Source organism: Podarcis tiliguerta, assembly GCF_965153285.1.
Source record: "Podarcis tiliguerta genome assembly, chromosome: 5".
Taxonomy (NCBI): Eukaryota; Metazoa; Chordata; class Lepidosauria; order Squamata; family Lacertidae; genus Podarcis; species Podarcis tiliguerta.
In genome coordinates this window covers 73,042,661-73,104,123 of record NC_139538.1, presented here as the reverse complement: position 1 = coordinate 73,104,123, position 61,463 = coordinate 73,042,661, and the positions used below count along the sequence as shown (strand labels likewise).

General features: G+C 40.0%; 1 protein-coding gene across 8 annotated transcripts; it reads right to left on the bottom strand.

The window, feature by feature from the left end:
* Positions 1-5,875: 5,875 nt before the first annotated feature.
* On the bottom strand, positions 5,876-56,965 carry CCSER2 (coiled-coil serine rich protein 2). 8 transcript variants are annotated; one of them, XM_083439946.1, is made up of 13 exons: positions 56,683-56,965; positions 47,301-48,755; positions 46,271-46,473; positions 36,969-37,059; positions 35,170-35,329; positions 34,464-34,653; positions 30,967-31,050; positions 29,721-29,807; positions 28,397-28,495; positions 22,407-22,491; positions 19,175-19,214; positions 18,769-18,827; positions 5,876-11,517 (listed from the first exon to the last, which is right to left on the bottom strand). In XM_083439946.1, exons 2-12 carry the CDS (start codon positions 48,706-48,708, stop codon positions 18,806-18,808), a joined length of 2,469 nt encoding a protein of 822 aa, XP_083296072.1. In that variant the 5' UTR covers positions 48,709-48,755; positions 56,683-56,965; the 3' UTR covers positions 5,876-11,517; positions 18,769-18,805. The 8 variants fall into 8 exon arrangements, with proteins under 8 accessions (XP_083296072.1, XP_083296068.1, XP_083296071.1 ...); XM_083439942.1 differs by lacking the exons at positions 18,769-18,827; positions 19,175-19,214; positions 22,407-22,491 and adding exons at positions 49,222-49,328; positions 55,489-55,552 and having other exon boundaries at positions 56,683-56,945; XM_083439944.1 differs by lacking the exon at positions 18,769-18,827 and having other exon boundaries at positions 11,226-11,517.
* Positions 56,966-61,463: the final 4,498 nt, after the last annotated feature.

Here is a 61,463-nt window from a genome sequence, read left to right as displayed (position 1 = left end):
ATAAAAATCTGCCTGGGGGAATAGGTCCCTCTGGTCCAGAAGCCCCACCCCTGAATCAGAAAGGTAATTTGGTTCCCGATTCATACAATATGGGTTGGCTGTAGATCAGTGGTTCCCAACCTGTTTTTGGCCATGTCCCACCTAAGCATCTCTAAAATCCCAATTCCGCCACCCCCCACATGACATAAAATTCTTATTATTCCAAAAGTGAACTCCTATTCACGTGGAGGAAGCCTAAAAGGCCACTCACTGTTAATAACTCATTCTCAAATTGCCCCCCTGTGGGGCGTGTGCCCCACATTGGGAACCACAGATCTAGATGTACAGAGTAATCGTATGCATATCTACCCAGAAGAACAGGGTGCAAGGACACAATCTCTGCCACCCAATTTGTTGTTGTTTTGTTTACCCATCAGTTTCTGTTGCACTCACTCCCTGTATATTTTAAGACACTGGATAGTAAGGATTCAAAAACAAACAAGGAGCTTTGCAGAAGGTTCATTGCTTGTAAGGTCATCCTCTACAAGTTGGAGAGTGACAAAAATGAGCTACCATGTTCATCTAGACACCCATACCCAAATGTGGAGTTAAGAAGAAGAAGAAGAGTTTGGATTTGATATCCCGCCTTTCACTCCCCTTCAGGAGTCTCAAAGCGGCTAACATTCTCCTTTCCCTTCCTCCCCCACAACAAACACTCTGTGATGTGAGTGGGGCTGAGAGACTTCAAAGTGTGACTTCCCCAAGGTCACCCAGCAGCTGCATGTGGAGGAGCGGAGACGCGAACCCGGTTCCCCAGATTACAAGACTACCGCTCTTAATCACACCTTTATGTGTAACTGTAGCCATCTGCAGGCACTGCTACGAAGTCAACTTTATTCCAGTGAAAACTAAGTTGAGACATGACTATCTTTCCCCACTGGTTTAAGTAGGATCTATATGCTATGTGGGACGCGGGTGGCGCTGTGGGTTAAACCACAGAGCCTAGGATTTGCCAATCAGAAGGTCGGTGTTTCGAATCCCCATGACGGGGTGAGCTCCCGTTGCTCGGTCCCAGCTCCTGCCAACCTAGCAGTTCGAAAGCACGTCAAAGTGCAAATAGATAAATAGGTACCGCTCCGGCGGGAAGGTAAACGGCGTTTTCGTGCGCTGCTCTGGTTCGCCAGAAGTGGCTTAGTCATGCTGGCCACAAGACCCGGAAGCTGTACGCCGGCTCCCTCGGCCAATAAATAGTGAGATGAGCGCCGCAACCCCAGAGTCGGCCATGACTGGACCTAATGGTCAGGGGTCCCTTTACCCTTTACCCTTTTATATGCTATGTATTATTATTATTATTATTATTATTGTATTTTACTTTTGTTGTAAGTTGCTTTCAGACTTCCTCGACTGGGGAAAGCGATGAATAAATTAAGTCTGGATTCAACTCCATAGGCTGGATCCACTAGCAGAAGCCAGTACAAAGTCTCCTGCTAGCACAATGGGGCTCCCCCCCTTCTTGTCCCACATCTGCTCTGAAGGGTGGGGAAGAGAGCGGAGAGCACTCCCTTTGGCAAGCAGAAACGCTTGTGCTTATCATCTTAGAACAACTTATCCCCCCATGAGTCTACCCTTATTTATACAACACCTTCATACAAGTTCCTTACTCACCTGTAAAACAGGGAAATTGTGCAATTCAGTGGTAACGTATATCCTTTTTGCAGGAAGATAAATGTTCAATACAGATCATGAAGCTGAGGCTCCAGTACTTTGGCCACCTCATGAGAAGAGAAGACTCCCTGAAAAGACCCTGATGTTGGGAAAGATGGAGGGCACAAGGAGAAGGGGACGACAGAGGACGAGATGGTTGGACAGTGTTCTCGAAGCTACCAGCATGAGTTTGACCAAACTGTGGGAGGCAGTGGAAGACAGGAGTGCCTGGCGTGCTCTGGTCCATGGGGTCACGAAGAGTTGGACACGACTAAACGACTAAACAACATCAAATTTGTTCAATCTGCAGCTTCTCTGGGGACTGAGAAAGAGCAACTTGGTTGTAGAACACACAGTGGGGTGGGGTAGAAGAAGCTGGCCCCGAAGTTTGCAATTTACAGCAGTCTTATATTGGACTGCAGAAGGATTTATGAAGATTTTACTGGATTGCAATCTATTCAAAGTGAGGAGAAACCCTCCAAGCCCCGCAGTATTCAGCCCTCTCCCCATGTCTTTTCTTCCCATAGCTATGAATTATAAATGCAACCAGCTGGAAATATGAGGCCTGTGAACGATATACATTAATAAACATTCTGTTTCTAATTACAAACACACTTTACCTGGGTTATCAATCACTCTCTGTTTCCCTCCTCCCACCAGAGTAATGACAGTTTCTTTCAGCTGAAGAGTTGTGGCTGAGCTAATTTGCTGCTGCTCACTGTCAAATAGATTGTGAGTGGGGGGAGAAAAATCAGAATACAGTTAAGTGTTTAATTTGTGATCCTCCCAACAGTGAGAACAGGAGACGTGAGGGGTAGACTGCAGCAACCGCATTTGTCAAGGACCCAGTCATTGCACAAAGAACCTGTTTTTAACGCAGGCAGGAGTTTCACACACCTTTTTAGAATTCACTTTTCCCCCATTAGCTTGCATCACAGTGCCCTCTGCTGCACAACAGCCAAAGCAAAGCATTTCTCTTTCTCCCATAACCTTTGATTTAAAACAACAAGTGGGGGAGACAGAAAGAACAGGCCTGCCCACTGGCACTACGAAAGCAGTTATACAATTTCTGGGAGGTGCCGAAACTCATGTGGCAATTTTACCCTGTTCCTTGTCATGCCCAGGTTCTCTGTGTGTGAAACAGAAGCTAGATTGTGCTTCCTATGGTAACTGTTCAGATTTTCCTCTCAGGGGCTATTCCACACAAATTGCAAAAACTGAGTACAGTGGTACCTTGGGTTACATACGCTTCAGGTTACAGACTCCGCTAACCCAGAAATAGTGCTTCAGGTTAAGAACTTTGCTTCAGGGTGAGAACAGAAATCGTGCTCTGGCGGTGTGGCAGCAGCAGGAGGCCCCATTAGCTAAAGTGGTGCTTCAGGTTAAGAACAGTTTCAGGTTAAGAACGGACCTCCGGAACGAATTAAGTACTTAACCTGAGGTACCACTGTAGTAAGATCACCTTGTGAGGACTACCTAGTCAAAAAATGTATGCTATTCAGAAGCACCAGCACTGGAGACCATCGCAGTGCTGTGAAGAAGAAAGGCCACATACTTTCACAAAAACAGCATGGTGCAACATCATCCCCTTCTAAATCATCCATTACCTTCTCTTGCCTCACACTCCCTTTTCCACTCTTGATTTGGAGAAAAACAGGGGCTTCCTGGCTTGAGGCACATCTGACAACAGCACAGCCTGCTCTTTCCAGTTTAAAAAGTAGTAGTAATTGGAGTTGAATTGAACTAAGTTACTTGGCTTGGCCAGAGGGACTAAATACTAGGTGCTTTGATTAAAGACTGGGTGAAGGAGGAACAGCTTCCTCTTGAACTGAGATGGATTGAGTGCCAGGGGGTGATGCCTGGTTTGATTATTTAGTTGGACTCAGGTTGCCATAATAGATATTTCTCTTTCTTCCTCTCCTGCAATCAATTTGTAACATTTGAATAAGGGCAACCAATGTGGTGCCTTTCCAGATGTTGTTGTACTACAGTTCCCATTAGCCCCTGCCATTATGGTCAATGGTCATGCATCATGGGAGTTGTACCACATGGGCTATGGCTGCATTAGAGCTCAGACTTCTTAGGGCTAGCTCAGAAATGGCATGGGCCCACTTGCTTTGTGAAGACACAAGCAGGAAACAGGAAGCAAGCAGCCATCTTCCTCAGAGTTCTACTATTTGTGGAAAGAGAGTTGGTACTTTGCCTCTTGTTTGTTGCACAAACCTCAGCCTTGACTTCAATCCTTACCTCTAGGCGATTTAGTATACAGTAGGACCATAACTTACTTACCATAACTCACAGGGGACGCGGGTGGCGCTGTGGGTTAAAGCCTCAGTGCCTAGGGCTTGCCGATCGAAAGGTCGGCGGTTCGAATCCCCGCGGCGGGGTGCGCTCCCGTTGTTCGGTCCCAGCGCCTGCCAACCTAGCAGTTCGAAAGCACTCTCGGGTGCAAGTAGATAAATAGGGACCGCTTACTAGCGGGAAGGTAAACGGCGTTTCCGTGTGCGGCTCTGGCTTGCCAGAGCAGCAATGTCACGCTGGCCACGTGACCCGGAAGTGTCTCCGGACAGCGCTGGCCCCCGGCCTCTTTGAGTGAGATGGGCGCACAACCCTAGAGTCTGTCAAGACTGGCCCGTACGGGCAGGGGTACCTTTACCTTTTTACCTTTTAAGACCATAACTTACATGCACTTAACTTGTGTGTATTTAGCTATATGTCCCTGACCTGTTTCTTTTTCTTTTACAATTAAAAAGTAGACGGGTGTCGAGGAAATAGACTTTGGCAATCCCAACTGCCATTGCACCCCATTTGTTTTGACTATATGGGATTTTGGCTTAAGGAGCAATCCATGGAACGTAACCCCCACATAAACTGAGGGCTTATTGCAATCCATTATGGGCTGGGGTAGACCAGTTCCTCTCAAGCTGCCTCTTCCATTGGGTGCAGTGGTTTGATTGCTGGGCCTGGACATGGGAAATTCTGCTTTAAATCCTTTATGTGTTCAATGGGTGTCCTTGCCCAAGTGACTATCTGCCTAATGTACCTTAAAGACGAAGAGACGTTAAAATGCTATTTGGAAGAGGACATCCCATGTAGTACAGAAGACAGGTTGCTGGGAGTTAGGACTAGAGAGAGCTGGGTACAAATTCATACAAGGCTTTTGAGCTCACTCACATTGGCCAGTCACTTTATGAAAGTGTTTCAGGGGTGAAATTACCAGATCCTTGGAAAATGTATGGCCTACAAATGTGGTAAGGGTAAATACAAAAATAAGTGTTTACACAGAGCTAGGTGCTAAAGAAACACGCTAAAATCACAGTAGGCCTGACATCGTTTTTTATGAAAGACAAGGAGTGAGTGGAGTGCATACTACATCTCAAGAACCTGTAAGTCAAGTCCCATCAAATGACTGTGTTGGCTTCAAAATGTGTATCTGGATTGCAGTGTTTTATATCCAATGAAATCCAAGTTCCCACATGAAATCCTTACTTTCAGAGCAGCAATCTGCAGAAGCATTTAGAGACTGCACAAACTGATGCAATATTAAAAAGCAGGAAAGCACATTAACTAGAATATTTGTCCCCTCCAACTATTAATATTTTACATGTTCAACTATTATATAGACATTTTCGTCTGAGGAGGACAGCAAGATAGCACCAAATAACAATAAGGATTAATACCGAATGAGTGAAAAGATTGTTTTAAAAGATTGTTGCACAGTGGTGTACTAGTAAATTTAGAAATAAGAGCACATCATGGCAGCCCCAAAGCCATTACCCCCAAGGAGTCTTAAAATGTAAGCAGCTGTGCAGTCTTACACACCAAATCCAAAAAGCAACAGGACACGTAGTAATACTCAGTTTATTAAAATTAGCATGACTGAATTCCTATGCATAGCTTGGGAGTAAGTTCGACTGAATGCAGTTGCATTAACTTTTGACTGGACGTGTTCAAAACACTTTTGTAGGACCCATTGTTGTCCCTACCCCATTATTTCCATTATTCTGTTCATCTAAAATTACATTTGATTTCAGATGAGCCAACGGATTGTGATTTGTTCAGATTTCTGTTGATAATACTAGGCGGCAGAATGCTCATTTTAAAATTAAGATCCAGAACACTCTGCATCTCCCAGAATCTACCCAAGCAAACCACAAAAATGCAGACAAATGACTGCTAACACACAAAGACATTCAGAATTATGAATTTTATTCACTAAAGCAACACTGAGGAAAGTCTTTACATACAAGTTTTTAAATCATCTTTACAAGCAAGTTCCAATATACAGTATTTACTTTAATATTTTTTTTAACGAAATACTATGTATTAAGGGTACTTTTGCAGCTAGTACCAAATTTAATACTAACACTGCAGTTAATATTAATTTATTGTGGTGCTTTTGACATTTATGTAGGCAGTGAGCAGCTTTACCACAGCAGTGATCAAAATATTTTGGAGTTTTCCGATAGCATGGTTGTAGAAGAGACTGAAACCCGGATCTACGACCATGATTGCATTTCAGCAGGACAAATTTCACCAGCATTAAGCACACAGGTCCCACTGATTTCAATGAGGGAGAGCCAAGCACAAACCAAACTCATCTATGGAAATCAACAGGCCTTAAATGTGCTTAGCTTTGCCAGAATTGTGCCCATGGTGGTCAGAGAATCATTGCAACCAGGTGAAAACAAAGACAAAATGGAAACCCCATTCCAAAACCAATATCCATTTTAATGGTATAAGAAGGCGTGCCTAGCAAAAATGCAGATAGTTATGCAAAAAAAGAGAGTAATTTATGTTTCATCTGCAGACGTATTACTCTACCAGTATATGAAAGGTTTCATGAATGCACATGTATTGACATGCAAGGAACAAAAGAAATCACAAATGCCATTCTATGTATGTATGCTGCATTAGAACAGCAACAAAAAAACCCAGCATTTGAGACCAAGGATTGATTTCTGTGAACTTGAACTTCACCATAGCTGGAGTGGGAGTTCATGTTATATGTCTGAGAACCACTTGAAAGAATTGATGCTCATTGATTACACAAATGATTCACTCAACTTTGGGGAGGAGGGTGCTTAGTATTGCACATGGTTTCATTAATAGATCAAAAATCATATCGAACCGTATAAAACTTGAAGAACAAAGAGTATTTAAGCCTCTGTTCTGGTGTCTCCAGGGGCCTCTCCTTCAAAAGAAATTGCTCCCAATTTTTAAGCGATAGTATGCAAATGCTAGGTATTAAATAAGTGGATGCTTAGACAGACAAGCGTTTGGGGGACAATACCTTGCAGTAATGCACAATGATACAGTGAACATTTGGAGATAATAATGAACAGGTGGCAGGGAATGGAAGAGGCTGGCGGCATTTGTAAGCTGCATCATCCATGGAAAGCTGCCATTGTTTTAAAAGCCCAAACTCTAATTCCAATGCATAATGAAAAACTATTTCACTAACTCAACCACAGGCATTTAGATTAAATTTAGGCACAACTCCAAGCAACGGAGCTCATAGTTTATAAAGTGCAAAATTAGTTTTGTTTCGCTTTTACAGCTATTGTTAAAAGATAGATATCTTCAATATATATACGTTTTGAGGAGCTGTTTAACACTTTAGGAATTATTGCATAACGTAGGAGGATCCAGAAAGGTAGAATGCACACGTTTAAAAACCTAAACAAAATCCAAATTTTTAAATATCTGCATTTAGAATAATCATCTCTATTGGTGCTAATGGCATTTCTTCCCTTTAAGTAAGTATTAATATTTCTTGAAATATATAACCATTAGAGTCCCACTACAGGCCTGGCACTCCAAACAGCACTTTCTCCAAACCACCATGAGCCTTCAGTTTTCCCTCTCATCACCTAAAAGAGCTTTGTCTCACACTCTGAACTTTCTCAACATACTTTGTAACTTTCTTTGATATAGTCATACTTGGGGGAAGATTACATATCCAGTTTAGAGACTGACAAATGCATGATGGTGAAAGCCCCTAGCTAAGCTTCCTCTGTCAGATAATTGCCTTTGGCAGGGTGGAAACTCATTTTTCTAGGGACAGTGGCAAACTCAGCCCACCCCCAAGTTTGCATGTGCTGGCAGCACAATCAATTTAGATTATCCATCTAAACCTTACATGTAATCGATCCGCTATCCTCTGCGTTGTTTCTAAATTGCCAGACATTTTTTTTTTAAATGGGGCATGCAATCTTAAAATTATATTTGGAAAATACTTCATTTTCATTAGGTACTATATTTTAGTAATTTAAGAAATAGAACCAAGACCATCTCCAGCGCTAACTTTTCATTAAGTGCTCTGAGGAATACAGTTATTTTAGTAATATTAATTTAAAAAAATAAATAATTTAATTATTTCTAATTTATATCCAAGGAAATCTGTAAAAGTCCAAGCTTTAAAATGTGGTGCAAAGGTCTTTAATAACGGAAAACAGCTTTTAGAGTAGTTGCCCTGGGCAAGTGACAATTCCTTTCCAGAAGAACAAATTGTCAGACTGCTCATTATACATGTTGGTGGGTTGGCAAATTATTTTTTTGTAGCTGGACTGAAATTGACTTAATAAGGGTAGATGTAGAATGATAAGATATAATTAAATTATTCCTAAAACTTCATTTACCAATGACAGCTGGTCTCTTTTCTTCAACAAGATGTCTGAATTTATCTAAAGGGGCAAGAAGATGTTTCAATAACCTCTGCTCCAGTAATGTTTGAATATTGGAAAAACATTGAGTACCAGCTGTATATGTCAATATGGGATCATGCTATATTTGTTTTTCAAAGAGTATGCTGTAATTGCATCTTGACTCCAACCAGAAAGGAACACTTTTGTAACACAAACTGCTGTGCCACAGTAAATGCTAAAATATCTACTGTGGGCATCACATCTAGCAAGTAACCATTTAATCAAACTATTTGGACAGATGGAATATAAAAGGAAGCGTTTAGTCTGCCTTAATTAAACAGAATAATGTGAGAATTTGAGTTATAATCCATTTCAAGGTTTGAGAAAACCATTGTACAATTTAAATTGTAGGACCTCGTATTACCCTATCCCTGGTCACAAAAAGGCAACTGATGTTTAAAAAAGTTGTGTTGCTTTAGGAAGTTAGTTGTACTTTAGCCCTTTTAATGCATTACTCATGCAAAAGGGTTATACAGGGGCTGTCGGCCTCATTCTGACCCTCACATATTGAAGGATAACTTCTTGGGAATCATGTAGACCCATGTGCCGCCTTCAAGCAATTTAGAGGGTTCTGAATTGCATTGGGAGCCTACAATGATAGAGCTTCCCCATCAGTTATCACAGAAATGTAAGGTGCTGGGAGGCAAAATTCACAATCTGCAGTTCCCATCGACCAGCTTTGCATCTTGAAAATGTTTCCTGCTGTTGACAATTCTTGGGCGGATGAGAGTATTCCCTAGTTGAGGACAGCAATCACAAACATATGCTCTTACAGGTTTAAGGTGCATAGATATAGTTAACCTAAGAGGATATTCTTGGTCAGTCTTATGACTAATGAACCATGTTTGATTTATGGAAACGTCTTCAACATCCCTTCGGAGGGAGGCATATATTCTTGGATTAAAGGAAGCCCAAGCTGCAAATGCTCTGGTTTCATTTATGAAGTATCAATGTTTGAGATAGCATTCAACAAAGGATTCAAACCTACTACTGTAATGTACTCACACCTGCTTCATTTAACAGTACAAAGGGCAGCATTTGAAAAGGCTACCTTCTAACCGTTGTTCTCTGGTTGGCATTCGAGTAAGACTTAGATAACCTACTACATATTTGGTTTTGGGGTGTGTGCAGTGTTTCTCATAAGAGCATTTTATTGCATATTTGCTAATGCAAGTTACAGGTATATCTTTACACTTCATTGCGCCATAAATATTTAAACTACAACCATCTTCATACAGAGTATCTAAGAGTTTTTTTCTCCTTTAACAGTCATTTTCCATCCCTCATTCAATACCTAGGAACTAGCCACAAATGCAATATTATTAATCTCTGGAAGAGTACCAGTTCTGTTTTTATGACTCCACAAGCTTTCCCAAAGTGTGTCTGTGTATTTTAAAAATATTTCTTTAAAAAACAAGCTTTTATTATGAAAAATAATTTTCAAAACCCTACATTTATGGCAAAGGTTTGTGCAAACATTTCAAGTTGGGTTCATAAGACTTGCAACAGCAACATAAATTAATAAATAATGTTACAATTAAGTTAAATCTTAACATGAAAGTTATGTTGCGAAAATCCACAACACAGGTGTCACGGAGTCATTATTCCCAGGGTCACAGCACATAACCATTTTACAACTATCTGCATGAAAAGGTTTTGGGTGGATTAATGTTTAAAATTTAACTAATATCCATTTCACCCTGTGAAATTTTGTTTGCCGCTTGTGAACAGTGAAATATAAATTCAAAAAGTAACTACAGCAATTTGGGATCCTCCTGGCATAAAAACCCCAATTCAACACCAAATATACATCATTTAGACAGTCTTGGGTTCACTGTTGTAATAAATAGGAGCATTTTGCATAGGTCTCTGAGATACAGTGTCAGAATTATGGCTGAGATTGAAGATAAAAAACTAATTTATCACTTATAGTTGATGTCAGAGCCAAACGTGTATCCATAACCACCAAACATTCAGTGGTCCAAACTACTAAGGGTTGGATTTCCAGCAAGCCGTCTCTCCTCCTCAAACAAATGGTGCATTACTCTTAGCAACCAGTAGCCATTTCAAACTTTAGTATTAAGCCAAACAATCTTAAAAGGGGACAAATGGGCAATGCAATCAATGGATAGCACAGACTTCTAAATGGCACAAAATCAAGGGAGATTAGACTATAATAGTTAAGTACCAAAAGAACTGAAGCATTCAGTGCATGCATGCTTTTGATGAAGATTCTTGACTGAGACAAGAAAGGGTGAGAGTAAGCAGCTTTACAATACAGGACATTGAGATGTTCATAAGCAAGTCATGATTTCAATTATGTCTTTGGTTTAGGGAGGCGGGAATGCCGATTAGGAGCCACACAGTCACCAGAATGAATGTTTGAATCTTGATTCTGCATATTTTCTTTTGCTTGTATTAGTTGCCTTGAGTGGTTTGTCTTTGACCAGGTATTCTGAGATTCAGGAGGCATCATGATTTTTGGATTTGTCATTTGCTTGGGCCTAAAGGAAATCGTTGGAGGACGAAGCTTTGAGATTTTCTGGCTCTTATGACTCAGGTCAGACTGACTTGATGCCAGCTGCAGTTGTGTTGGGTAGCTTGGTGGCAGCTGTTCAGGCTCCTTTGAAGCAGAAGAGCCATCTGCAGATGCTGCTGCAACCGTTACTGGAGGAGGCACTAAAGCATTCTGCTTCGGAGTCTTGGTGGCTCTTGAACTCTTTGGCGCTGAAGCCTGGTTTGTCCGTGAGCAATTGTTTTTTAGAACTAATTTGGTCTGCACTTCTTGAGTATTTACTTGGGAAGATGAGTGAGAAGAGGGATGCGAATGTAGCGTATTAAATTTTCTACCAGACAGTTCTTTAGGTTTCTCTCTAACTTTTACATTCTTGGTGGAATGTGCATTCTCCTCTGACTTTCTTACATTTAACTGTGTATTTAAAGTGCTCAGTTCATTTAGGCTATTGGTGAAGGAGCCATCTGCAGCATTTTGAGATTCATGGCCAGCACTTTTCTTTTGGTCTTCAGTTGGTTCATTGTGGGCCCCGATGAGTGACGTTTTTATTAATTTTCCCTGGGCGAGGTCTGTGAAACTGGGAAGGTGGCTGGAAGGCTGTAGTACTTGAGGCTACAGGAGAGAGAGTTACATGCCAACAATTAGGTAAAAATCAGCTAATATAAATGAAAGACACACTGATTTGTTAGGGTAATTTGAAATCCAGCTTTTCCCTCAAAAGTTTACATTTGAAAAACAGGTGAAGCACATTCCAGACATCTGAAACAACAAAAGAATAAAATCCAGCAATCTCAAATAAATTGTGCAACACAGGGGAAAATTTATTAACTCAATTGTAGCAGGAAAAATAGCCAGATCAAACAATAAAAACCCACACACACATACTATTGTAGCAAAAAGAACGTTAATGCCCAAGAAATGGTAAGCAAATTTAATGGCACACACATGTAAATGAGATGTTACACCTATAATTTCCTATTAAGTGCTCATACGCTACAGCTATGAATAAAATTCTTAAGGTTTTATTATATAAGGTGGGGAGGGGAAACCTTTTCTTCTGTTGAGGGCTGCTTTACCTTGAGGTAACCTAAAGGGGCCACAAGTCAACTGTAGGTAAGGCCAAGCTTCTCTCCTGGCTCCCTGACAGCTCAATGGGCTGCCAGCAGATGGTCTGATTGTTGTTGTCAAAGGTCTGAACTGAGAGCTTGCAGAATGCTTTTGCAACTAGGGCAAAAGCTGCATACCCGCCGTTGACATAAGGAATTTGCTGCCCCCCCTTTTTTAAATAACACTTTGCAATGGATTGAAAATACTTTTTTCAAGAAACAGAAAACAGATGAATTGAAGGTTTGATTATAAAGCTAGAGATTAAAAAGAGAGATTTTTAATGAAGTCACTGCATAATACAATTATACAGAATGAACCCTGAGTTTAGGAACATTATATTGTGTGGCAATTGCCACACCTGAAAAAAGGATGTAAATATACAAAAAAGAACTTATATCTAAGTGAAAGAGCATGAGCTTTGTGTACAATAGCCACATTCATACTGCCTCAATTTAAATGAACACAGGTAGCAAGGTTGGAGAAGATCTTTGCCTGAGACCTCAAAAAACTACCACCTGTCAGAGCAGACAGAAATGGGTAAGATAAAGCAGCCTATTATGTTCACTGCATGTTATGTATAGGTTCATCTCATTTTACCAATGGAATTTTGGGCACTTAAAAAACCCCTACCCTACACAAAGGCTTACATTTAGTTCTGTAAGAAATATCAATGTGCTCCTCCCTCTCCCATAACTTTAGAAAGTGAAAGACCTGGAGACTATAGTTTGGAGTACCCTGGCCCCTCACAAGATCAACACACTGCAAATTAGTGGAACATACTGACTATCCAGTCCCAAGTTTTCTACATAAATACCTAAGTTGGAATGTATCAAGAGCTAGTCAAAGACCAGGACCACACACAACTGTAAGCCATTGGCTTATTGCAAATGTGGAAGTTCCTGGAAAAGATATTTCTGCTGCTTTGCTGCTCCCCGTCCTGCTGTGCTGCTCTGAGCTTTTTTATGGCTTCGCTTAGTGTGTAATTTGAACCAGGGTTCATAGTTCGTCTCACTCCAGACAAACCATTGAGTCTAGGTTCAGATGGGGAACTAGAGCTAGTCAGTGGGTCAGATGCGAACCTCCCTCACCCTTCATGTGGCATTTTCCTTTGCCCACATGGTCTGACATCAAACCATGTGAACAAAGGCTCAGTGCAAGCTCCACTGATCAGTTGCATGTCAGTGGTTTCAAAGGCATAGGGCTTTGCAAGTGCTGCTGACCAGTGGTGCCTACAAACCCAATTTCAGCAAAGAGCTGTACCTTTACCTGCCACACACTTCATACTACAGATGACATCAGGGGTAGGACATGTGAGCATGGCTTAACCAAAACGGCCTAGTGGGCCAAATGTGGAAGCTCAGTGGGTCTGATTAGGCCTGTGGGGCAGAGATGTCCCCACTGTAGCTTATTTCACAGGAGAGCAGTAGAACTGGGGGAGTAAAGTGAACCTGATCTCCTATCCAAGGCCTTACTCATTCATGCTAAGCTGTGTTTTAGCTTAGTGTCAACTGCAAACTGAGCCAATGCAACACATTAAACCGCAAATGTAAAAATGGCATTACAATGATCATTATGTCAACACTGTGGGCAGATACAGCTCTGTATATGTTAGGACTGGGTTGCTAGCCTATTTTTGTTCTCAGTGAATTTCTGTATAGCAATCCTAGCTTTGTAGATGTGATGTTAGACGACATACCACTGTTGCATGAGTATAGTCACTTTGTGCAGGGCTGAAGGGAAGACTACAATATTTTGTGAGAGTGGGAGGGAGAAAGAAGACTACACAGCTTCCCAGAAAAGCTAGTTTTAAAAGCAGTTACAAAGTGACCCAAAATAAAGTAATATAATTAGTAACAAGGGGAAAGGGTGTGACTGCAAGTTATATGCATAGATAACAGCTTATACCAGAATCCAGCTAGGAGGATTCCCATACACTACAGAAAGAGGGAGGAAAGCAAAACTCAAGCAGGTAATCAGAATGCAATGTACAAATGCTGTACTTTTTTCAGGTCAGCAATCATCCATTGATCAGGTTGCAGAAGCACTTTTAGAACATTCTGCTTCCTTCCTAAGCCCCTCTGGATGATGATGATCATCAGGGATTTAGGAGGCCACCATGTGTGAGTGAAAAAAAGAGTGTGCGCACACTTCTACACTGCAGTACATCATCACAACCATCCAAACCTCAATAATTTTTTACAAGCTTTACCATCTTATATTGACTGAAACAAAAGTGAAAATAACTTTTTCTCAACAAGCCAGTATTTATGGTGCAGAGTGAAGCAGAAGTTTCCTTATCAGTAGCTCCCCAACTGTACTCTTTTATTGCTTAAAAAGGTACCCCTGCCCGTACGGGCCAGTCGTGTCCGACTCTAGGGTTGCGTGCTCATCTCACTCTAGAGGCCGTGAGCCGGTGCCGTCAGAAGACACTTCCGGGTCACGTGGCCAGCGTGACGAAGCTGCAGCTGGCGAGCCAGCACCAGCGCAGCACACGGAAACGCTGTTTACCTTCCCGCTATAAAGCGGTCCCTATTTATCTACTTGCACTTAAGAGTGCTTTCGAACTGCTAGGTGGGCAGGAGCTGGGACTGAACGACGGGAGCTCACCCCGCCGCGGGGATTCGAACCGCCGACCATACGATCGGCAAGGCCTAGGCACTGAGGTTTTACCCACAGTGCCACCCGCGTCCCTCTTTTATTGCTTAGGGGAGTTTAAAAAGCAGCTTGGGGACTTGCCTGGAAGGTGTAGGTTGCCTCAAATGAAAACATCCACATATTATGCATGTGGTTAAGTGCATCTCCCTGGGCCAGAGATGCTTTAAGTGGTCTTCAAACTGCCCAGTCCTGGAGATTCATGACTGAACATTTGTCAACGTGTGTGTGTGTGTATTTCCATACACGCACACCTCCTATAGTCATGTAAACCCCTTCTCCTTTCTTAACTGCACTCTAGGACTGCTCTTGTATTGTAGAAATCTAACTACAGACAGCCATTGCAAAGTCTCCTTTACAAAATGAAAGAATTCTATTGATACAAAGTGTTTTAATATTCTAAAGTTGCAATCCTTGGCACATCTATCTGACAGTAAATACCACTTCACTATAAAACCTACTTCTGAGCAGATATGCACTTGACTGCTCTATTAATGATTTTCTATATGTACCAAGAAATGCAGGAACAACTATTCCAAGGACCTTAAATATTTCTAAACTATCAACATTTCTTAACATTTTATGTTGTAATATTTACTCACTTCTTTATATTTATTCACTTCTTGTATTTCCCAGCAGTCCATCATTTCTGACCATATGCCCCAGTAAAAATACTGGCAACTCAAGGAAATGAAAATATATTACTACTAGAAGAAGGCATACAAGTGCCAGGTACCATAATGTGAAGAAAATCTACCTGTAAATCCTACCCCTTGCCTGAAATTCTTTCATTTTCTCTCATTTGTGCAGTGCCAGCTATAATCTTTTTGATGTTCTACTTCTTCATATTTCTAAATTGTATGCCCACCTTTGCTCTTCTACATTTCCTCCAGCACCTAGAGTTGCTGTCAACATAAGGAATTGCTAAGAAAGCAATTTGAAGATTTGAACATTAAATATGATGCATTAATTTCCTAGTCTCAGGGCAGGTACACACAACACATACAGTATGTAAACTAGGTGTTTTCCACAACCATGTTGACAACCTAAGTGTGAATATGTGTCTAAGCAATCTTGACAGAACCCCAACTTCCATGTGTGCATGTCACTTAACTGCTGCTGGAGACTCCAAAGTTACACGGAGGTACATGCAACACTGTGTGTAGGAGGACTTAACATTCCACAGTTTACTATTTTAGGAGATGGAAAGGGAGAAAAGAAATGGTTAACAGAAAAGGACATGCAGAAGAGCCAGAAAGGTTGTCCTGGCTTGTATCTGCCATGATATCTCCAGACTGTCAAAGTGGAGAAGCATGGCAGTGGATGATGAAGACAGAAAGGGATAATTCAGAGCTTTACTGTGCAGATCATTTCTCCATTTCTACCATTACCGAAGGTTACCATCCAATTATGCATTTTTAAAAATCACTAGTTAGTAGTCGTAGCAGTGCATCTTTGGACTAATGCATTAATGTAGCGGGCTGTGCCCTGTGACTTAGCAGAAGAGCACTCCAGACCCCAAGGACTCCCCTCATTTCATAGAATCATAGAATCATAGGGTTGGAAGAGACCACAAGGGCCATCGAGTCCAACCCCCTGCCAAGCAGGAAACACCATCAGAGCACTCCTGACATATGGTTGTCAAGCCTCTGCTTAAAGACCTCCAAAGTAGGAGACTCCACCACACTCCTTGGCAGCAAATTCAAACTGTCGAACAGCTCTTACTGTCAGGAAGTTCTTCCTAATGTTTAGGTGGAATCTTCTTTCTTGTAGTTTGGATGCATTGTTCCGTGTCCACTTCTCTTGCACAAGCAAAGTATCAAGCCTTTCTATGGCCTACTCAAATTAATAGGCTGCATCCTATATTTTCCTTATTTCTTGTTTCTAATACTGTAATCCAGCATTCCCCAACTTATGATGTTAGGCCTCAATTTCCACCAATTCCATCCAACATAGCCAAAACTAAGGGATAATGCAAGCTGAGAATCTAACTACATCTAAAAGGCACCACACTGGAGAAGACTGCAATAACCCAATCCCCACTACACTGTGGCACTACACTGCATTGATGCATTTCTCCTTATGCTCACAGTTCTTTGAATCAGTTTGCTTTAACAATTGAGGTCACTCTCATAGTAAAAGGTTGCTAAACCTGCCATCTGGCCAAATTTAATTCCCCTGCAGGTAGGGCACACAGAAATCTTTTCCCAATTTGTCATATGGAGCCAAGATTAGAGGAACAATGCAGACGGAACAGCTAGAAATTCCACAAAATAGATTTCAAAGACTTCTATGCCAGAAGTTTGAATTAGGACAGAATTGAAATTTATAGCTAAAAGGTTCTGAATCCTTATGTAGTATTAAAAGCCTCTTAAAATGGATTAATACCTTATTAGTAAAGCAGAATCAAATCCAGAAACTGGATTTCAATGCCAAATTTAGGATCATTCCACAATATCTAAAAAACCAATGTCAGGCAAAAAAAACTACACACACCTTATCATAGCTAAATTAAGAAAAGATGGAAAGAGTTTGCTCCTAATCTTCATTTAAAAAACGGTCCACATTCTTCTCAGGTATTAACATGGTTTGCCTTGCATAAAACATTTCTCATATTGGCCACTATGGATAATCTTACATTAACAATAAGCACAGATATCATAAGCCTTTTACCCATCCATGCAGTAAAGCCAAGAAGTCTTTAATTAGCATTAAGGGTCTTCAGTTTCTGCCCCCAGATTATTTCCCCTCTGGGCAAGCCTCCTTCATGGCCTATCCTAATGGAAGGGCCAATGGAGAACATGTCATCATAAAGAGGAATGAAGGAGCTGCCTATGTGGGTACAAGTCTTGTTCATATCTTGGCTCAATCATCCAGGATATGATAATCTGAATATGGCTACTGATATTCCAAATCATGTCTACTTGATATGAGGAATGGAATCAGAAAATTCCTTGTTTTCGATTTGTTGAGCTCAGGTGATCAAAAACATTTGTTTTTATGTACTTTTATTACTGACATTTATACTGAATCCAGAAGGAAATTTGCTAAGTTATTATTGAATGGTTTGGCCACTTTTAATAAGCTTAGTTTAAAGGTGTACCTTCTGTCTAAGCAAGAGAAATATGTTTACGTATTCAAAATTACAGTCTTTTCTATAATCACAATGAATAGGCCATTTATTGAAACAAATGCTATCAACTGTAGAAATCTGCATAGGCATTAATATGTGCTTTCCAGTGTATGGAATGCCTATGTACTACTAGTTTGTTTTAATTTAGGTCTAGTTTAATTTAAGCCTGAGTTTTCATTTACTTTCAGTTACAGAAGTATTTCAATAAGCTAGCTGGTTAAATAAGTTGACTGGCTGGCTATACATGTATAGTCCGAAGTATATTGAAACTGCATGGCTGAGATGAAATTGGAGAGGGACTTTCACAAACACTTTCACCCACTACAAAAAGCAGCCTGCTTTGTAGCACTCATGTAAAAAAATTGCTGCAGGGGAAGGGGTCAAACACATCAATTTGTTTTATGGAGCAAATGTCAGAGAAACAGAAGACATATCTCCATTGCCAGGTTCCCCTCTAAAGCTCTACTTTCACCCTTAAGGTGTTCACCAGCAAACACCTGGTACGGACCTAACTGAAATGTATATGATAGCTACTTGTTTAAACTGTTTTGTGGAGCTTTCCATTAATGTGAAACTAATGTTGCTTGACAGGAGTAGTTGTGAGTCAGGTCCCAATTTAAATTTCATTTCTACCATGAACTCGTTGGGAAGCATTAAGTAATCACTCTTCCAACCATATCCCCATCTCACTTTGTAATATGGACGTAATAACAGCCTCTTACAAGGATGTTATGAGGATTAATGAAAACTCATATGCAATGCTGTGTGCACTAAGAAAAGCACTATATGTTTATTGTGCTGTAGAATACTTCCAATGCTGTCTAACCAAGGAAGAAGATTATGACAAAGTATTAAACACCAATTGTGCCTTTGGATATTGTCAACATGTATTTTTACAATAAAGATAGGTTCTAGAAATTATCCATTTCCAGATTTCTCTAGATGTTCTAGTATAAAGGATCCACACATACCCTGCCACAATATAGCAGCATCCTGTGAAGGCTGGTTCTACATGAGTTGTCGCAGGGTGCTCAATAGCAGAAAATCAATGAAGAGAATTGCCACATAAGACACACACAGTAAACTGGAAATTACTTCAAATGTTTTGCAATGTTGCGTACAACTTAATGCCACTCAGTAAGGTGTAGAAAAATACAGGCATGAAAATGTGATTCTCTTGCTTATAACACAGGTGAGATGAAACATTTACTTTGATTTCATTAAGAACTACCAAACAGCCTTTTCCTATTAATGTTATGAGGTATGGAGAAAACAAGACAACTCTGCATGCACAACTTTGACATGCATGCACCATGCAGGCAGCATACACAATAGTGAAGAAGTGGAAGGAGGAAGAAATCTGAAGTTGTACTGTACCACGCTTTATCATAGAAGTAATGGACTAATTCCTCAACTCCTTGCCAATAGCAAAATGGAAAGCAGAGACAAGAAAAAGACAAGGACAGTGGTGTCAGAGGACCAAGACACAACAATGAGCAATTGCCATGACCAAAGAGTACCCTCTCTTTCATTACATGGTTGTGTATATGAACCTATTGAGGAAAGCTTTTATTCCAATGTACTAACGCAGGTCTTTTACATAAAGCATGTATATCCCTGAATCTTAAGAACAAATCTATGCCAACTTTTCAAAGGACAAAACTGACTTGGCACCTAATTTCTACTCACCTTTATCAGGAACTCAGCATTGACTCTAATTATGATAATTTGAAGGATTACACAGAAATTCTAATAGCCTCTGGACTTCCTGCTCATCACATTGTTTTGAAGGCTTTGTCTATATCAGATGTAGGAAACCTGTGCACCTCCAGATGTTGTTATATTCCAGGTCCCACCATCCTCACCATCGGTCATGTTGGCTGGGGCTGAAAGGGGCTGCCATCCAACAACATCCAGAGGGCCACACATTGCCTGCCCCTGGTCTGCAGTCTATCATTAATGCTCAAAAAGTAATATGTGATAAACTATAAGCTTTTGGCTTTCCCTCACCCAAAAATGAGTCAAGGTATTTCCACAGCTCATAATTTCCTAAATCCACAACTACTCTGCCCAACCCCTAGCTGGTTTTGCACAAGTTTCTATCCTGAAATTATGCCAGATTTGTTCCACTTACTTCCACCATCCTGACTCAATATAGGTATGATTGGTCCTTTGATCATCAAACTAATCAGCACTTCTATGACTGTTCACATACCAAAGACTTTACAGAGAAGCTTCCAGGCAACTGGGTATGAGGGATTGAAGTTTACCAGTCTAAATGGGGGATGGGGGAGCCTCCAGTCCCTTCATGTGTTGTTGGATTCCAATTCCATCAGCCATGGATGTTTGGAGTTGGAGTCCAACAACATGTGGAAGGTCACAGGTTTACCACACCTAGTCTAGACACATAAGCAGCTTCCTATGCTGCTGTTCCACACTTCTGCTGCTTCCGCACCACAGACAAATCAAGCCAGAATTAGGCTTGTCATTTCATCTGAACCCAGGTTTGGACCTGTTTCCCTCAAACAAATGTCAAGCAGTGAGCAAAGAACAAGCCTTGGTTACTACTTGTGATTTGCTGGAAGGAAACAAACTATGAGCCCAGATTTGGACAACACAAAAAGCAAACAGGTTTGTTTTAAATTAGGAATCGGAAAACATTTTCAGCCTGAAAACTATACTGCCATCTGGACAACCTTCTGGGAGTTGCGACCACATGCTAGTGCTGGGAAGGCAAAAGTGGGTAGCTCCTTTCTACAGTACATTAGTTTCTGCACATGCTCACACACCTCTCTTTGTTCATTCAGATAAAAAAAGGGTCATTATCAGCGTCCAAGGACACATTCCAGCCAAGCAAAAACTCTAAAGGAGAATGTGAAGGAAGGCCAGTTAGGGGTGTAGTTTGGGGAAACAGTGTTGTTGGGGAGGGGGCTTTACTCAGAGAGAGAGTCCCAAGGTCTGGGAAGAGGCCAGTAGGGCTGCATTTGGCCCCTGGGCCGTAGGTGCTCCATCCTGTTTCAAACTGTGGCTTAATGTGATGTGTGAACTAGGCCAGTAAGTGCATTCCACTGAACTCTTTCATATTACTTATTTCACTGATTTTCTAGCCCTAAGCAACTTTCACTGCACAGCTTATAGCACTGAAAATTAATGAACCACCAAATATGGAAGACATACTAAGATCATAAGGAGCATCCTGTTGGAGCACAACAGAGGTCTATCTAACCCAAACTCTATGAGAAGATGGGCCCAGGCAAATTCAGCTAAGCAGCCAAAGCAGTTCCTCGTCCAAGTGTAGTCCAGTATAATGGAAACTAGGCATTCATTTGGGAATGAGACCCCCTGAATCTCAGGGGTCATGGATTTGAACCACATGTTGGGAATGCAGCACATCCGTGTGTTGCTATTTAGAACAGGGGCATGTCCACAGCAGGAACTGCATATAGCAAAGTCCAAATCCCAGGGAAAGGGTGAAATAATGCCAGTTCTCAGTTCCAATTCTGCCCACAATATAAAATAAGAGCAGGTTTTTGCTCTGTTCAAAAGAGAGCACACACACACACACACACACACACACACACACATATATATACACATATACACAAGCTTACCAGTTAGTATTCAGTCTTTGTTTAGTTCCCAAATAGCATTCTCTCAACATACGTAGCCCTTTAGTTATCATCCTTTTATATTCTTAAGAACATTGCCGAAGATCTTAATTTCTGCCCATACTTAATTTATTTAGCAGCATCTAACTGAAGCTGAGAATGCAAATTCTCAAACTACTAAAAAAAGTATTTCACCACTCAACTTTTAATAAAACTGATTGGAATACATCCTTACTTTGCAAATCAGCTTTCTAGGGTATGGATAATTTAAAATGCAAAAAAATCTACCATAAGCAAATGAAAATGTTTACACAAACAAGGTAGCCACTTTATATTTCCCCTGAAATAATTTAAGCTAGTGCTTCACAATATATCAGTTTTACTAGTTTTCTACTCTATTTTAGTACAGTACAAATCAACAAATTTGTCTTTTCTATTGTGAATAAAGAACAACATCCCATTTTAGATCAAGCTGTTGCTAGTTAATGAGTAATATTAATAAATCATGCATTGCTGGAAAAGTCACTACTTTCTTAATTTGTTACTCTGGCACATTGGAAAAGCTTCACAGCTGAAAGAAAAGTTTAATTTTCCAAATATAGCAATGTGTCACATACTGTTATCAAAGTATGACTTGTATGAACACATCTCCACAAATATCAAACAAATATATTTGGATGAGCACACATGCTGATAACATGAACAAACGGGACAAACACGCACTTTAAAAGCCATGAAAGGGTGGAGAACAAGCAAACTTTCAGGATCGATGAAATAAAGGTTTCAGGTAGCTTTTAAGATCTATTATTAAACCATTTGATAAAGCTGTTAAGTTGCAGTTATATCGTTAAGTGAAAGAGGTGCTGAGGTTAGACCACAGACTCGCATGTGTCTGATGTTTTTGCTTGAAAGAACAGAATGCTACACAATGAACAGTGCGTGCAAAGGGAAAACTGCTACTGGAGCACAGTGAGGGATATGAGTGAGAAGTACAGACTCACTCTGTCTGCGTTGCGGTGGAACAGTCCGAGGGATGCCCTGGAATGAGCCCTGCCAGGGAGAGAAGGAAGGAGCAGAATACCCACCCTGTGCAGAGAAAGATGAGGGAGAAAGAATAATAAAAAAGAGAACGGAGAGGGGGCAAACAGCACCAAAAGCCACATTGTTCCTTTTACTAAGAACAAGTACTTTTAAATCTGAAATAATTCAAAAGATCAGCAAGGTTTGTAAAAGCTTGCTTCTGGAAAATATTTGAAGGAAAAATTGGCTTTAGGTATTTGTATTTATTAAATGCAACACCAAGTCAATCAAGACAAGAATAGCCTTTTTATATACATTTTAAAATTGTTTCAGAGTACCTGGTGGAAGTAAGTGGTTTGTTTATCAAATTCTAATTTATTATAAAGATCAGCGAAGACGTCCAAAGAACAGGGAAGGCTTTAATAGTGTATGCCTTTCAAACCTAAAAAGATTATAGCAAGGAACTTGGGGTAGATTCTCTATTGCCTGCATACCTCAAGATCTTTGAAAGATGTTTTAATGGGACCCACACTTTACACCCGGGATGAGATGTTAAGCCTGACGCACACAAATAATTACAACTCACAAAATCCAATCAGCATAAACACAAGACAATACACTAATTAAAATGGTTTACTGAAATTGTAAAATTCTTAGAAGTCCTGGGTAAATAAAAATAGCTAGACTGGCACCCAAAGGGCAGAATAGATCCTAGGTGCACTCCCTCTTTCAGTCATCACATTTGTCCAACATCAGAACAACTGAAGAGGAGTGTTGATAGATAGCTGAATTTGTGGGCAGGGTGATGTTGAGAAAGGACTTTAGCGTCAACATGAGCAACTCAAACTGGGTTTGAAAATCAAATGGTGGTCAGTGAAGCTCTTTTGATACTGATGGGAGATGTTTCTAATGAGATGCCCTGGGTTAACAGTCTCATGGTACAGGGTCTATCTGTAGTTTCCAAACCATCTTTTAAGGATAGCCCCATATATAATACATTCAGACTAACAAAAATGTTATCAGAGCATGGATAATTGCAATCGAGTGCATGCTTGGGTTTTAGGTTTGTTTCAGACTGTAAAAAGATGTAACTCCAAAAAAGCTTAAATAGTTTAAGAAGCGGTTAAAAATTATCCATGGCAATTGCCTTTCATTCCAGCCACTGCATAAAACGGTTGCCACATGAAGGCCAGTTCATGCATCCTCTGGGCAGTAATCATCATGTGAATACCAATCTCCATTTTAATGTAGAAAAAGGGGTGCCTGGTTTGTTTGTCTCCATGCTAATAAATAGAGAAATGCTGTTTTGAGGATAGTGAAATCACGTCCTCTCAATTTGTTCTGCAGCAGGTGCACACATGCATGAATCTCGGCCTTTTAAAAATGCATTTGGCAGCCACGATAGGACTTGCTCTCAAATAATATGCACAGGACTGCTACTTTAGAAAGAGTGGACAAATTTTGCTAAGTTGAAACATAGGGAATTGCAGTCATTATATTGTGGTGGGGGTCATACACACACTACATTTAAATCTTACATAGTTAGCTAGATAGAGGGGAAATTTCAGGTGAGACTAAATTCTTAAAATAGTTCTATAACCTGCATGTGTGGATTCTATATATTATGCTGAGCTCCAGAAAACGAAAGCTTGCAATACAAGTAGAACATTCAGCAACTTTGCTTGACGTTACATGAGATATTGGTGATACTTTTGATAACATACAATGAATGGTATGAAGAATAGACAAGATAGTATTGCAAAACAGTTACGTAAATATCCATTGGTTTGGTTGCCTATGTGAAGAATCAACTCTGAGCAACCTTTAAATAAGATTTCTTCCTTTTCTACAAGGCTGCAGTAAATCTATGGTGGTTTGGTTGAACATCAGTAATTCATAGTTAAACATATGAAATAATAAAAGGGTTTTTTCCCCACTGATGGACTGCAAAGTTGCTATGATCACTTCTTCCTTTGGCTGAACCCCTAGCACATAACTTGCACTCTTTTGAATCTTTTTGAAAACCAGCTATTAACAATGAAGGTTTTTCTTTAATAAATTACAACAAAGAAGTACACAAATGCATTATAAAGCTGCTAGCATGCCTGCCCTCCCATCTCTCTCTTGTGTAATATTTATGTGAGAGATGAATTAACAGCTGTAATTCCTAAGGTAATGCTGTAACCTTATTGCAGAGGGGGTGTAAAAAGGAAGTTTAAAAATGGGCGTAAATGTTTCCCTCTGTCATAAGCTGCGGAGCTGGCCTACCTATTTGTGGAAACAAAGCTGCTGCATTCTTTTTTCTCCCCCCTTGACAACTAATGGGGGAGGAGAACTGAAAATTAACCATGGGCAGAGCCAGAAGTAGCACAACTCAGGGATAGGTTGCAGATTTTGATACATCACCATCGTGCCTGCCCTGAAAACTGCAGCAACAGAAACTCTGTACTATAGTTGATTTGGTAAAACACAAGTCCTTCCTTTTGAAGCAAGTGTCCAGTCTACCCCTATTAAAATGAAAGGGAAAGTGACACTACCACACACTTTGGGCTAATACACCACTTCAAGAATGGTTATACACTACTTCAAGAATGGTTCTCCTATATTTAAAACAAATTATTACAGCACATTGCAGAATTCCATCAGACCACAAAAATTGATTTTACCGCAAGGGGTTAATTCTGTTCCAAGCTGATTTTTAACTTGAAAGAAAAGTTACTTAGTGTAAACTTACAACACTGAAATTTTATATGGGGGGCGGGAGTAATTTCTGGATTCAGCTAGGGTTAAAATCTAAGCAAAGATTCAAAATCCTGGAATAGTCGGGTAAACTTCCTGGGGATAGCTCTAAGTATGGGTCATTAAGGTAACAAAGGAAGTGGCTCTGTGTGGCAGATGTGTGTAGTTAGTTAGATAAAGTCAGAGTTGTGAGCTGAGTTTTGTGTGTGTAAGTTAGAAGCTGGAGGAAGAAGTATGCCTGATTTCTGCTCGTACCCAAGACTGTGGCTATGGGTGAAGCAAGACTCTTCTGGGATGTTAGTGCAGTGAACCCCTCCATCATAGGCTCAGGTTGTAAATAAACCATATATCATAAAGACACCGCAGTCTCTGCTGTTCCTCATTCTGAAGGAAACACAAACTTGGGTGCCTAGAAACCCTGGAATCTCACACTGCTCTGGGACTGAGGTGGCATGTAACAATATCTTGTTCTGGGTGGATGGAGGGAATATTAGGAAAAACATTCAACCCCTTTCATTATTTACTATGGGCCCAGTATTTCAGCTAGTCATTTTTTGTTAATGTTTCTGTTCTGCTATAGGAAAATGACAGTGGTTTCTAATAATACTTCTTGTTTTTATTACGCATTTTGTGTTTTTATGCTGTGTTTTTATGCTGTGAACCACCCTGAGATCTTTGTATGAAGGCCGTTATACGAATTTAAAAAATAAATAAACAAACAAAATTATTCAATATGGGGGTCTCAACAGGTCAACTAAAACATGCCTATATGCGTATATCTATCTGTATACTGAATTAGTTTCGAATGAAAATAGTAAGAATAAAAATATAGAATATTATAGAATTTGTTGATGAATCAGGTTCATTTAAAATGTCCTTCAAAAATTATTCAAAGTAGATTAGAGTCAGAATGTCAAGAAGAGACAAATCAGGAGTTCTGAGTTTATAGTTTTGCTTTAACCTAATCAAGTATGAATTCCAGTACATATTGCACTGTGCTAGTTTTATTTGCCTACAACACGGGTTGCGCCTGGGCCAGTTCACTCCAGCGGAGATCCCTCCATGGGCCCGATCATGCACACACTCACGATTTCTGGCATCTGCATCGACATGATTTCTGGCGCCATGGAAGCAAGTCCCCGTGCCGCGCTGGTTTAGCGCAGTGCGTGGGGACTCGCTGCATGGTTAAACGAGGGGGCTGGTTAAACGACCCCTGCGGGCCGCTTGTGGCCCATGGGCCTTAGGTTTCCGACCCCTGGCCTACAAATATATAAAACACGTCCAATCACTATGATCTGAGTATGGTTTTTTTGTTATTTGTTCTTCCAAATCATGTACTGAAAAATGTGAAAGATGTTTTTTTCAGCACAAAACCCTAAAGCTCACTTCTAGTCCACAACAAAGTGTCCACTAACAACTCTTAGAAATAGTATAGGAGAGGCTTCTGGTGCAGTTTCATAGAATAATTTACAACTAAAGACCATATAGTAATTCTCAAATCATGTCCTGGTTTGCATAGCATGTTAAACTACTATTTCCCCTACTACTGCCACTGCCATGAAACAAGTCAGAGTTTGGATTGTGATGACATCTGAACCTGGCTTTTCATTTGTTTCACTGCCTACAAACTGTAAACAATAAGCAAAGAACAACCTGGGGATACTGCTTCTCTGTTTAGAGAGAAACAAGCCAAGGTTCAGGCATCACAATCCAGATGCTGGCTTGTTTCCTGGCAACGTACCCACACTTAGCAACAGGAACTTTTCAGTAGTGTGCACTAGTACACTGCATGTTCACATTAAAATATGGGCTTGTTTTTAACCATGGTTTAATATGCCATGAGAACTAGAGCAGTATAATGCCATTTCAGGGCATCTTTTAGTGCTATTTTGCCTCTAGTTTACTAATAGGTGAACAGGACAGAGCTACAGGCCTAATTATGCCACAGCCGGGTCCACTGGTCCATTTGTTCACGTCTAGCCATATTATGAAGTCCACACAGGTGCCTGTACCATTTGTGGCACACATTCTGCATACTAGCAACCCATAAACTGCACTGCTAGGAAACTCCATTAAAAATCAGTGATGTGTAGAGCATGTGACATCACAGAACACTTCATAGCCATTTCAACAGTCAAAATATATTGCTACAGTTTGCATATAATTTTTTTCTTTACCCTAGAAAAGATGCTCAACCATCAATGTTGAATAAGATGCATAGAATTAGGAAATCCTCTCTTTCCTCCTCAGAAATATGAAAACACTAACCTCAAATTAACTAAAAGGGGTAAGGACAAGTGAACCCCATTTTTTCTCATTCAAAACTAGAACTAGTGCAATTTCTGCTGGTGTCCAGTGTTATTCTGAAATCCAAAAGAATCACAATTTTCTTACGAGAGCTATTTCATATTTTTGGTAAATGTGTGCTCCACTGCTGCTGTGCATTATGAATGCTAATGGAGAAAACTTACAAACTTGTAAAGAATTATATTGTCATCTACACCAATACTTCAGATTCCAAAACTGGAAACAGAAATAAACCCAGGACTAAAATTTGACAGTTATTAAAAAGACAAAGAGGTAACCTTGCCAGGAAAATATGTACTGGTAATAGATTCTCATGAGATTTGAAAATAGTGGGATATAGCCAACTAAGTTATACTCATGGCAGACCCACTGAAACTAATTGACCTAAGTCACTAATGTCCATTCATTTCAATGGAACAATCCTGAGTAGGACAAATATTGGATACATTCCCGTGAATTTAATCCATAAGAATTAAATATAGACTACAGAACCCATCTAAAATGATTTACTAAGATCCAAAATGGTTTTTCGATTCTGGAATGTCTGCAGTTCATATTAAAGTTTAATATGAATTACATTAGCACTATATTGCATTTTGATGGCATTCCTAAAAATGATACTTAGGAATCAGGAAGGACTAGAATCTGAAATCCTACTTATCTGAAATCCTAAATTGCATTTTTAAGACTCAAATGAGAGTCAACACACACACACAAAAATACACAAAGAATTGTATGTCTCTGTCACCCGATAAATAACTATGTATATACAATGTAGCAGATTGCAAAACATCTTTAAAATTATATACAACTAAAAAGAAGAAATTGAAAGAACCTGGGTAACATGGCAAGATGATGAAACCTAATGGATCTAAACCAGGAGCTATCTTACATAAACAACTGTAACTTTTCATCAACTACTCACAGCACTTTTCCTCCAGGAGGTCTGTGTGTATTTGTCAGCATATGTGCACGCAGGCTGTTCAGATATCTTGCTGTCTCTGTCGCAGACACACCTAACAGACTTTATGCATACGCAAAAGACAAATGATTTCATGGTTATTTATTACACTTTTTAGTTACTTTACACAAACATCTCAAAATGTAGTATAATACACAATATAACATTAGCAAATGAATTAAACAAAATATGAGGTAGTAAGGCCATAAAACAATCCTTCTGTACTCTCATGGGTTTTACCACCGCAAAACAGGCACCACAAATTGCTGCTAAGAAAGAAGAAAAGGATGGATACAGAGGTCCAAAGGCTGATCCACATAATAGACATTAGAAATACTTAATTCAAGTGTAAACTGAACAGTGTGTAAACTGTACACAAACAGCAGTGCAGAATATAAAGAGTTGTAACCGATCAAGTTATTCCATTAGTTCAAGGGTTTCCACCTGCAGAACAGGACTTCCTCTCCCCATGCACTCCCCGCAAACCCCCCAGATCTCCTCCAGAAAGTTGGGGAGAAACCCATAACTGATGGGGGGGTAGTAGCAAGGACAGGAAATTAAAGTCCCATCCCATTGTACAGGTGGAGGTCTTGCACTAAACAGAACAAGGTCATGGGTTACAACCCAGTGTCTCCCAGAAAGGAACCTAGACATATATATATATATATATATATATATATATATATATATATATATCCTGATACTTTTATACACTTAAATATATCACAGTTATCTGCAATTAACATGAAATATTTCCAAATCATTCACAGCAACTTCAACTGTTTGGAGAGTTTTTCATTTTTATTTTTAAATACCTCCTTCCATAATAGTTCCCCTGAATGTGTTAATATTGTAATTTTGGCTTTACAGTATAAGAAACATCATCTGCTGCTCTTTAAAGTATAGTTAGATTTCTCTTGTCAAATCTTATACTTTATACAAATGGCTAAATGCAGCTGCATTAAGAGTAAAATAAATATACAGTGTAATATGTTAAAATGAAGAATGGTGCAGTTTGAACTCCTGTTATTTCAGAATCCTGTGCTCTAAAGTTAACATACACAGCACATGGCCATAATATGTAAGAACACTAAGGTATCATACTCCTGATCCAGGAATTCCTGTGACTGCTCCAATTTACATAAGCAGCTCCTATAAAAGGATTTCCCACTGACTTAAATATTGAAGTTAGTCCCACGCAAGTGAACAAGAAGTGCTGTCACATTGATTTATAGAAATTATGGTAGATATCACATTCTCTGCAGAGCATACTGCATAATATACTCACAAGCCGATGCTCTAGTTGTTTGATTGTTTCATCCTTTTTCTTTAAATCTTCTTTAAGCTGTGTGATCTCATTCAGCAAATCATCAGTCTGGCAAACAAAAAGTGGAGATCTTAATGTTTTCCATGAAGTAGATAAATATAATTCTTATCTGTCCGGGAGGTCGGGGAAGAGAGAAAGTAAAATCTTTGTCTAGGAGCAAATTGCTTTTTAAAGTTTAGGCTCTGCATTATTTTCATTACCAAATGTTGAGAACGAAAACAAAAAACAAAACAAAACTGCAAATATTGACCATATTCTGGTATCATAGTTAACAGTGGTGTAGAATGGGGGGCTGAGGGGGGCCACCAGCCCAGGCTGTTTTTTGGAGGGTTGGGTCACGGTGCTCTGCCACATGGTGAGCTGTTGTGTCCTCAGCTGCCCTCCAGCTGTAGAGTGCAGTGAGAAGGATTCAACAGCATATGACACCCTCCCTGTGAGCCCACTGCCACTCACAAAAGCAGCACTGGGCTTGCAGGGGCCAGGGTGATGCCTGTTGCTTTGCAACAGCTTGTGGTGCCCCATAAGTGTACCCCGCTTTACAGCAGTGGGCAGGGGTCGCTCTGGCAACATACCCCACCCCACAGCATGTCCTGAACGTACCCTGGTGTATGCATGCCCTGGACACAGGCGGTGAATGCTCCACCACTGGTAGTTAAGCTATGGTTTGAAAGTTCTGGACAATTAAATGGACAACTAACTATAGCTTACTTGGGGGCAACAGACCACTGGGTGATATCAAACCTACTGAAATAAATAGACTTAATCTGATTTCCCTGAATCTACTCCAACATTATGTCTGAAGTTAAGATTCTCCCTTAAGTTTGGTTTGTTTGCAATCCTGCCCAAGCCTCTTACCAAATACATGTGGCAACAGCAGCTGGAAAACAAAACCTGCTCCCTAGGCCAAGTGTTTCTTAGTGGTGCTTTTCCTGAAACTGTCTTCTCTCCTCATTCTGCCTAGCAACATGGTTCTTTGCTTGCCCAGTTTTTCCACCACAATTCTTATCTCTCAAAACAGTCTGCAGAGTTTGCAGCTGCTTTGCAAAGAAAGAAAAAATTAAAGGAACTCCTCTCCTTGTCATACCTACTAAGGGTAAACAAAATAATTCTATAAATAAATAAATAGTGCTGACCTACACACTTGATGCTTTTTCATTAGCTACTTCATTCAAAAGGGTCAACTCTGAAATAAGCACAGTTGGTTTACCTTATAAACTGGTTCAGGCTCCTGCAGTTCTGGGCTTGAAGGAAGTGAAAATGTGATGTTGTGGAGTGACACATTTTCATCATTCTGCAAGAAGAGAAAGGTTTCCATTTATTTGAGCACCTAAATCCTATAGTATTTGAATGATAAATACTACTAATTCCTGAATTATTCCTGACATTTTGAACTGACCTTGGGAGATCTGGTAGTTTCCAAATGGTTCCATCTTATCAGAGTTTTATTTCAAACACAGATTTCCAAAACTAGATAGTGAGATCTGCTAATAAATTGTATGCACTGATTTTACTTTTCATTTTAGTTTCTCAGCACTAAGAATCTATCAGGTTCCTGAAATTGTCAAACGATTTCTGGTATCCATCTTCAAAGAAACTTTCCCCCCTAGCAGTATTCAACATGTTAAATACTAGCTTTTTTATGAAATTGGTTTGAGAGAGAGAAGAGAGAGAGAGAGAGAGAGAGAGAGAGATGAAAGAAAGTGTTTCTTAATGCCTAGACCACACAGCGATTTATTCAAGAATTATAAGGGCTGGAACTTAATTTGTTACTTCTAGTTTGTTTGCTGAATAATTATAAAAAGGTCACATAGCTATGGGGTGTTTATACCATTCCACTTCACCAAAACTTTTTTGGTTCAGGGATTTACAGGAATCTTGCATCCTAGAAGGCTACTGAACTACCTAAAAGTGAAGCTTGCATTTAAACTATTTCCTATGTGTAACCAGGCACTTTAGTTATATTAGTGCAACAGATTCGGTAAGATTGAGATTGTAAATTTGTGGTTTGGCTGCACCACTAAAAGGGGAGGGGGGTTCTCCATTCAAAACATTTCCACAAGTGATGTTCACTTCATGAAGTATTCTACTGTACACTACTTACAGTGCACCAATTGGTATAAAAAAACAATAAAAATGAATGTTTAAAAAAAGGTGTTTGGGGATATCTGCACCTTCTACTCGGCTTGCTAGTTTTCTACATACAAGACGACAGTCAATCATGTAAGTATCCCCCACCTGCAGTTTGAAGTCATATAGTCCAGAGGCAGGATTAAGGCCTAGTTCTCACTGGAGTGCAACAGCAAACTGAATATCACTATTTCCAGCCAGGATCCACACATAATAGGTTGTTACACTATATCCCTAGCTTGATAGGACACATACAGTGTAGCACCTTTGTGCATGCAAAAAAGACCAGGTTACATATGGTTACTTTTTTTAAAAAAGCCCCCCTTGAAATATTCCAAGTATTTGAAAACAACCTTTTTTTCCAATTTTACTTTCCGTCTACATGGCATATATTGAATTCTTCTTATACTTCCCAGACTAGCTGAAAGATACATAATCACCATAGACTACTTAGTTGTTTTTAAGAACTAAGAATGTTGGGCTTCTTCTGTTCAAAGGGACCTCATCATTAGTGACATCATAACTGTAATAAGCGAACTTCCTCTACTAAGCCAGCACTGTACTGATATGTTAGGAAATGGAAGATTTCAATTAATCATACATTTTACCAATGTACCATAATTTGTACTAGCAGCACACATTAGACTTGGGGGCACAATGATGTGATGTTTTATTTCACTTTCCCCAAGAAAAAGCAGTTTGAGGAGCAGGTACTGAAATCTGTTCCCTCATTACGTAGTGCTCTTAGACACAGCTGTAATCAGAGGGAAAGATGCGCAGGAGGAAGCCTTCAAAATGCTGTGCCTTATATTTTTGTTCCGGCAGGTTTTCCCAGCTGGATAAATGGGTCTTTATCATGAGTGTCCATTTGTTGGGGTTTTAGTATTGTTTTAAATGTATCTGTTGTTTTTGTGTTTTTAATTATCTTACATGTAAATGGCCTTGAGACAGTGGTTTACCAGGTGAGTAACAGATCAACTGTAATAATAATAATAATAAATAATAATATAGCAGACTGGCAGTTAAGAGCAGGGCTTTACATACACAAGCACCCTGGAAGCACTGTTTCTAAACGAAGGAGCGTTCTGCCTTTCCATCCAGGCTACTCTGTAGCTAACAGCAGTACTCAACTTGCCAGAGGACCTGACTAGAGGGAGGGCAGCTAGAGTGTCCATTACTGGGTAGGGTTTCTTGAAGCTGAAGTCCTTTCGTACTTAGAAAAGTCAGGTATGTTATTCACAGGTACAAAAATAGAAAGGCTGAGCCAAGACAGTTATGGGCAGGAAAATGGACGACGTTTACGGTTATTGTTTTCTCAAAGTAACTTCAGAAGCAGGCCTCCCTCTCTCCAACAAGGCTTAGACTATTTGCAAATCCAGTCCAGAACAATTAGGTTAACACTCAATTTAACTTACACATTTTCAGTTCTTTGACTAAAGCTTTGTATGATCCGATCAATAAAGCTATGTATGCAAGTCTCTCTAACAATCACACCTTTTTCTTTTTCGAATTATTATGCAGAAGAAAAACAATCCATACACATGTGAATTAACACCATAGAAATATGAGCACTACAAATCTGGTTGAGAAGTGTTAGAACATTCACAACCATTATTTCATCTAAAGCAAGTGTAGGGAACCCTTGGCCCTCCAGATGTTGAACTATAACTCCCATCCCATCAGCTCCAGAAAACATAGGCAATAGCCAGGGATGATGAGGGTCACAGTTCAGCAACATCTGGAAGCCCAAAGGTTCCAGTTCCTCACATCTAATCTAACCCCCTGTACGCAGGTTTATTTCCTCCCCGTGACAGAACCACATCACACATTTGGCAAAACATGTACTTCTGCTCCCCCTTGCATGAAGGGGAATTTATGAAGTGACCTTCAGTGACATAGGGCATTCTAAAAGATTTTGCTTCACTTCTATGGGTTTGAGCACAATTACATCACAAACAGTGTTCGAAACTCCTATTGTTCTAGGCTCATTGGCAACAGGGAATTTCATTAGCACAAGCAGTTTCTGAGCACTGGGCACAGTACTGCGCTTAAGATTTCAGGTTAAAACTGCAGAGAAGAAGAAAAGGAGGATCTTTTCTGCCTCCCCACTTCCAGCTACTCTCTGAAGACTGGAAATGAGACCCTCTTAAGAATTATAGAGGGGTGGGCAGGGGAAGGACTAGACTATGTGAAAAATGAATGTATTGTTTTAGCTGCATTTTCAGCTATGTATTCTTGTTATTAAAAAAGTGTGCGTAGACATTCCGTTGTTGTGCCCATAACCTAGGTTTAAGGTGCCATTTAGCTCCTAGCTTTCATATTTCAGTTTCTAACACTGATTACAAATCAAGCAATTTAATTCAAATGAAATACGATTGCTTGCTGTTTTTAAAAAAAACAACAACACCAAGCCACCCTAGTGTTTTACTTGATAATAAAGACTAGAATCAAAGGAGGGTTAGGTCAGTTGGTATAGTGGCATGTATGTACACACACACACTTATTAGCATCAAGTACCGTAACACAAACTAGTGACAAGTGTCCCTTCAATTCCCATGTTGTTAAAAACGTGCTAACCTGATTAAATATTCTTTTCAATTTTAATAACTGAGTTTTCACAGATGTGCAGTCTTGAACCATATGCCGAAGGGTCATTTCATCCAGCATCACAGTGTTTGCCGGCAAACTTCTCAGAGGTGGGTACAAGCTTGGTGCTCCATATCCTTCAAGATGGCCGACAGGAGGAGAGTCAAAATAGTTGCAGCTCCTGAAACGTGTTTTAGAAATGTTTTAATAGACAATCTTATTATGTACTTCAGTAAGAGACACATTCTGAAATCTTTAATACCAATCAAATATTACTACAGCTATCACTCCATCCTTAAATCAATCAATTATGCATAGGGCTCAAATAGTCTTGAAGAAAAAAGGATACCTTTGTTTTTCAACAGCACATGTACAGTATATGCAAGAAAAAGTAGCCTTTTCTACAATATAAACCGTAGACTACAAGCACTAAGTACTTTCAGTCAGCTTTAACCAAATGATTTCTGTTATCTCCTTAAACACCCTTTGCCAAAGAAGTTGTACATATTTACATCCCCACCACATGTGAACATAATCCTGTTTCCTTGCATCCCCTCCAACATAACACCGAATAATCCTTGTTTATTTGATTAAATCTGACTGGTGTTAAATTAAATACCATCTCCAAACTAATAATAATTTTCTTTTATTACATATAGTTTAACAACAACAAAAGAGTGAAAAGTAAGGGCCTTACCTGTTCAGATCATTTCTACTATGGGAACAATGGTCAGTATGACCAAGATGATAATGGTCTTGGGCATTCCATCGTTGTGGTGTCCTCTTCCACAACCCCTCCTTCTGCTGTCGAATATTTCTTTCTGGCCGCTCATAACGATTCATATTTTCACAATCCACTACATAGATAATAGAAACTATTTCAATATTCATCTAAATGGAAATATGATCACCCAGAAATGCAAAGTGGTTGCCAGATAGAACTCATTACTGATTTACAGAAATAAGTACAGGAACTGATGTACAACAAATTTGTGTTATCAACTGCTACTGCTGCTAACTTGGTGCTTTTAATTATTTGTATAAAACTGTGATGAGGCTTTAATTACTGTTGTTCATCAGTTCAACAGCAAAAGGCAGGATACATATGTTTTAAATAACTGCATCCACAAGGTCACATTACTACTTCAGTTAAGAAACTTATTGCTTCAATCACAAAGGACAAGAAGTAATCAAAACTTAAAACTGATGCCGACAGAATTCAGCAGTATTTTCTGTTGTAATGAGAAATTCCCTTGCCATCAGAATCCTAAGATTTAAGAGCAACCTTTAAAAGCAACAGAAACAGCATTTCATTTTATGGCAAGATAGATATATGAATATTTAAACAGAAAGCTTTTTTAAATACAAAATAGTTTTAACATATACATTCTATCACATATAATGAAAATGAGATTTCAGAGATCTCTCAGTTTGCACGAGGAGCAACAACAACAACAACAGATTAGTCAGTGAAAGCTACGACTGGCAGCTACTTACAAGCTATTAAAAGCCAAGTAAAAAATAATAATGGAAAATACTGCCAGGAAGGAAAAGTTTCAAGAAACCCTTGAGGCTTTTTACTTACCCAGACACTTTCTCTTCACATTGTCAGGCCTCGGCTACGAGAAGCTTTTCATAAAACTGAGCAGTCTTATTCTACTGCCTACTCAGACATAGTTTTGCATAAGACCGTGGTAAACAGGCCTTCCTTCCTGCTCATTCCCTGCTTGCGTATTGTTGGGAAATGAGCCCAATTTGACCCTGTGATTTAGAACTACCGCCTTGCTCACTGAGAACATACTTGCTGCACTAGAACGGCTGCTATAAATAGAGTGCAAGTTCCCTCACAGACTCCAAAATGCAACAAGTAAAATACAGCCCTATGAACTATTCTAACAAACTTATTTAATAAACTTTCTATGAGGAATCTAACAAGTATAAAGTAAGGTGCATTAAAACATTCAGCACAATTGTATATTAAAAGCTATTCTTCAACAGATATTAGAACTCCGTCTACATGTAACAGCTTTCACAACTTAATCCTAAGACAGCCAAAAGTATTTGTATAAAATAATTTTACACTCTGGCTGAGCTTTTACACAAGAAAAGTATGTGATTATTTAAAAATCTTTCATACAGAATGCAATACAAAACACATCAAGAATTCTCCTTAAAAGTACTTTGAAAGCTGAAAGCCATTACACTAAGTAAAATTAGTGCTCATAAACTGTTTGAAAAAGGTTTTAAGGAAATGCTGTTTTCAGAATAGGATGCTTTAGAAGCTGTATTACAGTAGTAGGAGCAGCAATTTCCCCTGAATAAAGACATGAAGCTGAACACAGGGCTCAGTGTTGCTGATGGTACCTCTGTGGATGTTTCCCAAGTTCAGGAAATGACAGTCATAGTTGGCAAGGAAAGAGAGATGGGCAACCAAAGTAGCCAGGGTAAGGGAAGTTGCAATAAAGCATTTAAACATATTCAAATTATTTCACTAACCATTATCACAGGGTGCGTCTTCAGGTAAGTCAACATCGAGCATAAGATCATCATCTTCAAGATCGCATGAATCAAGATTATTCAAAATATCCTACAAGAAAATAAAAAATACCTGCTACAAGATGTGCACATTTGTGTCTGTCTCTCCAGTTTAAACTATGTGCCTTTTGAAATAAACATTTCATTGACTCTCCAACTGTCTCACACATCAGAACACCAAAGTGAAATTACCATGCTCCAAGCCAAGGTGTGTCATCTTTTCAAGCTCCTGGAAGTACCAGGAGAACTAGCTTCCCTTCCCTTTCTCATAATGCACTAGTTTTATGGTGCTGAATCTTCCACATAAAAAATAGACAGGCTTAGAAACCAAAGCTAGAAAGGTATTAGACCTGCCTGCCTGAACAGCTGCAATGCTAGTCATGCAGAGGGACAGAAGAATCATTCCAATGGCTACAGCAGATCCATCTACAGGTGTAAATTGCCAGATGCAGAGGGTAGGGGAAACTTCAGGGATAGCTAGGCCAGCTAGAACTGAGCAATCCCACAGGCCCCTTTAATAGGTGGGTGCAGCTCTCCACCTGTCAGTCATCTGCCATCACCAGGCTGCGAAGGAAGATCTATACCAAAAGTGGGGCTTGCAAGGATCAGTTGCCCTCAGCAGCTCCTGGTCAGAAACTGCCAGTGCAGTTGATCCTAGAGAGAGGGGGATTGCTGTCAGTGCCTATCTGTACTTTAAGGCATCCAACTGTTCCTTTGTAGCCAAGTCTTTACCTGCCTCACATTTGACATGATAGCAGATGTGGGGCAGGTGGGCATCACTTAGGGAAGAGAACCTTGTGGACAAAATTAGGATCCCTACAAGGTGGAGGTTCCCCCTGCCTGCTCTATATAATTTAGTTTTGAAAGTGATTTTTAAATATAGTTACTGAGTAAACTTATAATTTTATCAATCTTAATAAGTCTATTACGTTAGAAAAATATTAGCTGAAAATTACTCTGTCGTTAAAAACAGCACAAATATATCTGTCAAAAGAAACTGAGAGTCCCTGTATCTCAGCAAATACCTTGCAGTAAAAAAAAACCAACCCTAACTTAATTCTGATATTTAGCTGCCTCATCTCATTAAAATTAAGAAATTGAAACATGGGAAACAAAATGATAGAGAACAATATAAACCTAGACACATCTGGGCAAAGCTCACTGGCCATGCCATAGTGTCAAGCTTAGTGATATCCTGCACTCAAATAAATGAAGGATTGGCAGACAAGGTTTTGTTCTCCCCATTGCCTTACAACCATTACTGAAACAAGTCAGAAAGTTACAGAAAAGTAAAGCTTGACCAGCAATCCCAACAGTGATATTCTCTCTTTCTCAAAAAGGAGGGGGGCAACTAGACTGATTTTGATATATAGATTTTTATGTTGTTATGTTTTGAGCTATCAGACTTAGAACATCACACAACTTAACTCCTACCCAAGTAACACAATTAGCACAATGTAATAGCATTCATACCTTTAAGAATGAAAAAAGGAAGATGATTAAGTGTAAAAATGCTCCACAACTTAGGCTTACTATTGCAGCTACCATAGAAACCATGTGGTAAGTCAGGGAGTCCTTCTAACCTTAATCAACTAGCTGTCCAATCAGGAAGCAGCAACCACTGACACTGCCTTAACATCTCCAGTCTCCCTGAAGCCAACTAAACAATCACATAGGTCAGTATGCCTGTTGTCATGGTGACAAAGAAGTGCTACTATTAGCATTTGAAGGCACCACCCCTCCATCATCTTATTGACTCAGGCAAGCAAGCAAGCAAAAAAAAAAAAAAAAAAAAAAAATCAAAACAAAAACATCCATGAAGTATTTGTTGAAGTAAATATTAAAGAATAATTTATTTGGACAAAAAAAATTGTCTCTTCCAATTTAACAAATTTAATTCATTTAGATGCAAACACCAAAAAATAGGGAGATTTAGCACACATTTGCTCTCCATGGTAGCTACGCATGTGCCAGATATTAGGTGTAAGATAGCTAGCCTATACAAATGTGAAGGCAATAACTAAGCACAATAATAATTCATCTGTAATAACAAGCATTCATATTGCTTGTAATGGTGTTATCAAAAATATTAGTACATGCTCCTTTTTAAAACAAATTAAAAGAACTCATTAGATTTCTATCCTCTGCACTAGAATGTGATTCCATTTCTTCAAGAAACTTTTTACTCTCCCCACCCATCCTACAAGAATGAGTGCAGGAAGTTCAAAAAAAATTCTACATGTTTAGAACATACGGATAAAATGCTATCTCTCTAGCACACATGGAATTAAAATTAAAGGCATGCTTTTACAAAGCTTCCCTGGTTATTTTCAAAAACACTTGTGAAGGAGAACTTTCCACTGGCTTCTGCCCACAGAATGTGTACTGAAACCTCAACCTCCATCTCTACGTGTTTATACTAGTTCTGCATGGAGTGTGTGAACTGGGATGGTTTCTATCAATATGGTTACTTTTCACTAGCTTGTAAGATTTAAACATGTAGGTCAGTGCCAACTGCAGCAGTATTACTCATTCCTAGGGTTCTCATCTACTTTGATTCCTCCCACATTTTTCTTTATAGTCTCATATTTGCTCAGCGTGGCAGGGCGTGCCTTCTACGACTCTCTATTTTATTTTGTTGCCAAAGGCAACCACCAAGCTTTGGTAAGTTTGGGAAAAAAATGCAGACAAGTGTCTTACTGGTAAAGAAGTTTTGGTTTTGAACAGCAACAAACCAACACCGTTACTCTGAAAAAATCTGGAAAGCAGTCCCACATTCAAAATGAAAATATAGAGAATCTAGAAGATTAAATAACGTTCGTTAGCATCTCTGAAGGTTTCGGAGTAATATAATCAAGCTCCTTAAAACCAAATCCGACAATGAATGCATACATACCATATACTAGAGGAGATTAAAAAAAAAGAAAAATGAGGACAGCCATCCTGTGTATAATGTCTATGAGAAGAATGGAAAACAACACTTACAATGCTGTCTTTGTTTTACGTATTATAATATCTAAGGCCCAGGTTTAATGAACAGACTGAGATGACAAACATGCTCATAGATTATCATTAAAAAAAAAAAGCATTGGCATTACTGACTTAAAATGCACATTTACTACCACTACTAAGGGATATACTTAGTTCATAGCACACCCATTTCCTGAAATGCACAAAAATATACCAGGAATACAACTATAGTTTGATAACATCCTGTAAGGCAGGGACAGGCAGACTTTAGATCTTGCTTGGTATTTTCTTTAAAAACAACAATAGAATAGAATTACTAAGGTTCAAAGATACATCTTATATTATGAAACAAAAGACCACAAGTATGCCCTCCTAACAGTTAAGGCATAACTAATCTGTGTTATGTGGTACTGAGTGTGTACCATTTCCTTGCTGGTGGGTAAAATCAATACCTACATAGTCCAGCATTCTTTGGAAAATCCCAGCTGCTAGTAGGTGTTAGGACCTGTTAGGTGGTCAACCAGAAATTGCACAACAGGCTACCAGCGACACAAAATCTACTCTTTGCTCCCCCAGCAGCAACCCTAACCCCCAAATACTTAATTTAATACTTGTCTCTTCAAACAACATTCAGGAAACCTATAGCACATACGTATATACACACACACTAGATACATAAGGTGGAGTTCAATATAGTGGACTCAGCTAGACTGGTAAAGAAAAAGCAATTTATATGTGTTGCATATGTGATACAACATGGTGCCACCAGATGGCAATGTAGTGTCCCATTTTTCTCTACCTGTTTTCCCTGTTCAAATTTACAACGATTTAAACTGAAATACTTCTTTGATGTGTCTAGATCCAGACAGTGTTAAGGGGGGTATGTAAAAGCAAAATGAAGTCTGCTTCTACAACAGGACTTCCTTTCCACCCCTTGTGTAACCCCACACCACCTAAATGGGGGGGGGGGAGGGCAGAAGAGTTTTAGGGAGTGTAAGGAGCACACAGAGGGAAGAAAGTCCCATTGCATTAGCAAACCTTGCTCCACCTATTCAAAACCTTAGCTGAATTGAACCCAGAAAGCTGGGAACAGAAACATGAACATGATCTAGTTTAGGACATCAGCAAAACCAAAACTTGCTTCACAACAAGATCACAGAAAGGAAATATTAAATTTTAAGTTCCTTGAGCAGCATTTTAAAAAATATTAATACTACCAATACATTTGCTTATGCAAAGTCTAGCAGCTTATTACAAAACACTTAATAATCTGCTAATATAGAAGTACAGTGGTGCCTCGCAAGACGAAATTAATTCGTTCTGCGAGTTTTTTCGTCTTGTGAATTTTTCGTCTTGCGAAGCACGGTTTCCCATAGGAAATGCATTGACGGTTTCCCATAGGAATGCATTGACGGTTTTAAGAAAAAGGCGCAAGACGTTTTCATCTTGCGAAGCAAGCCCATAGGGAAATTAGTCTTGCGAAGCAACTCAAAAAACTCTTTCGTCTTGCGAGTTTTTCTTCTTGCGAGGCATTCGTCTTGCGAGGTACCACTGTATTAAAATTTGCATTATGGGAAGTATTCTCTACTTCTAAATTAAATGGAAAACAAAGGTACTGAAAATGCAAATTTGTTATATACAATGGGAGCAAAATATGCAGAGCAAATATTTAAATATGTAAATTCACAAAGTCAAGCAAAGAACACATAGCAAATTTACATGATTAAATTTCATGGTATGAAAAGCAAAACTAAATTAGTGAAGTCCTTTCAGTGGGCTGGCAGGGCAGAACTGTTTTAAATAAATAAAATAAAATAAAATAAAATAGACCTTTAAAATAGTGCAATAGCCGCAAATAGTTACTGTCACCAGATATAAAATATAGGCAGGGTCATTTAAGTGGAACTAACACCATACTAATGATACTTTGTACCTGGTAAGTTTTTCAATATTTTACTAATTGGAAAGCTATGGCAAGCATGCTAACTTCTGTGCAAATAATTAGATATGTATAGCATAGACACTTTCACTATGGCAAATGAAAGTAGATACATTCACAGCTGCAGATATTTGCATTTAATACTGTACTTTAATATTCAATTACATAAAGAATAAAGGAGGCACCATGAAAGCTATCCACCTGACATGATTCGAAGGTTGTTTAAACCATCAGCTTATGCTCTTATACTGCCATCTAGCCTCCATTCATGAAGTTACCAAGAAGTGCACTAGATATTTAGCACCACACAGAATTCAACCGACTTTACAGAGAGAGTTAGATTATATGTTTATTTTTAAGAGATTCTTCAAATGGAGAGAGCTACTATCTCATAAAATGACTAATGTACTCTTAAACAGCTACCAACATTACAAAATTTGCACAATATCCTTGTTGACAAGCTGGTAAAATATGGGTTACATGATACAAGTCTTGGGTAGATCCACAGCTGGTTGAACAACTGTACCCAGTGGGTGCTCATTAATGACTTTATCAAGCTCAAGGAAGGCTTTCATTGGAATGGCATAGGGCTCTGCCTTAGGCGCTATGCTGTTCAACATTTTTACAAATGACTTGGTCAAAGTAGAGGGGAAGCTTATCAAATATGCAGCTTGCATTTATCTTGGTTGGAACAATGGACCCAAACCAACATGATAAAAATTCAGCAGAGATAAAAATAAAATCCTGCATTTAGGTACCAAGAATCAAATACACAAATATAGGAAGGGAATAAACCTAGCTTTACAGCAGTACTTTGAAAATATTTGTTTAAATTAGTCACAAGATAAAGCTGAACTAGCAGTTCAAAGAGGTTAGTAAAATACTAAATGCAATCTCCGGCAGCATTGACAGAAACACACACTATTCGCTGCTAAGCAGACCAGATCTGAAGTACTTTGCTCAGCTCTGGACACTGCCTTTTAAGTAGGACACTGACAATCTGCAGCATGTCCAGAGGAATGTGACCAGGATGGTGAAGAATCTAGAAACTAAATCACATGAGGAACAGCTGGATATGTTTAGCTGGAGAGAAACAGGATGGTGATGTTGTCATGCAGAAGGTAGAGCTGGCTAGCTCTCTGTTACTCTCTAGGACAAGACTAGAACTAAGGTGTGGAAATGGAAACCAGGTTTCAGCTAAATAATGTAAAAAGAGCCTTGCTTGATCAGGTGGAAGGCCCACCACTCCAGCATCTCGTTCTCCTAGTGGCCAACCTGTTGCCTTTGGAGAGGTGGCAAGCAGCACCAGAGTGTAAACAGGACCATTAGAGAAACTTCCTAACAGTAAGAGCTGTTTGACAATGTAAGAGCTACCTCAGGAGGGGGTGGGCTCTACTTTAATGAAGATATTTAGGCAAAGGCTGGACAACCATCTATCAGGGGTGCAATAGCTGTATTGAAGATCCTGCACGAGGCAAGAGGTTGGACTAAATGAACTCCATGATCTGTTCCAAATCTATGATTAAATGCCTGCATTTTTTCATGCAGTTTAACACATTTTGATTACAGATATTTACAAGCATCAGACAACTAAGCACAGCTTCAGGTAACATTACATAGGCTATTGCTTCTTACATGAAACTTCCAACTCAAACTGTAACCCCTTCCAAACCCATTTATATTTCATACTATGAACAAGAGTCAGTGATTGTGGTTTTACTACAAAAATCTACAGGTTTCACAAAAAGAAAAAGATACACTCTCGAAGGAGATAAATACTTAAGCAATAGATTTATTCTCTTTGATCTCTACAAGAGGGAGTTTCAGCTGAACAAGAGCTCTAGGAATTTTACTCAGCCTTACAGAAATGCAGTTGTGGTTAGCCAAATAAAGACCTCCAGTTGCCTGGGAAACCAAACTAATCTTGCTAGACTTGAGAATTTCAATACATACTTTCAAAGTGATATATATTTTAGGCATAATGACTATCAAACAAATCTTGAAGGTACATTTATCTGAATTTCTCTCCTGCCTGATCTTCAGAGTTCAGAGCAGGTTACACATATATTTATAGTGCTAAAAATATAAAGATGATTTCAGATTTCTTTAAGTAAAGCAGCAGCAGGAGCAAGACAGACTGGGAGACAGTTAGACTCTTAGAAAAGAAAAATTGAAAGCACTGCTAAAAGAAGGACAGGGAGGGGGTTATAGAGAAAATTAATTTCTTTTTGTCTGTCTTCAAGTACAGAATATTTTCCCCCTACATCATTATATTTGAAAGATCTTTATCCAGAATTTGTCCCTCTGAAAAAATCTAAATCAGAGTTTAACAATGTGGCTTAGTGAAATGAATTACTGTATTTTTCGCCCCATGGGGCGCACCGGCCCATAGTGCGCACCTAGTTTGGGGGGGGGGGAGAATAAAGAAAAAAAAATTATTTCCTCCCCAGGCGTAGGGCTGGGGCGGGGGAAGCCCCAGAACAGACTGCTATCCGCAAGCCTGGGGAAGTCGCGCCAGTCTCCCCAGGCTTGCGGATAGCTTCCTGAAGCCTGGAGAGCGAGAGGAGTCTGTGCGCACTGACCCCTCTCGCTCTCCAGGCTTCAGCGAAAGCCTGCATTCGCCTCATAGGACGCACACACATTTCCCCTTCATTTTTGGAGGGGGAAAAGTGCATCCTATAGGGCAAAAAATATGGTATATTAAAGTTGCAAGATATTTTTCACTTTTCACCAGGTATCATCATTGCCAGTTTTGTTTTAAATATTTTCTTTGATGAATAGTCAAAGGCAGCTACAACACTGCCCATCTGCAACTTCAAGCAGATCATTCAATTGCAGCTAGTAGCTCTCCTGTGGTAAGAGGAAACAAGCACTGCCTTATGCAGCAGCTGTAACCACAGAATGCAAGGAGATAACCACTAAAAAGCAAATGCAGGAAGCAATTGGAAGTTGTGAAATTTTTCACAGCAGGATCTCAGAACCCTGCTTTAGAAGAGCTATTGTTGCATTTACTTTTTCACTAAATTACAATTCTCAACCTAGGCAATCCAAATTCTGCACCCTATGTAAGTTATCCAAAATGAACAAAAGCACATTTTCTGGATTATGTAAAGCCATTCTGCTCTCCGGACTATGAAACCCACCTCCAGGCATGGGAAATTTTAGCATTTCTTCAGCTTCTGAAATATCAGCTGGCATTGCCCACACATATTTCAGCATATTCTTGCAGCAATAAGGGCTATTTTAAAAGTTTATTCTTCCTCAATTCTAAAGCCAATACCAGATTCTACCTATCCCAACAACAGAAGCAACTGCTACTGTGGCAAGTGTTTCTTAATGGAAATAATTGTACAATACCTGTTCTGACCAAAAGCTTTTATTTCTGTTTCATGTTCACATAAGTGAGGACACTAGTTGAAGAGTTTGTTAAATGCAGACAACCATTCATGAAAATACAAAATATCCTCTGCATCATATATTACTTTGCTACATTTATGAGCACATACTTCAGGTGACTAAACTACCTTGAGGCCTACCAGGGAAAAAGATGGGGTATAAATATATAGTAATAATAATGAAAACCTGCAGCTCTGATTTCAACTATTTCCAATCTACAATTCCAGATTTTAAATTAACATGCTACTGTTCAATTGGTTATGACTTTAAAAATTGAATTCCAGCAAAATTGCATGTAGTTAAAACATTGGGTTCAATGGAGGGTGGGATTACCAAAGTCATTTTTCCAGAAACCCCAACCATCTTTTTTTTTTTAAATTGTCACACCCATAAATCTGAATGCACATTTGTTAAAAGCACACGTTGCAGGCTTACTGTATCAAATTGCAAACAAGAACTTGTTTCTACATCATTTCATGATTTAAAGCAGATAGTCAGAAGAAGAAAAAAGTCACTGTCCTCAAATATAATTGTGATATTGGAATTGTGATAAATGTGATATTGGAAGACTTGGCATTTGAGCATAATACAAAATATTGCAATGGTCTCATTTCACCTGAATCAGAAGTGTGTTGCCTATTTACAAAGGATGCCATACTCCCTTTAAGTTAAACTCTATTTAAATAAACACAAGCATTTTACCCCTTGTGTCACTGGGAGACTAAACAAGCCAAAGCTTGGTTCATCATGTGCAAACCCAAACGAAGAGCAGAAACCAAGATCTATCAAATCAGCACAAGCTCAGGTTGCGCATAATGTCAAACTAGGAACAGGGGAGCAGCAGTCTTGTTTTAAGACTATAATCTAAGGTTGCAGGTGAACTAGGCTATTGTGAGCCTTGCAGAAAGTTAACTGCTTTTGAATACTATCCCAATAATAATAAACAAGTTATACTTACTATACTATTCATTTCTGAAGAATCATAACTTCCACATGGATGGACACTTCCAATGGGCTCTAACCCTTCTTCATCCCACATATAGGTTCCATCGGAGCTATCAGATGGAGAAAGCTCAAAGGAAGAGCCAGCTCTGTAGTCCATGTCAGAGGAAATCACATTGCTCCCAGCAGGATGTTTTGCACTTTCACTCTTGTCATCTACTATTTAAATAAAAGCAAAAGCAAGAAGTTAACATTATACACAAACTCTCACAATTTGCAATTTACATGCCCTTCCAGAACAGACATAACTGATAAAGGGTGGTATATAAATCAAATAAATAAATAATAATGATAGCTTGCCATAGTTTCTTCTGCCACAAATGTTAGACTGTCACACCTAAACTGCTTCTTATAAAAGTACTGAGTACTATGTCACAGTTTAAAGCACTAATAAACTCCATAGACGTCAGTAGGTACAAGTTAGGCACTTGCTTTTAACTCTTCCATCAAATTAAAGGACTTAAACTATGCTCAAATTTGGCTAGATCAAGCACATTATTTTAACACAGAATTTGCATCTGCACACTGTCCACTAGCATGATGGCACTAAGAATCCAGGAAGATGAACAGAAATCAATGGTAGAACAGCTTCATAGTTACCTTGTTTGAGGAGACGTACAAATTAGCTGCTTGGTGGTACTATTAAGACAATTAAAAATAGTTTTGTAATAGAGCCAAGTTTCTTAGTGTCACTGTATATAGAACTAGTTAATAATGTGTTTGTGGACAAAACACACTGGGTAAAACTTCCTCCAGAGCACCCAAGTCCAATAAATAACTTGTTGTTTCCTCTAAAACTAAACATACATAGAAAAACTAATAAAATTTTGAACAATCAATAAAACCTATTGGTAGACTTCTTCACATATTTGTTATTTATAATCTAACCAAAAAATTTAATGCACACTATTAGGTGACAAAATAGTAGCAGCAATACTGTAAGAGCTTAGGTTCCCATTTTCAAAGAAAAAACATAACATATTTACCAGACACACGTATATTCAGCCATTCATCAGAATTACAGTTGGATCTTTCACTTTTCTTAAGAGACAAAATCTGATCTAGAGGTATTCCATTGCCATGCTCCAGCTCTTGAACAGAAACCACTTCTTCTTGAATTGTTATTGGTCGGTTGGGATCTTCTAGATCTATGAAGTCATCACTAAAGTCTTCACTCAGATCATTTTTCTCAGAAGAGGACAAGGAAGATATAGATATTTCATCAACATCACCATCCATGCTAATAATTTTATCTACATTATTATGTACAGTTTCTCCATCTTCAGTTCTTTCACTGTTTTGCATTCCTTTTGCATCAACTCCTCCGTTGATATTTGTTGAGATCAAGTCCTCCTCTGTGCAGTTTTCGGTATCTTTACTTGTGCTGCCATCCACAGGGATCTTTCTCCCCAAATGTTGGTTGCTAGGCTTCAATAAAGATGGACGGGCTGTTCTAAATCTGAGAGAAGGTGCATCCCCAGAGCCATTGGATAGTGGTTGTTTTTTCAAACCAGGGGGAGCTAAAGCAGCATATGATCTAGAAAACCCATATCTTAATGGTTCATTGCCATTGGGCATATCCAACTGCCGTGCACTTCTTGACAATAGATTTGACCTCTGAGATGCTCTAATAGTTAAGTGTTGGTTTTGATAAGGCCTTGTAAGATCCACAGCTCTGTTAAAAGAGTGTGACCTAGTTAGGGTTGCAGGGGGCAAGATAGAGCTTTGAATGGAATGTGAAAAGCTTTGTGACCTAACCATTTTTTCACAAGATTTATCATTGTCAGTCAATTTTGCCAGACTCTCCCCTGAGCTGCTCCTGGTGGCAGTAGAATTACCTCTATTCCTCTGCAAGCCTATAGTTGAACGGTTCCCACAAATTCCATTCAAGTGTGATTTTGGAGCATGAAGTCCAGAATATGAAGTTCTGCCTAACAAGGAACTTTTACTGTACTTAGCAGAACTAGACAGCCCAGGCAAAGCCTTTTGGTTTAATTCTTCGGTAGGTGACACAAACATGCTGTTTTGCTTAGCTAGTTTTGACAAGGTGTTGCTTGAACCCACCCTGAGCACTTCTTTACCAACTGCTCCTTCAGACTGAGGGCACTTTTCAGAATCTGTCAGCCTTTCATTGGAATTATGACTAGAGTCAGATTCACTGCTGACCTGATCACCCAGTTGGTATTTATTTGATTTTCGCCAGTTAAAAGAGAAGGAAGACATACGAATAGTGCCATTGTGCTTGCCAAAACTTTTGTCAACGCTCCGAGTATTCCCTGATAAATTAACAGCTGTCCCATTTGGGATGGTCTGTAGCATATTTCCAGCAGGTTTTGTTCCATACTTTGGTAACCTGGAAACCAATGATGTCCTGATATGACTTTTCTCTTCCATTAGCTATAGTCCTTCCATGAGATATTGTCCTTTAACATTACTTGACTCTAGAAAGAAAAGGAAAGAGAAAAAGATGAAAATGTTAACTGCACAACCTTGATTATAGAGTGTATACACAGTGTATTATATAAATCTGATCTGACATCCTTAAAGGAGCAACTATCTGTTTACTGAAACAACTCAAATACATTTACAATGAATAGAATCTTCTTACACAGGAACAAGTATTTCAGAAAGAGACCCAAGTAAAACTGCCAAATGCAATTTTACCACAGTTACGCTAAAAAAGGGGAGAAGACAGATGTAGGAACTAGTTCATGGTTATAATAAAGTTGGCAAAGGATAAATCTGAAGTAAACATGGGAGGTTTCATCAAAATGCATCATATATCCAACTTCTTCAGAAGCCATCCTGTAGGCTGCTGCCAATACAAATCATTGACCACGGAATCTTGCCAAATGTCACCTCAATACCTTTTAATATCAAGTGTTGTCACCAAGTAAGCACTGCTACCTGCTCAAGAGTCCACACTGATGCATGTAGCTGTTATCTCAAGATTATATTTTGTATTTCCAAGAACTCCACAGCAACAGTTACAATTTATCCACACAATATCTAAGCTGTTGAGAGCACAGGCGGAAAGATAGAAACACTTTCATTAAACGGAAGCCAAACATTGTGCAGGATCAGCTGTTCCATTTCAAAGAGAATAAAGGCATTCCTGTGAATACAAGCCCAGAACATGATGTATGAGGTGGCAACACTGATCTAATCTACCAATATTCTTGTAAAGTATTAATTCCATATATTGAAAATGGCTTGAAACTGTGGAGGGCCTTACCGGTAGTGGCACCCACCCTGTTAACACGCATGCATAAAATTTCATTTTTGGACTTTGAATTCTACACTTTTTTATTTGTGTACACAAGAGCTCAGGGCTTACTATGAATGGTAACATAATTACTGCTGGGTGTACCAAAACTACACATACATCAAGTATAATAAAATAAAACTGCCCTAGCAAGTAGCTTGGGCTGCTCCATGCTTGAGGCACTACCAGCATTTTTTGCATCTGAAACAGCTAAATGCTATCCTTCATATCTAATAAGTAGAAACTCCTTATACTGGTAACTTGCTACCTTTGACTTCATTTCACTTAGATTAGTAAATAATTTTTGAACAAGAAATGGGTCACCCAAAGCTCTATAAATCCTTATCAGCTTTGATCATAAGCTCTTATAGCAAGTGTATAAAAATCAACTGCCACAGGAAAACATTTATAACCAAAGCAGATAATAGGTATCCAATAACCTTGATGCATTGCTTTATGCATTCCATTATACGTTAAAAATCTAAATATTAAAGAAGGCTATGGTTTACAGATAGCTTACAGTAACAACTGAACAGTCAAATCAATCGCCTCCAATGTATGTACTCTAGTTTCCAGCTAGTTATGACCTACATTCCTTCATGAGAAATGTAGGTCACTTGAAAAAGCCATATTTTCAATTTAACACTGTAAAAACTGATATAGCCAAGGTTCATTCATCTCCTCTTCCAGTCAGAAAGACAGTAACTCTTTCTCCATCCTGCCACAGTCAGTTACCTATGCTGGGTGCACCTCAATATAGTTTGGGAAGGAAAGATGCAGTCACCATACCAGAGCCAGCACTTGGAGATCTTTCAAACTTATCAGAATGGAATGTTTACTCACCCTTAGCCACCAGGTGTGTAAATAATTCCAAACACGCTGTTGACCAAAATTAACCATCTAAATTAAAAATCACTATTATGATTGCCTGGGAAGTTGGTCCCATACAAATGTAATCTGGCTAAGTTTTATGTCTGTTTGTTTTTAATTTGATTGATACAAAGCAACAAACAATAATTAAGTGAAGCTTTAACACCCCTATCCTTCACTAATGTACTCTCTCTTGTGCTTATTTGGGTGGTAGCGCTTCCATTGTTAAAGCACTCTGATAACATACTTGAACATAGAGGGGGAATAGATTGTGAATCATTATTTTTGTGCTATGAGGCATGTGTAGTTCTGAGATCAATATATTACAGTGTGTTACTGATACACATTTTACAATGGAACATAGGAAACAAGTCTATTGGCTATTCCACAATCCTTTGCTAAGGAGAAACACACAAAAAACCTAAAGAATATTTGCAGCATTCTGTAATCAAGTCAGGTACAATAACTACAATATTGTTTGCTGCTGACGCCTGCACAGTAAGTTTAATTATGAGATGGGGCAAAGTGTTCCAGCATTAGCTAAACCCAATTAGTCTTTCCTAGAATGCAACCCAGAGACAGAACACTTTTTTTAATGGACTACTGAATCCTAGCACTTATAATTTGACACATGTAAACATCCACTTGCCTGGTGATCTCCAATGAACATCAACAAAAACAGTCAACATCTGTGATTAAGAACAACAGTTGACCAGGCAGGGAATCTTTATAAATTTATACTAAATCTAGCAGTGTAAGATTGGAATTATTAAAAAATATGAATTAACCAGACCTTCACTGACCAAATTCAATAGGTTAGGTTTATTGAATACAACTGAACCAACTGTCTACTAAACATTTTGGATAAATCAATCTGGCCAATATTTAGCATCTTTAGATACTATTAATTTAAATGGGAGAGTCTGGCAACTGCTGAAATCCTCCAGCAGCAGGCATAAATCCATTTAACTTTAGTTGGATCATGCTCTATGTTTATAGACATTGGGAGTTGTCCCCCGCCATTATACAGGAACTACCAATAAGCCTGTGAGAAAGTGATTTTACAACTTTCACTGGCATTCACAAGAGCAGAGTAGCCCTTAACTTTTGTACATTGTTTGTTTGCCTAAGTTTATAGACTGAATGCTGATAAGATGGTGGTAGTGTGGCCAGGCAGCTCAATTCCAGGAATTGGTGAAACAGCTTGTTCTGGATGAGGTAGTACTCCTCCTGTAGTGGCATGTATGTAGCTTTGGGGCACACCTTAACCCCATGTTGTCAATGGAGGCTCAGGGGGCCTTGGAGTACCTATTTCCAGATGTGGCTCACTCACCAGCTAAAGCTGTTCCTGAACTGATGGTTTGGCATGAGTGCAATATACTCTGGTGACCTCATATTTGGATTACTGCAACTCTAAGTGGGGTTGACCATGAAAATGGTCCAGAAGCTATAGCAAGTGTAGAATGCTGCTGCTTGGTTATTAACTGGGAAAGTAAGATGGGAGCATAGAACAATGCTCTTAAAACCATTGTAATAGCTGCCTGTGGGCTGCTAGGCCTTAATGACTTGGAGTCTAAATATCTGCTGGAGCACCTCCTTGATACAAGACAACTCAATCAACAAAAAGCAAGGGGTTCTGCTTGTGGCCCCCACTAAAAATAATAGCTCAGGACATACAACAGGGCATTTTTCACGGTAGCACCCTGACTTGAAACACCCTCTTCCCAGAATTGTTTCTCCTATGTCCTTTGAAGACAGTCTTGTATTTTAATATTTCAAATTTGGGAGATACATAAGCACTTAAATATATATGAAGGGTTCATCAGAACAACACCCAAGCACCCAATGGTTTGTAATGTTTTTTATTAGCATTTTTCCTAATGTAACCCTGAACTGAACAGGTTTATCATATTATGTTCAGAAAATTGAGACACTCAGTCACTAACCATCAAGCAGGTAAGCTTCCAGACAGAATCAGTTACTTCTCATTCACTTTTGCTACAAATGTATTATGTCAACAGGGTTTTTTAAAAAAAGTTTTTAAGGTGTTATAGGACAGCTTTTAAAATCATCACACATTGTCTCCGTCTTCTCATTTATGTTGCTCATTGACACACCTGGGCAATATTGTAAGATCTGGTTACAAGGACTGTCTTGTGCTACATTTGACACTGCTTTGGACCACATGGGCCTTAATTCCTGCCCGATTAGGAATCATTTGAAGCAATGCAGAACTCATTACCATTGACAAAATTATTTCTTACAGCACCTGGCATTTCTTGATTTGCATTCGTTTTCTCTTCAATATCAGATCAATAGCACCCTTTGCCAGTGGTACTCAGATAAAATATATATTGATACATTTCTTAAGTAGATTTCAACCATATGGATATCTACTGTGGCCAGCTAGCAAAGGAGAGTAGGATCTCACCATCTGTAGAGATTCCTTACACTTATAGTGAGGAACCTTTTGCCCATCTCCCAAAAATACCCTGTCAAGAGTTGTACAGGCATGGCTTTCCTCATGCTGCCTGAACATATTCACAGAAGCAAAACTGAGCACAAAGAAACTAAACCTGGATTGTGGGCAATAGGGAACATAATGCATTGGCACAGCTAACATCCACACCATAAGGAATGCTCAAAGACAACAAACAGTTGCTGTCTTGTCCTGAAAAAAGGTGATGAGAGAAAGGGAATGGCGTTCCTCATGAATGTTTGGGTTGCATATTATGTTCTCTTTTAGTAGATTCCAAGTACTAGACTGAATCCTAGCACCAGCCTTTAAAGCAACCTTTCTCAACCTTGGGTCTCCAGATGTTGTTGGACTACAATTCCCATCATTCACAGCTAGCAAGACCAGTGGTCCAACAACATCTGGGGAGCCAAGGCTGAGAAAAGCTGCTTTGTGACACAACCCTTTTTTCTTTTTAAATTTCATTTCTTTCATTCATTTTTTTGTTACTATTGCTATTACAATTTTACAGCCTAGAATTACAAATGTTATTAATGTACTACATCCTGAAAAATGTGAATGCTCATCTCATGATGGAACTTGCCAAGAACTGCTAGGCACCAGATGACACTGCAAATCATTAGAAAGATAGTAATGATGCTAGCCTTCAAAGAGGCCAACAGACAGCCCAGATTCCATCTGCAACTTCTTCTGTTTGATCCTCTAAAGAAAAGGCACAACAATCTGAACTACAACATTTACTTCTAGGGACCAAATAAAGACTTCCATATCCCTAATACAAGAGATATGCCCTCTTATGCTAAGAGACATAATGATTTCGGCAGGGATCAGAACACTTCTAAAATAATTCTTAACTTTCCTAGAAATATTAAAGATTAACATTGTTTTGAAGACTACTACTTCAAAACCTATACTCAGCAACATTAACAGCATTTCTTATGGGTAACAATGAAAAAAACTACCCTTCTTGCCACTAAGACAAAGTGGATGGAATTCAACACAATGTTAAGGAGATTGTTCTGTCAGCACAAGTATTTCTATTTGCCCAACTGAACAACTTCCCCTCTTCTCCCACTGCATGTTGTTTTGGGGGCTTTCCCAGACCTCCAGTGTAAATTGGGGAAGCAGCACTAACGTCCTGCTACGTTAGTGGGAGTCATTGCACTGACCTGCTAACAGATCAGGAGTTAGCTGAATCCAGCTCAGTATTATTAATAATGTAACTTAAGGAAACTACTGTTTGTGAGTAGTAGAAATCTATCTATGCTGTTACCTTCTGAACATGACATTAAATTAAATTTAGTATTTGTAATTGCTTTTAACTGTTGTGCAATGATTATCATTACTGCTTTGTGACACAGTGCTCAAATACCAACCTGGCTGCACAGACCACACCCAGGGAGACTCTCATCTCAGGAACCAGAAACCCTTTAAAGAACTATAACCCAATCTATGCTGAGTCAGCGACCCATCCAACCAATTTCAATAGGCTTTGGTGTACTTAACTCTGCAGAGGACCAGGCTGTTAGTCCTGTACAATTTCTAATCATTTACTTATCCAACAATAATTTTTAAAATACATACATCAGACAAATGAGGAGATCCAATTACACACAGAGAGACACTCTCTATATATGGACAAAATCTGCCCTCTCTAGTTTCAGTAAGTTGAAATCAACTCCAACTGTGTACTAGCGCCAAATGGGAGTGCAGGAAGCTTTTGTATGGATGAGCCCTTAGAGGTTACAGCTGAATGTCAATCCACTGTGAGAAACCTGAGAGACTGCTCACCAGATTACCAAAGAGAGGTTTCTCCCCTTTTAAGACCGGCAATAGAGATAAAATCATACCGCCTTCTACAACCCTATCATACATCCAAACATAACAGTTTTGTTTATAATTAATAACCCACACCAGTTTGTGCTTCCAAATGTAAAACTGGCAAACCATGGTTTAGAATTGTTTATTTGTTTTCATTTACTGTTTAGCACTTATCTTCAAAAATTCACTTCCAGCTCTACAAATCATCAACAAACTACATTTATGGCTGCTGCTCAGTCTCAAGAGGCTGTTGCACTATGAACTCATACTTAATGGCAACCACAGCTGGGGCAAGCTTGCCAGTGCAAACCAGTTTAAAACAATGTTCCTATATCCCAAAACACAAAGTCAGTTAGCAAACATGGGTTCAGATGTAAAAACAACCCATGAATTGCCATGTCAGCTGAATTCAGCCTCAGTCTCTCCCAAACAGATTGAATTGTTTGACGCCTGTCTGACCCCTCTCCTTATACCAGCTGTCAGGAAGCAGAAGGGACAAGACAGCAGAGAAGGACAAGGAAAAAGGAGCTAGTCATACAAAACCATTGAAAAGAAGACTGTGGCAAGAATTTGAGTGTGTGAAAAAGTAACCACGAATGTTGTTATCCTCAAGTTTCAGAAATTCTCTCAAATGGACTGAATGGTGAACTATTTGGAAAAAATTTAAATACTGTTAATTATTAGTTCAACATCATTTTCCATTTGTAAAGTGCTTTACAAACATTGTGCCTTTTATCCTCACAATAGCAGTAGGAGAGAATGGGCTGAGAAGTGATGACTTGCCCAAGGTCAGAGAGCTTCAAAGTCTGAAACATAAGAAAACAAAGAAAGACACTCAATATTACCTTCCCTGACGGGACAAGCTTATAATGAGTCATTGTATGTTTGAAATAAGGATAAACACAGTAGCACTCCTTCAGTCACCAGCCCAGGTACAGAAGCAGCAGCCTTTGTCTGTTTTTAAGCAATATGGAGATGTCATCCGGCCTTTAAAGCCGGAAGAAGTGTTACCTGGCCACACACACATATACATGCCCCCACCCGAGCATAAAAAGGACACCCCTACAGGAACACTAGTAGGCAGGAAACACTGCCACAAGGCCACCTCCTGGCTCACACCAGCAAAGGTGGATTGAGAAAGGCCTGCAGTTAGGACCAGTGCTCGACTCCTGTCAGGTCTCCCCAGCATCTCTTTTCAAGGCCTGGGCTGAATCCAGAAATACATGCTGTAGGCAACCATGAGCAAGCACAAACTGAATTCCCCTCACCCCACATAAACTAGGGGCCCCCCAAAAAGCTCAGGGACAAGGCTTCCCGGGCAGAGCTAGGGCGTTTCTCCCAGCAGATTTGAGCCCAGGCATCTCCCTCCCTCCCTCCATCAACCGGAGGGTTAGCAAATCTGCTCCCCGACGCATCAGTTAAGTCCGCCCTCCCCGCTCTCTCTCCAAGACACGACACGAGCATCTCCTAAGCCTGGTTTTTCTTTAGGGGGGGGGGGAGGGAGAGAGAGAGAGAGAGAGAGAGAGAGAGAGAGAGAGCAGGCTAGTGGTCACGACGGTGATGCAGCATCTTCGTCTCCAGCACAGTCCGTCACACGGCCGTGCAGCCAATCGCGCCCACCGAAGAACCACGAGATTCGCAGATGGAGGGGGGGGGGCGAGAGAGAAGAGAGGTCAGAAGCCCCCGCCCCCGGGGGAAGAGGGAGAGAGAGAGATGGGGCTAAGGTACCAGCTGTCCGCTGACTCAACCCACGAGCAGAGAGGCCCCTCGCTGCCCCCCCCCCCCGCCCCGCCAACCTTACAATGCGGGAGAAGATGTTGGAAAGGGGAGGGGGGCAACAACCAGAGACCCGGCCCCTTCCTTCTCATCCCCCCCCCCTGGTCCTTTCAGCCGGCTCCTTACTCTCCATCTCAACACACCCGCGGCTGACACTCACCCAAGGGCGAGGCGGGGAGGGAGGAGCAGCGCCTTGCAGGTGGCGGGTGGGCCTCGCCCGGCGTCCCTCAGCGTACCGGCAGTGTTGGGAGAGGGGGATTAGCGGTCGCAGCCTCGGTCACTCTCCCTCACTCGCTCGCTCGCAGCCTGCCAGCGTCCTCCGAGGAACCCGCCTCCCTTCATGCACACGCCCCGGAACTCGCAGCCGGCCTCCTGCCCCATCCGCTGAGGCGGCGGCGGCGGCTGACAGCTGACGCTGACGTAATGCGGCAGGCAGTGCGCACGCGTGTTGTTGCCGCCGCTTCGCTTTGTAGGCCTGCGTCCTTCCTCCTCCCCCCCCCCGCCCATTCTTCTATCACTTGTCTCGCGCTGCACAGTTACTGGGCAGGGAGTGCGCGCGCCGCTCGTGCTTCGGCCCAATCCCGACGTTCTGAAGGTGGAAACCCCGCCCCCCCTTCCCCGCGACAACGGCTTTTCCCGCCCAAATTCAAACCGGCGGCCGTAGCGTTCGTCCGGTGGCTTGATCCAAAAGTCCACAGAATCATAAGAGTTGAAAGGGACCCCCAGGGTCATCTAGCCCAACCCCCTGAAAGGCAGGAATCTCAACTAGCTCGTGCCTACATGACACAGATGATGGCCGGCCAACCTGTTAGCTGGGATACAGAGTAGATGCGTTGAAATTAATGGCCATGGCTAACCTAGTCCATTAATTCCAATGGGTCCGCTCGTGAGTAAAAGTTGGTATACAATCCAATAACCATTTGCTTTGTGAGAGATGAGATATTCCCCCAGTTAGCTGCAAAACATAAAGTTGTCTAATTTATAGTGGCCTTATATACATCACACCCGAAAAGGACACCGTTATAATTTTTCTGTTAGTTTTCAGTTTCAGACACAAATTTAGAGAGATAAATCGCTATCATTTAAATAGAAATATATTTCACCTTAGTAAGGAAGGCAGCACCTTGTGCTTCCTTCTCAATCTGTCCAAACAATGCTTGGTGGGGACCCAAAGTCCACCTTTATCTTTAAACCAAGCTTGGCAGCTCCTCAGAAAGAAGACGCCTTTAAATAGAGGGCTGCCCTAAAGTAATGACCCACCCCACTTTTGCCTACCTACACCCATGAATGGGATTACTCTGCCTCCTCCCAAGCCCTTTGCTTTTTCATAGGACATTAGACCAGGAAGGGAATAATAACCTATTTTCCCCAAGCCTTTGCCCCTCCCCTTAAGCAAGTTTCACCTAGGAAGTGAGCGTTTATTACCTGCAAACCCCAAAATCAGGGATCCCCTTGAAACGTGCCAAAGTTTTGTAATCATTTTGTAGTGATTTGTAGGGTCCCCCCCCCCATGTTTTGTAGCACTCCACAAAGGGAGCAATACACACTCAAACCCAGGGGCGACGGGGTTCCCCCAAACCCAACGTTGTCCAGTCTGCTTGAAACTGCTGCCAAAGTTTTGTAACCATTTTGTAGCGAAAACCCCGCATTTTGCAGCACCCCATATGTGTTTGAAACATTTAAGCTGATAAAAATACGGTTTTGTTGATCAAAATTCACATTTCACGAAGGAATTGTTAAAAAATAATGATAATTTAATATCTAAGATGTATAAACTATTGTTGGAATAGGAAACAAAGGATGAAATGGTGAAATCAGCAATAATTTGTTAGGCAAGAGATGTGGGGTATAGAAATGGACCTGTGGGAAAAGCTGTGGAAAACAGGGTTGAAATTTACAGCTTGCTATGCTTTTGTTTATGCTACAAACATGAATCTGACCAAACTGCGGGTGGCAGTGGAAGACAGGAGTGCCTGGCGTGCTCTGGTCCATGGGGTCACGAAGAGTCGGACACGACTGAACGACTAAACAACAACAACATGCTTTGAAGGAAACTTATATGACACCAAGTAAATTAGCAAAAATATACAAGTCAGAGTCAGGTAATTATGCAAGGAACTTTCTGTCATGTGGTGGAGGAAAGCAAGGAAAAATGGGAAATGATTCATAATGAGTTAAAAAAAAGTTTAAAAAGTCTAGTCCCAAGAAACCAAATGCTTTCCTTCTAGGAAACCAAATGCTTTTCCTTCTCTCAGCCCTAGACCCCAAACTGCAGGTTTTTATTGTTTCTTTTCACATAGTGATCTGGATTGCATCATCCTTATCTGGCGAGTATCTTATCTACCCTGTTCTCTCATCTGGTTTTCTTATATTAACAATAGGCTCCCATTTGGGCACATCACCTGACATTCTGAGCTCTTAATACTCATTTGTCAAGAGCAAGACTCTGGCTCCATACTGCCTTAAGGTAAACTCACCGTTATAGTCCTATTGACAGAAAACTGATAGCAAAACCCATAGAGCTGAATTTCATGTGATTTTTTTTCAACATTATGTGCTGCCAGAAGATGTGTGTGTGTGTGTGTGTGTAACTAAGTTTGTTCTTGGTATGAGCTTTCGTGTGCATGCACACTTCTTCAGTTCACTACACAGATATATTTTGCAGAAGTTGTAAGATAAACAAAAATAGTAGAATTTCTGCCTCCTATCTTTGCACACAGGGCCCGATCCATTCTAATTTAAGTTAAAATCACTAAATTGCCCGATTGATTTCACGGGAACTGTTGTATGATTAACTTTCTCTTAATTTGGTGCCAAACATATGACGTCTTCTAAAATCTTTTTTTCTTCCATCTTCCATCTTAAAATACATTTTAAACAACAACCTTATATTTAGGCTTGTTTTCTATTCTTGCTAGAGAAGGAATGGACCTTGAGAAAGTTGCGGAAACTCCTGTGGCGCTCAGTTATTGCATCACGATTGTGTGATTTTATGCCCTGAAATGGGCGAATAATTTCTAAAGTGTGTGTTTACAGCAACGTGGAAAGTGGGGTACAGGGACAGAAAACTATATGGCCATGCTTATATAAAACCGAGAGAAGCAAAACTGTCAAGTTGTGGGTGAACATATCCGACGACACAGCGATTCTTCAAACAGCTCTTCTTTATTCAGAGGCCAGATCAGAACTGAACGGAGGAGCTCAGTCAGCCTGCTTATATAGAGCTCCAGAACAACGTAACTGTAGCAACTTTCTAAACCTATCCAATCACTGAACATCACTTTCAATCCTTCCGAGACCACAGCCTCCTCAATGGCTTTCTGCAGTGTGAGGTCTGGCTTAGCGAGGAGACGCCGTTGCAGACGGATGTCCTGGACCCCACAGACGATTCGATCCATCAGGGCATCGTCTAAGTCTCAGAACTCACAGTGTATTGCAGCCTGTCGGAGGGCGGCAGTGTAGTTGTTAATTGACTCCCCCTCTGACTGGTTCCGGTGGTAGAATGCATGGCGGGCAGCAATCTTGGACTGCTTGGGCGAGTAGTGGTTGCAGAGCTTCTCTTGAATTGTGTCCCACGGTGTTGCCTGGACTGCTTCAGGCGCAACCAATGCTCAGGCCGTCTCAAACACCTCAGGCCCACAGAGGCTGAGGAATAGGCCCAGCTTCCACTCCTTTGATACTTCTGTCAGCTCTTTGGCTTGGAGGTAGCAGTCGAACCAAGCGAGGTAGGAGTCCCATGATTCAGAGGCTGGCGCAAACGGCGGTAGAGGCACAAGTGAAGCCATGATTCCGATGCCGGCATGAAGGGTGATGGATGGAACACAGTGCTCTAGCCAGAACAGTCAGCTCTGAATTGGTTCTGTTCAGTGATTTCACACAGTTCAGAGGGTGGCTGCATCTGGCTGTGCTCTGATGTCCATCAATTCCACCTTCGTCGCCACTGTTAATTTGTGGGTGAACATATCCGACGACACAGCGATTCTTCAAACAGCTCTTCTTTATTCAGAGGCCAGATCAGAACTGAACTGAGGAGCTCAGTCAGCCTGCTTATATAGAGCTCCAGAACAACGTAACTGTAGCAACTTTCTAAAACTATCCAATCACTGAATGTTACTTTCGATCCTTCATTTGCATACAAACTACTGTATCCAACCACTGAACGTCACTTTCGATCCTTCATTTGCATAACTATCTACAGTATCCCCCTGCTGGCCCAGGGTGAGAACTTCAGTACATAACAAAAACCAAGGCATGCAGACAAGGAAGACATAAAACAGAAAGAGTATGCTGAAAATCTGATTCAGATGGCAGTAGGTAACAGGAAATTTAGAAAGCAATCACTTTTCAGGGTGAGCAAATAATGTTTGAAACAATTAGAGGCAGCAATGGAAACTGCTATTGGGGATGCATTACATGTAATATTAGAAAAAGCACTTAGGTGGGAAACAATAAGAGGATCATCAATAAGAGGTGGATCATCGTAGATGGTGTGTTTGGCCTTCTTCCATTTCTAAATTGCTTTCGGTTATCTGTTTGGTTTGGAAGTATTTTAAACCACGCACTGTAAAAGTTGTCTTCAATTATGTCATATATATTTTTATAGCCCCTAGCATCCTTCTCTTTTCAAGGGCAATGTAGTACAATGGGCACACACAGTGGATGGACTGAAATGAACAAGAGGCTGATGTCTCAAGTGAACACTGCTTAATTATGTATGGCCAGCTGCTTTCATTGACTATGATACATATGTGCCAGAGGGGAGCAGGGAAAAAAGAGGTATGTGAAACAAGGGTCTGAATCTTCTATTTATTTAGTTGAGAGCAATGCCAAAGGAATTTTAAAACGTTATCTATGCTAGCATTACATTGTTAACAAGTCTCAGTATCTGGCAGCAGTAGGAGGAATTCTACACAGTCATACAAAACATGTCCCAACTGCATT

Excerpts from the sequence above, each read along its gene's own strand:
- CCSER2 (XM_083439941.1), bottom strand. The coding sequence starts at position 48,708 with ATGGAAGAGAAAAGTCATATCAGGACATCATTGGTTTCCAGGTTACCA. Across the intron at positions 37,060-46,270 it reads CTTCAGAAATGAATAGTATA|GATATTTTGAATAATCTTGA; the intron begins GTAAGTATAACT and ends ATTTTCTTGTAG. Across the intron at positions 34,654-35,169 it reads AGTAGAAATGATCTGAACAG|GAGCTGCAACTATTTTGACT; the intron begins GTAAGGCCCTTA and ends AACACGTTTCAG.